Source organism: Lemur catta, chromosome X (assembly GCF_020740605.2).
Source record: "Lemur catta isolate mLemCat1 chromosome X, mLemCat1.pri, whole genome shotgun sequence".
NCBI classification, from domain to species: Eukaryota; Metazoa; Chordata; class Mammalia; order Primates; family Lemuridae; genus Lemur; species Lemur catta.
This window is the reverse complement of record NC_059155.1, coordinates 73,248,448-73,316,805: the sequence shown is the minus strand read 5'-3', so window position 1 is coordinate 73,316,805 and position 68,358 is coordinate 73,248,448. Positions and strand designations below refer to the sequence as shown.

Genomic DNA, 68,358 nt, shown 5'->3' with positions numbered 1-68,358 from the left:
GCACTGACCAATCAGAACTAAGCTTCACTGATAAATCGGGACACAACTGCACTCTCCAAGCAGACTCAGCTGCACTGACCAATCAGGACTCAGCTGCACTGAGAAATCAGACTCAGCTGTATTGACCAATCAGGCCTCAGTTACACTGACCAATCAGAACTCAGCCACACTGACCAATCAGGACACAACTCCACTGACCAATCAGGACTCAGCTGTATTGACCAATCAGGACTCAGCTGCACTGACCAATCAGACTCAACCGTATTGACCAATCAGGATGCAGCAGCACTGACCAATCAGAACTCAGCCGCACTGACCAATCAGGACACAACTGCACTGACCAATCAGGACTCAGCTGCATTGACCAATCAGACTCAGCCATATTGACCAATCAGGACTCAGCTGCACTGACCAATCAGAACTCAGCCTTACTGACCAATCAGGACTCACCTGCACGGACCAATCAGAACTCAGCCTCACTGACCAATCAGGACACAACTGAACTGACCAATCAGGACTCAGCTACACTGACCAATCAAAATTCAGCCTCACTTACCCTCCAGGACACAACTGCACTGACCAATCAGGACTCAGCGCCACTGACCAATCAGAACTCAGCTGTATTCACCTATCAGGACTCAGCTGCACTGACCAATCAGAACTTAGCTCTACTAACCAATCAGGACTCAGCTGCATGGACCAATCAGAACTCAGCCACACTGACCAATCAGGACACAACTGCATTAACCAATCAGGACTCCGCTGCACTGACCAATCAGGACACAACTGCACTGACCGATCAGGACTCAGCTGCACTGACCAATCAGACTCAGCCATATTGACCAATCAGGACTCAGGTGCACTGACCAATCAGAATTCAGCCTTACTCACCAATCTGGACTCACCTGCACTGACCAATCAGAACTCAGCCTCACTGACCAATCAGGACACAACTGAACTGACCAATCAGGATTCAACTGCACTGACCAATCAGAATTCAGCCTCACTGACCAATGAGGACATAGTTGCACTGACCAATCAGATTCAGTCACATTTGCCAATCAGGACTCAGCTGCATTGACCAATCAGTCTCAGCCTCACTGACCAATCGGGACTCAGCCGCACTGACCAATCAGACTCATCCTCACTGACCAATCAGGACTCAGCTGCACTGTCCAATCAGAGTCAGCTGCACTGACCAATCAGGATCCAGCCGCATTGACCAATCATGACTCTGTCCCACTGACCAATCAGACTCAGCTGCACTGACCAATCAGACACAGTCACATTGACTAATCAGGATGCAACTGCACTGACCAATCAGATTCAGCCTCACTGACCAATCAGATTCAGTCTCACTGACCAATCAGGAGTCAGCTGCATTGACCAATCATGTTCAGCTGCACTGACCTATCAGGACTCAGCCTCATTGACCCATCAGGTTTAGCCACACTTACCAATCAGGACTCAGCCACACGGACCAATCAGGTTCAGCCACAATGACCAATCAGACACAGCTGCACTGACCAATCAGACACAGTCATATTGACCTATCAGGACTCAGCCACACTGACCAACCAGGTGCAGCCACACTGACCTATCAGGACTCAGCTGCACTGACCAATCAGTATGTAGACTCACTGACCAATCAGACACAGCTGAATTGACCAATCAGACTTAGCCGCATTGACCAATCACAACTCAGCCTCACTGACCAATCACACTCAGCCTCACTGACCAATCATAGTCAGCTGCTCTGACCAATCAGGCCTCAGCTGCACTGACCAATCATGACTCAGCCGTACCCACCAATCAGATTCCGCCACATTGACCAATCAGGAGTCAGTCTCACTGACCAATCGGACTCAGCCACACTGACCTATCAGGACTCAGCTGCACTGACCAATCAGGAAGTAGCCTCACTGATCAATCCAACTCAGCTGCACTGGCCAATCAGGACTCAGCCTCACTGTCCAATCAGACTCAGCTGCATTGACCAATCAGGACTCAGCCACACTAACCAATCTGCCTCAGCTGCATTGAGCAATTAGAAGTAAGCCACACTGACCAATCAGACCAAGCCAGTGAATCCCTCATTTGTATAATGAACCTGAAATTCCTATATGATCTATGTAGACAGAGAAAATCATGCTTCTAAGGAAAACTAAAGCACACCTGCTAGTAGACTGAAGCCCTGTGCACTGTGTTCAAGTCCTTGTTATCTACCTGTGGCCTGGAATGGATCCTAAATCCCCTGAATTCCTCCAATGTTTGGCTACAGCTAAATCCTGCTAAAGTCCCTGGGACCTCTCCCACCAGCAAAGCGGCGATACTCCAGGGACATTCATGGAACACGACCCCTACCCAGATTAACCAACTAAGAGAATTAAATATTAAGATTGGAGAGGAGTTAGATATGATGATTGGAGATGTGGGTGACCCTGGGGCTATGATTACAGGCATGAGCCGCCGTGCCCTGGCCCCTCTTGGTTGTTTGAAAGGAATTTATTTACTCCTCCCAGAAAAACCCTCTATAAAACCCAAGGTTTTCCCGTGTTCTCTGGCGGATGCCTTTTTGCGCCTCCACCCATCTGCACCCAGATGTTCAAAACAGACACATTTTGCTACATACGAGGCTTCGTGTGTCTCCCTCTCGGCTCCTACCCTAGCAGACCCCCCTCCCCAGACGCATCGTGCTGTGCTCTGGGCAGGTGTCAACAGGGTCCTGGTATCCCAGCCTCCACTAGGAGCCCTTGTTTTGTTTTACAGGAAAGGGTTTAGGTTGAAATGTTCCTGTTTAAGTGTCCAGAAAGCCATGGCCTTTCTGATATTTCAAGAGTTGCCATTAAACCCGATCGTAGTATCACATCATTCCAGGTGCCAGTTCCCACCTGCAGGTGACCCTGCCCTTCAGTAATGCAGTGCAAGGAGAGAACTGTGAAGGGCCTAGCTAAAAATAATGGCACAGGTCTAGCTAGAAATAATGACGATAGTTAGTATCTGTAATGGCCACTCCGGAGTCGCGCACCTGGTGTCCATAAAGGTGCTTAACTTTGTTTGTGGATAACATCACCTTTTCAGAACCTCAGGGTGGTTTTCAAGCCATCTTCCAGGCCCCGCATTGCAGTGGTCTGGAGGCTACGCAGGCAACTGCCGAGCCTGGGTAGGAGGAGCGAAGAAGGTTCCTTTCTCGGGCCAGAGCCCCTAGGAAGAGCAGGTGACTTAGGTCTAGTCCTTTGTGTCAATTAATCACTTTTAGTTCCGTGAAAGGTACAGTTGATGAGTTTAAAATCACCTGGATTTTTCATTTGTTCCAAATTGGCTTCTTAATCTTTATTATACAGCTTCCTTCAAAGTCCAGTCTACCCTTTTAAGGAAATGGCTGGGGATTGGCTTTTTATGCTGTTTTATAAAATTATTAATGGAAAAGGAGCCAAACTCTGTAAAATAATATAATGAGGTATATTCTGAGCCAAGTTTGAGGACCACACCCTGGAGCCACGCCAAGCGGCTGAGCAAGTGGACTGGCCATGGCTGGGTCACAGTTTGGTTTTCACACATTTCAGGGAGACAGGGGATACAGGTAAAGTCATAAATCAATACCTGGAAGGTGGACATTGGTTTGACCCCAAAAGGTGGGACATCCCGAAGTAGGGGGTTACAGGCGATAGTTGGTTTTAAAGATTCTTGTAATTGGTTAAAGACATGAAGCTTTGTCTACAGGCTTGGAAAGTTTTAAGAGAAGGAAGTCTGTTAATCAGAGACAAGCCACCGGACATGTATTTGTTGAGGACCTGCAGGTGTGACTAGCACAGCCTGAGGCCTGTCAGTGAGTCACAAAGGATGGCCCCAAGAAGGGGGGAGGGATGTGATGGGGCCAGTCTGACCCCCGTCCTCCTGGCCAGCAACTCAGCTTTAGGGCATCCCCTTGGGCAGGAGGGTCCACTCAGTCAGCCGGTGGAGGGGGAGCTTAGGATTTTATTTTAGTCCGCCAAATGAGGGAGATACCAGAGGGCTGTAGAGGCACGTACCTCAAAAGGCACAGCAGACACAAGTGCCCTCCAGGCATGGGCGCAGCACCGCAGTAGGAGCCTTGGAGGGCAGGGTCGTCAGGTGCGCAATCTGGGCAAATGGGATCGGGCTGTGCAGAGGCAGAGATTTACGTGGACATGTGGAATGTTATCCTTAAAATCACGGGGCTCTAAGGATCCGGACTCTGCGGCACCAGTGCCAGGAGGGGTCCATCTGGGCGCCGTCTTCCCTGTTCACGGAGTGAGAGGCGGAATTAGAACCAACAGGCACCATTGGAGGAATGCAGCTTCCCCAGGTCAGGAGCTCACAGCTGTGTGAGTCTAGCGGGCGACATCTTTGCTAGCTGGTCCCTGAGCCGTCCCGTCTGTGCCACCTGAGGGCTGTAGGACTCCAAGCACCGGGACAGTGAGTGACCCACAGGGACGTGCAGCCCCCGTCCCCGCCAGGGAGCCTTTGAAGGGCTCTGCTTGCCTGCAAGGGTGTGTGGTACTTGTGGGGTGCTGAGGGGTCGTGCAGGGCTGTGGGGACCCCAGGCCACCTCTGTGTGCAGGGTGAGGACAAACTCTGGGCTCCCGAACACACTGGAGCCAGCTCTGGCCCCGGCGCCACCTTCCTCTCTGGTGAAGCCGCCCTCTGGCCTCATTTTTGGGCTAAAGCTTAAGGTTCCAGAGATGGGGGCAGGTGGGCAGTGAGGATTCACACTTGCTGATGAGTGTGACTGCTCTGTTATTGATAATGTGTCCCGCTGCTGCAGATAGAGGGCGAGTGGTTTGCTCCCCAGCCTGTTTAGAGCCCTGAAACCTTCCCCACGGGGAGTCCAAGCCCCCCTGGACTTAACTCAGCAGTCACTGTGAATCTTCCATGTGGTACAAACAACAGCACAGGTGCTGTTACTGAACTAAATAGGTTTGCAGGACGCTAGGGAGAGAAAGGGGGAAAGGATGGAAACCATCACTGATTGTATGACGTTGTCAGTGCTGGGTCAGGAGTCCACAGCCCTGAGGGTGAGGTTGCACTGGCGCGATTACAGTGCACTGCAGCCGTGAACACCCGGGCTCAGGTGACCTCCCGCCTCAGCCTCCCAAGCAGCCAGGACCACAGGTGCAAGTCACACCAGGCTGCCTTTTTTTTTTTTTTTTTTTTTTTTTTTTTTAGACAGAGTCTCTCTGTTGCCCGGGCTAGAGTATCATGGCATCAGCTGAGCTCACAGCAACCTCAAACTCCTGGGCTTAAGCGATCCTCCTGCCTCAGCCTCCCGAGTAGCTGGGACTACAGGCATGCGCCACCATGCCCGGCTAATTTTTTCTGTATATAATTTTAGCTGTCCATATAATTTCTTTCTATTTTTAGTAGAGACGGGGCCTCACTCTTGCTCATGCTGGTCTCAAACTCTTGAGCTCAAAAAATCCGCCTGCCTCGGCCTCCCAGAGTGCTGGGATTACAGGCATGAGCCACCGCGCGTGGCCTTTTAAACGTTTTGTCTTGCTGTGTTACTCCGCCTAGTCTCAATTCCTGGCCTCAAGGGATCGTCCCAAAGTGCTGGGCTTGCAGGCCCCGTCCTCTCCCCATGGCTCGGACAGCAGACGCCTCCCTGGTTGCTTTCTGGATCCTCCCACCTCTCCCTACCCTGGCCTCCCCTTCTCTAGACACCTGTGGTCACATCATCTCTCCTCTGGGCTGACTCCTGGGGTTAAGGTAGGGGTCACAAAATCCCTAAGGGTCAGGTGGCCACCGTCCCAGCGGTCAGTACTAAGGGTCAGGTGCCCAGATTCCTGGGGGTCAGTCCTAGGCTCAGTTGCCCACATCCTAAGAATCTGGCCCTCGGGTTCTCTTGGGATTCATCACCTGCAGCTGTAGATGTGCCCAGAGGGACTCCCGTGCACCGTGGTTATTTCTGCAGTGACACTGAGAGGATCCCCGGCTCTCACACTGCAGGTAGGGGCAAGTGGCCAGGATGGACCCTGGTCTGAGGCTGCTACAAGCCACGCGTGTCTATATCAGGCCTGTAGGGGACGAGGAAGGTCCCCCAGGTTCTGCAGAGAAGTCATGCAGCAGCAGAACCACTTGGGCCCACCAAGGCCCCGCCATCCCTACCCAGAGTCTCAGGTGACAACACCAGGACTAGGGGTCCCATAGAGGTCCTACCATCTCCACTGGGGGGTCTCAGGTGACACCACAAGGACCAGGGGGACCATGGAGGCTGCACCATCACCACCCGGGTTCTCAGGTGACACCACCAGGACCACAGGTCCCATGGAGGCTCGACCATCCCCACCTGCGGTCTCAGGTGACACCACCAGGACGAGGGCACCTATGCAGGCCCCACAATCCCCACCTGGGGCCTCAGGTGACAACACTGTTTCTAGCTGATCTTCCTGGTGGTGTTTTCCCAAATCCAGCTATAAACAGCCCTTGGTTAGATTTACCCCAAAGTGCAGCCTCCTGGCTCCGCGCTGTCCCAGGCGAAGCGGGAGGACGGACCCTCAGAGTGCAGCTTTGGGACTGTGGTGACGTCTGGCGCCTACTCCCCCTCTGTCCCGTGGCCCCGGCGTCTGTCTGTACTCTGCTGGGGTGGCCTGTGTCTCGCCCCCTCCATGTCCACAGCCCCTCCCTGAGCTGGCCCTGGCACGGCCCCTCTTTGGGGTCAGAGACTCCCTGTTCCCTCGCCTGTGGTCTTGGGGGGTCACGGAGCACTTGTGGCTGGTGTGGGAGCTGAGGACGGGGCCATCACGCATTTGAGGACAGAGGTCCGTGACTGGGTGCTGGAGGCTCCCAGGCAGAGCTGCGGCCACCTCATTTGTTCAGGAATGAATCCCCAGGTGTCCCGGCCTAGCCATTGTCTTCAATACTCCGAAAACCCCACAACTGCACTCCTGGTTTTCCACTCCTGTTTTGGAGGATAAGATGGCCCCGGGGGTGGGTCCCCTGTGTCTGGAGGGGCCAGGACCCTCCTTACTTGTCAGGAGAGGCTCCTGGGGGCATGGGCTGCACAGTCTGCTCCTGGGCTGTGGCAGAGGGACACCCCTGGTTGTGCAGCACCCGGGATGCCCATGAGGGCAGCCCTTGGGGAAACAGGACGTCACCACGGTCGGTGCAGAGGGGACCCAGTTTGAGAAGGTCGCCCTGGGAGAGCTCCCTCCAGGCACCACCTCTTCCATAGGGCCTGGGGTCAGGTCATCCTTGTTGGCTGTCACCACCTGAGGCCTCAGGAAGAGGGGGTCCACACAGCAACATGTCCCCATGCTCCCTGCCACAGCCTGCCAGGTGCATCTGAGCCGTCATGGGAGCGTGGTCACACACATGTCCCTGCCGTTCCTAGTGCACCTGGTGACACGTGTGTCCCTGCTACCTTCTCATGTGCACCTGGTCAGATACATGCATGTGTAACTGCCAACTTGTGCACTTGGTCACACACGTGTGTCCCTGCCACTTTCTCATGTGAAAGTGACCACGTGTGTATTCCTGCCACCTTCTGGTGTGCACCTGATCACACGCACCCCGTTCTGTCCTGTCACGTGCATCTTATGACACAGGTGCTCATGGCAGCCTTGCTCCGTGTATCACTGCACACGTGTGGTGAAGCCACCACCTGTCCCCTTCACATGGCCGTGGAGGGCTGGGGCGTGTCCCACATGGAGGCCGGGGGTCGGCGTCTCCCCTCGAGCTGTGGATGCAGGGTGAGCGGCTGCTCCAGGTGTCCTTGGGCCCCCAGATGCCTTAAGCAACTGCATCCAGGCCGGCTGGTCTCTCCTGCCTGTCTCAGGGTTCAAGGCCCTGCACCTGGGCCAGGAGCTCTCAGCCCCGCCTGGGGTCTGGGTTTTTTGGGGAAACCTGCTTCTCAGTAGAGAAGTCACCCTGGTCACTGGACCAGGATGGACAGACCCTGGCTGTCTGGGTCTGGGAAGCAGGCTGCAGGCTCTTCACACACGTGACTCTTTGGGTCACCTGTGCTGGATGAATGCAGGAGGACATCCCCAGGCGGCACCTGGGGGAATGTGGGAGTCCGGTCCCTGGGCGGGACCCGACTGAGCCCCGTCCACACTGCGCTGAGCCATTGGGGTTCATTGGTAGACTGAGCAGGCACAGTTGCTGGTGTCTGTCAGGACAACATGTGACCTGTGACCTGTGACCGGGCTGTGGAGTCAGAGCAGGCGCAGTTGCTTGGGTCTGTCAGGACGACCTGTGACCTGGGTGTAGAGTCTAAGCAGGCACAGTTGCGCGTCTGGCAAGACGACCTGTGACCCTGTTGTGCACTCTGAGCAGGCGCAGTTGCAGGTGTGTGGAAGGACGACCTGTGACCCGGATGTGGACTCTGAACAGGCGCAGTTGCAGGTGTCTGTCACAACCTGTGACCCGGATGTGGACTCTGAGCAGGCGCAATGGCGGGTGTCTGGCAGGACGACCTGTGACCCGGATGTGGACTCTGAGCAGGCGCAGTTGCAGGTGTGTGGAAGGACGACCTGTGACCCGGATGTGGACTCTGAGCAGGCTCAATGGTGGGTGTCTGGCAGGACGACCTGTGACCTGGATGTGGACTCTGAGCAGGCACAGTTGCAGGTGTCTGTCATGAAAACCTGTGACCCGGATGTGGACTCTGAGCAGGCGCAATGGCGGGTGTCTGGCAGGACGACCTGTGACCCGGACGTGGACTCTGAGCAAGCGCAGTTGCAGTTGTCTGTCATGACAACCTGTGACCCGGATGTGGACTCTGAGCAGGCGCAATGGCGGGTGTCTGGCAGGACGACCTGTGACCCGGATGTGGACTCTGAGCAGGGCAGTTGCGTGGAAGGACGACCTGTGACCCGGATGTGGACTCTGAGCAGGCGCAATGGCGGGTGTCTGGCAGGACGACCTGTGACCTGGATGTGGACTCTGAGCAGGCGCAGTTGCGCATGTCTGTCACGAAGGCCTGTGACCTGGGTAGGGAGTCTGAGCAGGCGCAGTTGTGGGTGTGTGTTTCAGGATGACCTTTGACCTGGATGTGGATTCTGAGCAGGTGCAGTTGCTGGTGTGTGTCAGGACGACCTGTGACCTGTGTGTGGAGTCTGAGCAGGCACAGTTGCGAATGTCTGTCATGACGACCTGTGACCTGTATATGGATTCTGAGCAGGCGCAGTTGCTGGTGTGTGACAGGACAGAATGTGACTTGTGACCTGGGTGTGGAGTCTGAGCAGGCGCAATTGCGGGTGTCTCTCAGGATGACCTGTGACCTGGATGTGGAGTCTGAGCAGGCGCAGTTGCACATGTCTGTCAGGACGATCTGTGACCTGTGACCTGGGTGGGGAGTCTGAGCAGGTGCAGTTGCGGGTGGGTGTGGCAGGATGACCTGTGACCTGGATGTGGAGTCTGATCAGGCGCAGTTGCAGGTATGTGTCAGGATGACCTGTGACCTGGATGTGGACTGTGAGCAGGTGCAGGTGCTGGTGTCTGTCAGGACAACCTGTGACCTGTGACCTGGGTGTGGACTCTGAGCAGGCGCAGTTCCAGGTGTGTGTCAGGACGACCTGTGACCTGGATGTGGACTCAGAGCAGGTGCAGTTGCGCATGTCTGTCAGGAAGACCTGTGACCTGGGTAGGGAGTCTTAGCAGGCGCAGTTGTGGGTGTGTGTGTGTGTGTGTGTGTGTGTGTGTGTGTTTCAGGATGACCTTTGACCTGGATGTGGATTCTGAGCAGGCGCAGTTGCTGGTGTGTGTGTCAGGATGACCTGTGACCTGATGTGGAGTCTGAGCAGGCGCAGTTGTGGGTGTGTGTCAGAATGACCTATGACCTGGATGTGGACTCTGATCACTCACAGTTGCTGCTGTCAGGACGACCGGTGACCTGGATGTGGACTGTGAGCAGCTGCAATTGCTGGTGTCTTTCAGGACGATCTGTGACCTGTGACCTGGGTGTGGAGTCTGAGCAGGCGAAGTTGCGGGTGTGTGTCAGGACGACCTGTGACCTGGATATGGACTCTGAGCAGGCGCAGTTGCTGGTGTGTGACAGGACAGAATGTGACTTGTGACCTGGCTGTGGAGTCTGAGCAGGCGCAATTGCGGGTGTCTCTCAGGACGACCTGTGACCTGTGACCTGGGTGTGGAGTCTGAGCAGGCGCAGTTGTGGGTGTGTGTCAGAATGACCTATGACCTGGATGTGGACTCTGATCACTCACAGTTGCTGCTGTCTGTCAGGACGACCGGTGACCTGGATGTGGACTCAGAGCAGGCGCAGTTGCGCATGTCTGTCACGAAGGCCTGTGACCTGGGTAGGGAGTCTGAGCAGGCGCAGTTGTGGGTGTGTGTTTCAGGATGACCTTTGACCTGGATGTGGATTCTGAGCAGGCGCAGTTGCTGGTGTGTGTCAGGATGACCTGTGACCTGATGTGGAGTATGAGCAGGCGCAGTTGCGGGTGTGTGTCAGGACGACCTGTGACCTGTATATGGGTTCTGAGCAGGCGCAGTTGCTGGTGTGTGACACGACAGAATGTGACTTGTGACCTGGCTGTGGAGTCTGAGCAGGCGCAATTGCGGGTGTCTCTCAGGACGACCTGTGACCTGTGACCTGGGTGTGGAGTCTGAGCAGGCGCAGTTGCGGGTGTGTGTCAGAATGACCTATGACCTGGATGTGGACTCTGATCACTCACAGTTGCTGCTGTCTGTCAGGACGACCGGTGACCTGGATGTGGACTGTGAGCAGCTGCAATTGCTGGTGTCTTTCAGGACGATCTGTGACCTGTGACATGGGTGGGGAGTCTGAGCAGGCGAAGTTGCGGGTGTCTGTCAGGACGACCTGTGACCTGGATATGGACTCTGAGCAGGCGCAGTTGCTGGTGTCTGTGAGGACGACCTGTGACCTGTGACCTGTGACCTTGGGACTTGGAGCCCTCCAGGCTTGAGCTTCCACCATGCGGCTCCCGCCGCTGTACCAGATGCCCGTGGATGCCTCGGCCCGGCCTGGGACCCCGTGCAGCTCCGCGGCGGCCCTTCCCACCCCGGCCGCCTCCTGGCCTGTCACTCCACACCCACGCCAGGCTCAGACTGCCCAGGGCCCGGGATGTGGTCCGCCGCGTCCACAGGTCGGGTGTTGCTGGGGTGCGGAGGATGCCCATCGCAGTCACAGCCCCGTGCCGACCCCACGCCCCGTGGGATGCCCCGTCCTGCCTGTAGACGGGAGCGGAACCATAACTGCCTTCTCTGCAGCTCCGGGGCAGCTGGATGGAGGCCCAGGGCGGCTCCTCCAGCCTCAGGGTCCTGCTCCCGTCTCTGAGGTCCCCCCGCGATCCCAGCATTGGTGGGGCCACACGAGTGCCTGGGGGCGGTGGCCCTGCGGGGAGCCCAGGACTTGGGGGGCTGAGGGACTGTGACGCGGGGCGGGGCTGTGGCATCATCCCGTTGTGTGCCCTGTGAACTGTCAAACTGCACGTGCCGTCCATGCCGTCTCCATCGCGGGTCAGGGCCTGGGTGCTGTGCTGGGGGGCCGTCCCCAGAGCCCCTGTCATGGGGGAGCCCTGGGTGGGGCCTGCATGCATGTTGGGAGTGTTCCTTCCCTGCCGGGAGTGTGGTCCCTCATCCGCTCACGTCACTCTTTCTGTGGCTGTGTGGGACAGTCTGTGTCACCCTAGGGAGACCTGGGGGGGGGGCCCCTGACCCACAGAGGGGCAGTTCCCAGGGAGCAGAGTCCCCCTGTGGCCAGGGCTGTCGTGGGCCCAGCTGCGGGGCTGAGGACAGCTGCACCCGTGGGCAGGACACAGGCATGCGAGGGTCCCCATGGGCCATGGTGTGTAGAAGGGGACTCGGGTGACACTCCAGCGGCGTTCAAGCCTCCATGCAGGGGACCTGGGCTGGTGCCCACCGTGGTCCACTCTGACCATGTCCCGGGTTACAGGGGGGCTCCTGTCACTGGGTCTGAGGAGCTGTCCCGCAGGGCCCGGGTGGGGCGTGTCATGTAACCAAGCCTGGGGGTGGGAGCACCTCACAGGCACTTGCCAGCTGGCTGTGAGCTTGGACAGGGGGTTGGCAGTGCCACATGTGTCCACGACCTGTGAGGGGTCTGCCCGTGGGCCCAGAGGGCTGTTCCCATGAGCTTACAGCCAGGGTAGCAGAGTCCTGACCCGTGGGCAGCGTCTGCCGGTTCAGACTTGGTGGAGAGGTTCGTGCCAGGCAGGGCTCGTGCCCACCCGGGAGGCTGCGTCCCCTCAGACACGGGGTGCTGACAGCTCAGGTCTACCGCAGACGGGGCTTGTGTGTGTGGGGATCCTTCCCCCAAGCCTGGACAGCACAGGGGCGGCCACTGACAAGTGTCCTGGGGCTGCACCCCCTCCTCCCCTCCTCTCCAGCCTCTCTGTCCCCCTCCCCTCCCACTCCAGCCTCCCAGGGCACCTGCTCCTGTGGCCTGAGGCCTGGCGGGTGGGCTTGTCCTTGGGGGGAGACGTGCAGGGAGGGAGGGTGGACTCTGGCGCCCTCTGACCTTCAAGTCCAGCCTGTTGCAGGTGGGTCGGTCGGTTCGGAGCCCACAGGATGGGTGAGGCTGGGGACCGAGGGGACCTGCAGGGATGGGAGGGCCAGGAGGAGGGTTGGCATCCCCGGAGATGGTGGTCAGGGCTGAGCTTGGAAACACAGAAGGTTCCCAGGTGGGGAGATCGGGCGCCAGGAACCCCAACCGCGGCTGTCCGTGTCTAGGACATGTGGCCGCTGCCTCAGGGTTGGGCCGTGGCCGGGCTGTGGGCCTCCGAGCCTGGGACCCACTGGGCCTGCACCTCCTGCTCCGAGGGCTCCTTGTCCTCACCCAGCCAGTCCCTCCCCCTGCGCCCCGTCCCATCGGAGCCCCCACCCTCGGCCCCACCGGGAACCAAGCCCAAACCGCAGGCCCCAGCTGACCCCCTGCCTGGCCTGCCCTCCTGGGGGACCGAGGGACGCTTGGGCACACCTGTGCCCCCAGTCACCTCTGCTCCGTACATGCCCTGCCTCACTCCCGTGCTTTCCAGGGACAGGTGTGTCCTCGTCACGTGCATCTGAGCAGGGGGACAGGGCAGCGCCCGGTGGGCTCCTTGGCGTCCCCACCTGGCCCCTCCCTCCTTCTAGGCTGTGGGCCGTGGGCGTGCTGGCCTTGGGGACAGGGACGTGAGCCCTCAGGGCATCTACGCAAGTCCCAGGTGAAAACAGCACCTTCCACGAGGGCTGGGGGGGAGGGGCAGCGCCTGGGCCACGTCCCCCGGAACCCACTTGTCCTCACCATGGTGTCACCGGGGCCGACTGCTCTGGGACTGCAAAGCTGCCCTGGGGATGGGCTCCAGCTGGACACCAGACGCCCTTGTGGGCTCTGCCTCGCCCAGGGCCCACCTAGGAACCCCTCCAGGGCTGCGAGCGCAGGTGAGGTTGCTTCCTCCGCGCCGGGTGGAGTCTGTGCTCTCAGGCAGCCGTCGGGCACCTGCGTTCCTCGTCAGCCTCAAGGGACGGTCCCGCCACCACGCCTGCACCTGGCAGATCAGAGCTTCAGGCGACTCCAGCCCCCGTGGTGCTGCCCCTCCACAAGGCCCCTCGTCACACAGGGGTGTCCCCGGCCTGGGCTGGGACCCGGTGAGGGTGGTGCTGAGACGCCCGCCCCGGCCTGTGGCGTGGACGAGGGGCTGTCCTGGGGCCATGAGCGCCAGTGTTGGGGCGTCGCTGCAGACAGGGCTGGTCCCCCGTTGTGACAGGCAGCGAGTGCAGGGGTCGGGGGTCCAGCATTGTCCCAGGTGCTGCTCTGGTCCGGGGCTGCGTGTCTGAGACGGCCCTGGCAGGGTCCCCCAGGTCCTCGTTCCCTCCCCAGGGGGCTGTCCTGGTCCCGCCCTCCATCTCCTCCTGTGAGGTCATTTCTCCATCAGCCTCCACCCGCCGCTTCTGTGTCCTCTCGGCTGTCCAGGCCCCGTCCCCTCTGGCTCCGGCTCCCACCTCACGCTCCTGGGAACGTCCCCACCTGCCCGCTCACCTCATGCCGTGGACCCTGGGACCATCCGGAACCCTTTGTGCACCGTTCCTGGCTGGGAGCCCCTGTGCCCCGCTGTCCTCCCCATGCTCTGTGCACCCTGCCATGCCCATCTGTGCTGGGGAGAAGCCCGCGGTGCCCCCATTCACCCACCTGCCTCGGGACCTGCTTGCTCCCAGGGGGAGGTGGCTGGCGTTGGCCTCGGGGCAGCGGGAAGTGGCCGAGAGCTTCATGGGGTAGTGGCCAGTGGTCACCTCGTGGTCACCTTCTGGGACGGGCCTCGTGGTGCTCCTCAGGTGGGCTGGGGCTGCCCCTGGAGAACCCGTGATGAAGGGGTGGGGGCAGCAGGGTCCCCTCGAGGAGGCTCCGGGGACCAGGCTGCTCTGCACAGTCACTTGCAGAGGGTGCCAGGGGCTGGTGGCCCAGGCCTGGCAGTCCCAGCAGCGCCAGGAAGGCAGGCGCTGTGGGGACCTGAGGGTTGGAGGACCTGGGCTGGGGCTGTGCTGTGTCCCCCACGGTAATGTCTTAAATGTGGACGTCCTGTCCCAGGGACTCCGAGTCCCCCAGCGCGGATGCCAACGTGGTGCACAGCCTGCCGGGGGGGCCAGGGGCGTCTGGGGGTGACGGTGGGGGAGCCGGGGCCCAGGCTGGTCATTTTTCCAGAGTGGCCACGGCTGGACCCCCCTGCCCACGTGTGTGCCCGAGTGTGCCCCCAGCTGGGGCCTGTGTGTGCCCTGTGCACCTTGGGGGCCCGAGGGGCTGGCGGGGTAGGCGGGGGCCCTGGCCCCACGGAGCTCACTCGTGGCCGCAGCAGACCCAGGCCGGCCCACCCTCCGGGCATTCAGCGGGCACCACCCATGGTGCCCAGCCATGTGAGAGGGTGGGTGGAGGGCACCCGGCCTGTACCCCCCATTCCGCTCTCCCAGCTCTGGCTGAAGAGCCCACGGCCCAGGGACACAGGCCGACAGGGCCCCCCCTCATGGCCACACCCTACATGCGCGGCGCGCAGTTCCGCGGTCGGGGAGCTGCTGGGCTCCGTGTGGACAGACGGGCTGCTGCCGCCGAGCATGGCTGGGCAGGGAGGAGGCCTCGCAGGCTGTGAACACAGACCCGTGTGGTCATGCGTGTTCCTGCCGTGCTGACAGCCGGCCCTCCCCTTCCTCCTGTCGTGTTCAGCAAGGACAGGCCGCGAAGCCGTCGTCACCGCCCGTGACCCTGCCTGCCGTGGGCCACGCGGGGCCTGTGCAGGGAGCAGGTGGGTCGTGGCCGGGAGCTCAGCAGGGTTGACGCTCCGTGGTGCGCGTGGCCTCCCCGGACGGGGGCTGTTCTGGAGCCTTCGGTTGCTCACCCTGGCGCTGAAGCCCACGGGCCCTCCCGGGACTGTGGCCTTGTCTCCGCGTGGGTGACTGTGAGACCCCTGTCAACGGCCCGAACCCGCACCGAGGTACCTCCCCGGCTGCGGCGAAGGAACCCAGCCCACGACCGGAAGTCCTTCTCTGCTCATTCAGCAACGCTCTCAGACCTGCGCACAGCAAGCGAGTCTCCTTCCCGTGAACACGCTCCACGCTGCGGGCGGCGCCTCGAGCCAGTGTGCAACAGGCACAACAGCACCGGCCCTGCCCCAGGGGCGCCGGTCCCCGGGGCTGCTCGGCCAGCACGACGGACGGGAGCGCACACTGCAGACGCCGGCCGGGCTGGGGGCCTCCACGCCGGAGCCTGCCCTGGCCCACGGGTGGCCCCCGAGTGTGTCCCGGCGCCGGCCCCAGAGACAGGCGGGAACAAACGTGGGACACGCTTCCGTGAATAAATAAAAATTTATCATTCCATACAAACGCACGTCATCTGCCACAAAAGACAGTTCAACAACTCAACAGTTTGTTTTTACACGGAAGCCACCGTGTCCGGCGGGCCATGTGGATGGACACTGGCCGGCGGGCGTCACAGTGGCGGCAGGTCCTCGTCGGTGCAGGCGAACTCGTACAGCTCCACGGCGCCCAGGGCCGAGGGCGCCTCGAAGAAGGGCCTCTGGGCCAGGGGGGTGCGCAGCGCGCTCAGCTTCTGCTCCACGGGGCTCAGCTCCGCCTCGTACCTGCAATGGCGGCCGTGAGGGCTCGGAGCACGCGCCCTGCCCCGGGGCCGCACGCCTGCCCCCCAGCACCGCCTGGGAGGGGACGGCGGCCCCGTGACAGGGAGGGCCATTTGCATAAAAAGTGGGCCTGCCCTCGGTCCGTTCAGGCACATTCCTCCAAGACCCTTCAAGACACACTCGCTGCACCCGAGGCCACCACCGAGACTGTCACCACAACACACAGCAGGGGAAGGACCGTGACACATGCTCCCCTTCGACATCTCAGCAGTGACAGCCAGTGCTGCCTGGTTTCTGCACAGCACATGGCACGGTCTCTTCTGGAACCCAGCACAGCCCAGACACGCAGAGCCCTGTCCTCCCCTGCGGAAACACTGCTGCTCCCGACCGGCGGTCACTGTCCCCAACGGGCCTGCACAGCCAGGGACCAGAGCGCGGCACCTGGGCGCACCTCGACTTAACACCAACAGCACGGGGGACGGATGTCGGGGGGGACACAGGATGTGGCCGGTGGCCACAGCTGCTCTGCAGGTTATGGCAGGAGAAGAGAGCATGGAAGGTTCTAGAGAGTGGGGACCCAGGGTCAGCTGCCTGGGCAGAGAACTGAGCAGGAGGGACAGTGACACACATGCACGTCGGGGACAGCCAGCCGAGGCCGTGGGGCAGGACGCGGATGGGCCTCCCGGCTCAGCAGGAAGGTGGTGTGGGGTGGGACAGGGCTGAGACGCCCCTCCACGGAGCCGGGGCCACCGTCTCCACGCGTACGGGGCCCGGGGAGTCCGAGCGCAGGGCCACAGAGAGGACACGCCATCCCACCTGTCACGGACACGCAGGGAGAACAGAGGCCCCGTCAATGCCCTGAGCGAACTTGAGGAGGATGAGAAGGAAGGTCGCAGCAGGGAGCAACAGAAAGGGACACACAGGACCAGGCACGGTGGGTCTGTGAGAGGGTCACTGCGCCTGACAACCCCACGCCACACGGTCACAGAAACAGAAATCGTTGATATTGGGGACATGGGAGGCGGTGTCACTGGACTCTGCCGACAGTAAAATCACAACCGGAGAATTCTGTGAACAGTACCAAAGTGCACGACCCGGGAGACTGGACCAGTCCTGAAAGGCGCAAGCCACCGACCGCCCACTGGAGCAGAGACAGAGAACTGCACCTTGTGTCTGTCACGGGATTGAGTGAAAAACTTCACAACACTACGGCTTCACGGGCAAATCCCACCAAACGGTTAAGTAAAATCCAAGAAAATGCCAACTGGCCTGCAGCTCTGGGGAGGGGCAGGGGGCTCTGGGGGACACAGGTCCGTGCCGTGTCGACTGGGGCAATGGCTTCGTGCACGCGCACGTGTGTCAAAGCTCCCCAGTGGTACACGTGACACGCGGTGCCCTGTACCTCACACGGCAATAACGTAGGCAAAACACGAAAGCACAGACCGCTGCTCTCAAAGCAGAGCCCGGGTCCCGCGGGTGTCGCTGCCGCATCCTCCCCCACTCGGGGAAGCAGCAGCACCAAGCCCTGCAGGGGACGCAGGCGGGACGCGGCCCCCTCTGCCAGCGGGACCCGCCACACACGGGGAGGGCAGGTGTCCTCACTGGGCAGCATCACTGGGGGACGCGAGGCCACTGCGACCGCGGCAGGTCCCTGGCTGGGACTTGCTGCACAGGGACTGCGGGAAGAGACCGTCCCAGCTGAGGCCGCTGACAAGCTTCAGCCTCACTACACAGTCCCGGCAAACGAGGATGGAAGGGACCTCCCCCAGCTGACAGGTGGGCGCCACGGGGAAGGTCGAGACGCGTCCCACCCAAGCCTGGGACCAAGCAAATGCCCCAGCCCCACCCCACTGCCACCCCCACCAGGCTGCAGGTTCTGGGCAGCCACAGGCAGGAGAAGTAAAGAAAACGCATACAGAGCGCTGAAAAGGGTCAAGCTGACCCATTCACGGACACCTGACTGTCTACGTGGAAAACCCCAAAGAGCCCGTGAAAAGCCGTTAGAACTAGTGCGTTTAAGCTGCTGGTGAACAGCGGGAGATGGGAATTTAGAAAGTACGTTTCACAACACCAAAGAATTATGAAATACAAACAACTCTCACAGAATCCACATAGAACCTGCCCCCAGAGCTGTGAGACGCTGATGGCAGGAGGCAGAGGAGACCTGAGTGGAAGGGGACAGGTCAGCGGACCAGCCGTGTGCTGTGACAAGACACCAACTGTCCCCACGTCAATCTCGTCTTCCATCAAAACCTCGGTCAAAGTGTCAGCAGAAGGTTTTGTAGAAATAAACAACCTTATTCTTAATTTACACATAAAGGCAAAGAGACCAGAATAGCCAACGCCATGTGGGGATGGAAAAAGTGTTGGCCGGGCCCAGTGGCTCACGCCTGTGATCCCAGCACTTTCGGAGGCCAGAAGTTCAAGATCAGCCTGGGCAACCTAGCAAGACCCTGCCTCTATTAAAATAGAAAAATTAGCTGGGCATGGTGGCACATGCCTGTAGTCCCCGCTGCTGGGGAGGCTGAGGCAGGAGGATGGCTGGAGCCCAGGAGGTGGAGGCTGCGGCAGGAGGATGGCTGGAGCCCAGGAGGTGGAGGCTGCAGTGAGCTGTGATGACGCCACGGCACTCCAGCCTGGCTGACAGAGAAAAACCCTGACTATAAAAATAATAAAAATTTTTGAAGGCCGGGCGCGGTGGCTCACGCCTGTAATCCTAGCCCTCTGGGAGGCCGAGGCGGGTGGATCGCTCGAGGTCAGGAGTTCGAGACCAGCCTGAGCGAGACCCCGTCTCTACTAAAAATAGAAATAAACTATCTGGACAACTAAAAATATATATAGAAAAAATTAGCCGGGCATGGTGGCGCATGCCTGTAGTCCCAGCTACTCGGGAGGCTGAGGCAGTAGGATCGCTTAAGCCCAGGAGTTTGAGGTTGCTGTGAGCTAGGCTGACGCCACGGCACTCACTCTAGCCCGGGCAACACAGTGACACTCTGTCTCAAAAAAAAAAAAAAAAAAAAAAAAATTTTTGAGAAGAGCATGGGCGAGCCCTCACCTCAGGACTGCAAATTAGGTCGCTGCCCCAGGGCTGACCTCGGAGTTGGTCGGGGAGAGACACGGACCAGGGGGACAGACGGGGCCCGTGTGGTCCCGACACCGATGCTCACCCCCACGGCGAGCGCTGTGCTGACGCCAACATGCACACAGCAGGCAGCGCAGGCGGAAGGGCCCAGACGCTTGCGAACAGCAGCGCGGCCGGAGGGTCCCGCTCCGCGACTTCAGTGCCCACGACACAGCCGCGGCCACGGCACCGCGTGTGGGCACGGACAGACCCGCACCGGCACGGCACCGTGTGTGGGCACGGACAGACCCGCACCGGCACGGCACCGTGTGTGGGCACGGACAGACCCACACCAACAGATCTGAGTGAAGTTCAGAAACGGCTGGTAACTCCAGGGCTTTGCCAAAATGGCCACGGGGACAACTGATATCCATGTGCACGAGAGCGAACGTGCTCCACACCCTCAGGAAAGTCTACTGCAAATGGATCACAGACCTCAGGTAAAATGTGAAAAGACAACACCTGCACGGGAAAACCTTTGTGGCTTTGGAATCAGCAATGGCTTCGTGGCCTTACCAGCAAAAGCACAGCCGTAAAAGCAATCAATGGGAGGTGGCACCTCACCAGGACCGAGAGCTCCTCCCTGACAGACGACGGTAAGAGAACAGGTCACAAATTGCGGAAAATGTCCCCGCCACCCTCCACGTCCCCACTGCCCCCCACGTCCCCGCAGGCTCGCTCACCCGTCGTCCCAGGGCTCCCCCGCGGCCTCCTCGGCCACCAGGATGTCGTACTCCTCCGCCGCGTACTTCTCCCAGTCCGAGAGCTCCGGGCCGTCGCTGTCACTCTCCTGGGGGACGCACGCGTGTCACGGGGCACAGGTGGCGTGGTGGCCGCGAGCCTGCCCGCCCCACCGCACTCACCCTGAGCAGGGAGACCTGCTCTTTCTGCTCGTGGTCCAGGTACTTCTCGATGTTGAAGAACGTGTCGAAGAAGACGTTGGCGAGTTTGCAGCGCTTCAGGTCGTGCAGCGTGATCTTCCCTGCGGGGCGGAGCGCGGCAGAGACACACGGCTGTCAGGGGCCCGCACTCAGCGTGGCGTGCGGTGATGACACCCGCGGCAGGATGCGGTACGGGGCTACGTGCTTCCACCGCGCCCGGCTTGTGTAAAGGGGACTCAAGGGGTTCCGAGCGTGCACTGAAGCGTGCAAGGCCTCAGGCACGCGGGGGCCCGTGCGCGGGACAGAGGAGGGCGCCGGCCACCAGGGGGCGCCCGTGGACCTGAAATGACAGACGCTGCCTGGTCCCCGCGAGGGAAGCTGTTGGAACAGTACAGACAGGGAGAAGCCACAGCTAGGGACAAGAGGTGGCCGGTGTGTCCCCATCTCTGAACGTTCCCAAAGTTGCCAACCCCCGGATTCAGACCTCGATTCCGAAACACAGAGCACAAAGCTAACTGAGGTGGCGGAGTTTAAGGAGGGTCCCCCCTGTCCCCGTAGGGACTCAGTGTAGGGAGAGTCTCCCCTGTCCCTGCAGGGACCGACTTTGGGGAGAATGTTGCCCCCGCCCCCGTCCCTCTGGCATCAGAGGGATTTGGGGAACACACGGGGCTGGGATCCCTGTGCTGTGTCAACACAAAATCCATGACGGTCCCTGAACGTCAGTGCCGACACCGCAAGTGCCCCCCCACCGTGAGGACACGCGTTCCCTGCCCTGGGCTCCCATCCCCAAGCGGCCCGGAGGTCACCCCGGGCGACACTGACGTCCTCGCGGGGGGTGGCCCTGAGCAAGAACACGATGCACGCTGGCGCTGCGTCCTCACCAGCCCCGTGGGGACGGCCCTTCCCGCAGGTCCCTCACACGGGTACGTCCCCTCCCCGCGCTGCCCCTGCCCCGGGTGCCACCTTCGCTGCGCGGCTTGACCAGGTCGAGCATCTGGCACAGGCAGTCCTGGAAGGGCAGGGCCTCGATGGCCATGCTGTCCAGCCGGCGGCACTGCTCCTCGTAGAAGTATTCCAGCTCGAACATGGACAGCGCCCCGTCCCCGTCCAGGTCCATGCAGCGGAACCAGTACTCGATGCTGCGGGCGCACGGCTGCTCAGCCCCAAGCCGGGACAGCCCTGCACCGCGGGGACCCGCCGGGGACAGCCCTGCCCACCCCCCTCCGCAGGAGAGCCGCGCAGAGTGCCACGCCCGCTGTCACGCACGCACAGCCGGATTGTAAGTGCCACGCCCCCTGTCACGCACGCGCAGCCGCACTGGGAGTGCCACGCCCCCTGTCACGCACGCGCAGCCGGACTGTAAGTGCCACGCCCCCTGTCACGCACGCACAGCCGGACTGTAAGTGCCACGCCCCCTGTCACGCACGCACAGCCACACTGGGAGTGCCACGCCCACTGTCACGCACGCACAGCCACACTGGGAGTGCCACGCCCCCTGTCACGCACGCACAGCCACACTGGGAGTGCCACGCCCACTGTCACGCACGCACAGCCGGACTGTAAGTGCCACGCCCACTGTCGCGCACGCACAGCCACACTGGGAGTGCCACGCCCACTGTCACGCACGCACAGCCACACTGGGAGTGCCACGCCCACTGTCGCGCACGCACAGCCGGACTGGTAGTGCCACGCTGTCACGCACGCACAGCCACGCAGAGTGCCACGCCCACTGGCACGCACGCACAGAGACACTGCCAGTGCCACGCCCACTGTCATACGCGCAGCTGCACTCGCATCGCCACGCCCACTGCCACGCACGCGCAGCCGCACTCGCATCGCCACGCCCACCATCGCAAACCCGCCGAGCGCCACGCCCACCGTCCCGTCCGCGGCTTCTGACCCTGCCGCCCAACACCCACCTGGTCGGGGTTTTTTTGTCTTCTTCCGAGATCAAGAACCAGACAAAGTCGGCGTAGCTTATTTTCCCTTCTTTCTGTACTTTTCTGCCTCTGGGTTTGCGGCCGGCATTGAGAGACAGAGACGCCCGTGAGCAGGGGGAAGGGTGCGGTCCCTGCCCAGGGCGCGGCCGGAGGAGCCTCGGGGGTCCCCGCCCTCCGCGGGAGGGGCCGTGGGGCTTCCAGATCCCGGTGGGGTCACAAGCGGTCACGGCCACCTGAAGGCCTCACACGCTCCCCAGAGTCGCTGTGACGCCCAGCGCCTGACACCTCCGCTGGGGCCTGTGCTGTCCCCGCACTGAGGACTCGCCTCGAGAGAGGGGTCCCCTGGGGACCTCCCACGACAGGCGTGTGTCCCATTATTTAGCACCTCAAGTGACAGCTCACGCATCCCTCCCTGGGGGCCTCGCGTGACAAAGCCATCCCCGTCCGAGCCCAGCGAGTTCACGGTGGCGGGAATGGGGAGGTCTGTCTGGGGCTCTCGCCCGGGTGCGCAGAGGACGGGACCCGAGTCGCCGGTCGTACGTACCGTGTCACCGCCCCCGAGAAGATCCTGTCGATCATCTTGGCAGAAATGGCTGCAAGGACACGTGCGCTTGTGAGCAGGGACACGCGGGCTCGTGAGCAGGGACGCGGGGGCCCCAGCCCACACGCGGCCTGAGAGCAGAGCCCGGGCGTCCGCGGCCGACGCGCTGAGAGGCCCAGGGCAGGCGGGTCCCGGACCCGCTGTCCCCGCAGGCGCCCCCCGCGTGCTCACGGCCTTTCCCGCTGCGGGGGCCGATCCCCAGGTCGGACCCGCAGTGGAAGCTGCCGGGGGCTGCCAGTCAGGTTTGCGAAGGGCAGAACGAACGCGTTCCCACGCCTCAGACACCCGCGTCTCAGCTGCCCACGTCCCGCACCCCAGCTGCGCTCTCGGGAACAAACGCGTTGCAACCGGAACGCGACTGAGACACGGTGCAAGGCACGGACGGTCTCGGGCAGCGCAGGCCCCGGCATTGCAGGAACACACAGACCGAGGAGCCTAAACCACAGGGCTGCCCCCCCCACATCCTGCAGGCTGGAACCCGAGCTCAAGGCGTCTCCTGAGGCCTCTCTCCTGGGCGTGTAGACGCCGTCTTCTCCCTGTGTCCTCACGGGTAGACCCTCTGTGCATGTCTGTGTCCTCGTCTCCTCTGCTTATAGGGACACCAGTCCTGTCGGATCAGGGCCCACCCTAGTGCCTCAGTTTACCTCAATCACCTCTTTAAAGACCCGTCTCCAACCACAGCCCCAGTCTGAGGTCCTGGGCTCCAACATGTGCATTTGGGGGACGCAGTTCCCCCGTGATAAACACTACACCCGTGAGATGGGGAGATGGAGACAGTCTCTGCCCCACCCCCAACGCCTCCTGCCTGGGTCAAGTCTCCCCTGATGAGAAATGACGGGGCGCTGCTATGGCCTGAACTGTGCCCCCAAACATACGTCCTGAGCTCTGGTACCCGGGAACGGGACCTTTTGTAGAAACGGGCTCTTGGCAGATGTAATTAGTGAAGGATCTCAAGATGAGACCCTCCTGTATCAGGGAGGGCCCTAAATCCGATGACAGGTGTCCCCCTAAGAGACAGCAGAGGAAACACAGACGCAGAGGAGAAGCCACGTGGAGATGGAGGCAGAGGCTGGAGTGACGCGGCCACAAGCCCAGGGACCCCTGGAGCCCCCAGGAGCTGGGAGAGGCAGGAAGGAGCCTCCCCTGGAGCCTGCGGAGGGAGCGCGGCCCCGAGACCCCTGCGTCTCACACTCCTGGGCTCCGGGCCTGGGGGAGGGTGAATTCCTGTTGTTTAAGCCCCCAGGTTTGTACTAGTTTGTTCCAGAAGGCCCTGTGGAACTAACAGCGGTGACTGAGACCGCCCTAGTCTAATGACATTTGGAAAGAAGACCATGTCCAAGGGAACAACCTCACACCGCAGAGCCTGCTCTGAGCCTTGCGCCCTCTGTCCTAATGTCACAGGGACGACCCCTCTGGGTTTCCCAGGATAGAAGAGGAAAGTATTCCGTCAAAGCAGCCTCCTCAGCAATCCAAGTGGATTGTTCCAGAAGCCTCTGGCTGTGCCCTGCCCTGTCCTGGCCACCAAGACTCTGGTCCCTGTGATGAGCAGGGCCACTGAGTAGGGCCACGTCAGCCCTACAGGCCACGTCAGCCCTACAGGCCACGCTATGACAAACAACCCCACACATCACTCCGACCGATGCGGCGAGTGGACACCACAGGAGCTCACAGGGACGTGAAGCTGGAGCTGGGGCAGAGGGGTTCGCAGGGACCGCGGCCCCGATTCTGCGGGGGCCCAGCTGTGTCCGTGGTGCACTCAGCCCCCATGGCTGAGCACCTCTCGCTGACCATAAGCTCTGGGGGGAGCAGACAGACAGCTCGCCCACACACACGCGGTGCCCACACGGACACGGGGCAGGGAGGGCAGGAGAAGGCTCGGGTCAAAGAACCCCGCAGAAGGCCAAAGGAGGATGCCCGCCCGTCCTGTGCGCCCCAGGCCACGTGCTCACCATGGTCGTTGTGTCGCGCCAGGTCCTGCGCGTCGATGAGCAGGTCGTGGTCCGTGTCCAGCTCCCAGAACTTGCAGTAGATGACGTAGAAGTGCTCGTAGGAGAAGTACTCAGTCAGCTGGTTGATGTCCGCCTCCTCCTCCAGGAGGGCCACGTTCTGCCGGGGCAACCCCAGCACGCGGGTGACGCACGGGCCTCCGCGCGGTGAGGCTCCGGCGCGGGCGTGGCTGTGCGGGGCGCAGGGCTCCGGGCTGCTCGCGGCGGCTCAGGGGGGGTCGGGAAGCCCCGGCTCCCACGTCGGGCAGCGTCCGGCACCCCAGGGGCCCCGCGTGGGCAGGTGCTGTCCCCGTGCCACCGCGCGCTCAGCCTGCGGGGCGTGGGGGGACGCGCCCGGGGTCTCGCCAGGAGGGAGGCTGCCCGTCCACCTGCCCGGCCCGCCCCGCCCACCTGCAGGAAGCTGCTCCTCCTGAGCTCCGCGCAGGTGATCCTCCCCGACCAGGACCTGTTGACCGTGTAGAAGATCCTCTGGATGACCTGCGGGAGGCATCTATCAGCCTGGGGCGGGGCGGGCCGGGTGCAGGGGGCCACACTGCGGGACCCCACCTGACTGAGGTCGCCTCCATCACGGGAAAGGGAGCTGGGGGAGCCAGGGCGCAGGGCGGGGTCGGAGGGCAGCGAGGAGGGGCGGGGTCGGAGGGCAGCGAGGAGGGGCGGAGTCAGGAGGGCGCAGGGCAGGGTCGGAGGGCGGCGAGGCGTCCCCAGGGGCAGGAGGGCGGGACACTCACGGTGGTGATGTAGCGCGAGTGGAACTCGGACGCCTCCTTGAGGAAGGACAGGCCGGGGTGCGTGTTGACCACGTCCTGCGGGCGGAGGGAGGCACAGAGCTCTAGCGCACACCCTGCCCCCAGGCCGCCCCACGGCCACCCCGGGAGGACGGGCTGCTTCTGCCGGACACCCTGTCACAGCGACCCGTGTAAGCCACGCGGCGAGGTCCTCACACCACAGCCGGGCTGCCGTCCCTGCCGCCACCTCACCCCTCGCTCAGCACAGCTTAACCTGAAAGCTAACCAGCCCCGGAGCCACACTGAAGTCCGAGGGAAGTCACAGAGCCACGGTCACCCAACCGCGGTGTCACCTCTGCTTGAACTGTTGTCATTTAAGTTGCTCAGTATGTCCCTAAGGAACAAGTGGCATCATACACCTCCTAGTCCCCTCTGTCATCGTCCCCAGAAAGAAAATGCCACACTGAACTGATTCCCAGGGAATCAGAGTGGCACACGGGAAACACCACCTGCAACAGGTGGCCCATTTCATGTAGAAAGCCCAAGGCCAAAGAACACTATCGCCTCTGCCTCCGAGGCGCCACATCTAAAGGCACTGACAACGTCTGCAACGCCGGCCCCTGGCAATCACAGGGGATGGTCTCGGAGCAGGCTCCGTGGGAAACAGCACCCAAGGGAAGGAGCCAGGATGTGGGCCTGCGTGTCCTGTAGACCCAACCCTCACCTGGGAGGAGAAGGAGGGTGTGTGGTGTAGACACAGCCCTGACCTGGGAGGAGGAGGAGGAAGCTGTGTGGTGTAGACAGCTCTCACCTGGGAGGAGGAAGGTGTGTGGTGTAGACCCAGTTTCTCAAGTGTGAGGAGTACGAAGGTGTGTGGTGTAGACACAGCCCTGACCTGGGAGGGGAAGGAAGGTGTGTGTTGTAGACCCAGCCCTCACCTGGAGGAGGAGGAAGGTGTGCGGTGTGGACGCAGGAAGGTGTGTGGTGTGGACCCAGCCTCACCTGGGAGGAGTAGGCAGGTGTGTGTGCTGTAGACACAGGAAGCTGTTTGCGGTGTGGACGCAGCCTCACCTGCAGGAAGGGGACGAAGTCCTCCTGCACCAGGTAGTTGCAGCCGGGGTTCATGAGCAGATGCACGAACTTGGCGGCGTCGTCGTGGCAGCTGTGCAGGACTCTGCAACGACACTGAGGACGTGGTGCCGGTCCCGCACACGGCTGCGCACGGCCCCTGCGCGGGTTCAGGGCGCGAGGGTGGGGCCTCGACGGGCGGGGGGCGGTGAGGGAGGACGGTTCCGCCGGGGCCGGGCTTGCACCATCAGCTTCGTGTCTCGCTGTCGCGGCCGCACATGCAATGCCCAGGGCAGGCGGCCCTTGTTGCTAGGAGGACCCGGGGACCCCTCCGCGCCCACCCCTGCTCCGCCCGGACTTACTTTCTCCACATGGCGACGAACTTGTGGACGGACACGGAGCCCGTGCGCTCCCCGCCGGCGCCGCAGAACAGGGGTGCCTTCCAGTAGAGGGGGCAGCCGCAGGCCTGCGCAGGGGCGGGGGACGGCGTGAGCGGGGCCCGACACCCCGCCGCTCCCCCTGCAAACCGCGGGCTCCGACGCGACCCCGCGACCTCAACCTTTGCCGGGGAAGACGCGCCGCGGCTCTGGCCTTCCCGCACCGCGGGGGCCGCGCGAGCGCGTGTGAACCCGCAGCCTCTGCCCTGTTCCCGCACGCGGCGCGCCGCTCAGTCCGGCCCCGGCGGGAGCTCGGCAGGCGCAGCGCGGGTCCGTCCCCGAGCGCAGAGACCAGTAGCAGCCGCGGTCCCCGCGTGTGTAGAAAGGGCGCAGCTGCCGGTCACCGGTTCTCCAAGGAGTACGCGACCACGGGAGCAGAAACTATGCTGAACGTGACAGTGACGAAAACGTCACACGTCAGAATGCCTGGGACGGGGCTGGGGTGGGGACCACGGCAGGTCCGCAGCCTTGCAGGCCTGCGCTACACGAGGAGGTAACAGCAAAGGGCAGAGATGAAGGAAAAAGAAAGTGAATGTTCAACAGAGAAAATCCACAAAACCAAAACTTGATGATTTGAAATCTAAAAAAATTTGACATTTAGCAAAACTTCAAGAACAAACAAAAGGAAACACAAATTGCCACCATCAGTTGCTACCCCACAGCCTGCAAACCACACCCAGTGGACACTCGTGTGTAACTTTGCCAACAAACTGCACAAGTTTGGTGAAGGAGACTAATTGCCTGACGAACACTCCCAACCAAAACCGCTCACACAGAAAACCTGAGCAGACCGGGCGCGGTGGCTCAGGCCTGTCATCCCAGCACTCTGGGAGGCCGAGGCAGAAGGACCTCCTCAAGGTCAGGAGTTCGAGACCAGCCTGAGCAAGAGCGAGACCCCCGTCTCTACTAAAAATAGAAAGAAATTATATGGACACCTAAAATATATATATAGAAAAATTAGCCAGGCATGGTGGCGCGTGCCTGTAGTCCCAGCTACTCGGGAGGCTGAGGCAGGAAAATCACTTAAGCCCTGGAGTGTGAGGTTGCTGTGAGCCAGGCTGACGCCAGGGCACTCACTCTAGCCCGGGCCACAGAGTGAGACTCTGTCCCAAAGAAAAAAAGAAAATGCGAGCAGTCCTGTGTGTCTTCAAGGAAGCCACACTTAAAAACTTTCCCACCAGGAAATCCCAGACCCAGGAGCCCTCGCCAGTGAATCCCAGCGAGTGTGCGAGGGAGAGGCCACACGCGCTGCCAGAGAGAACAGGAATATAGGCCACTTCCCAGTCTCGGTAGGAGGCCTGCGTGTCCCCGACACCCAACCGCCAAGACACAGGAAATGGCAGGACAGTCACTGCACAGCCCGACACGGAGTGCACATGGCATGTTCACGGCAGCAGGGTTTAGAAACTCAACATGATAATAATACTGCCAATAACAAACAGACCAGGAACCAGGACAGAAGGTAACACCCTTATTCTAATAAAGGCTGTCACAGTCTGAATGTTTGTGTTCCTGCCAAGTCCCTATGCTGAAACCTAACTCCCAAGGGGATGGTGTTACCAGGTGGGGCCTCTGGGAGGGGATGAGGCCCTGAGGGTGGAGCCTCATGGATGGGACCAGTGTCCTTATAAAAGGGACCCCAGAGAGCTCCCTTGCCCCTTCCACCATGTGAGGACACAGTGAGAAGGCGCCATCTCTGAACCAGGAAGTGAGTCCCCACCAGACACAGCCTCTGCCACGCCGGGATCTTGGACTTCCAGCTTCAGGGAAGAGAACAGACACGGGACGGGAAGGAAAGGGCCCACTGTCCCCTGGGAGGTGACAGGACCGTGCGCTAGACTCTCAGGGAAGAGAACAGACACGGGACGGGAAGGAAAGGGCCCACTGTCCCCTGGGAGGTGACAGGACCGTGCGCTAGACTCTCAGGGAAGAGAACAGACACGGGACGGGAAGGAAAGGGCCCACTGTCCCCTGGGAGGTGACAGGACCGTGCGCTAGACTCTCAGGGAGGAGAACAGACACGGGACGGGAAGGAAAGGGCCCACTGTCCCCTGGGAGGTGACAGGACCATGTGCTAGACTCTCAGGGAAGAGAACAGACATGGGACGAGAAGGAAAGGGCCCACTGTCCCCTGGGAGGTGACAGGACCGTGCACTAGACTCTCAGGGAGGAGAACAGACACGGGACGGGAAGGAAAGGGCCCACTGTCCCCTGGGAGGTGACAGGACCATGCACTAGACCCTCAGCCCTCACGCTCTGCTGGGGGGATGTGGCCATGTGTGGCCACTGTGGGAACAGGCTGCAGGTGCCCCAGCAGGTACACACAGAGTCACCATGTGGCCTGGCAACTGCACTCCCAGGGCTGTGTGTAGACCGCATGTATACACGTGTGCACACACGCATGTGCCCTGAAAAGAACTGAAAACCGAGACTGCAACAAATACTTGTACAAATTTTCACAGCCGTACGAATCACACAGCCAAGAGGTGGGAACGATCTGTGTCCATCAATGAGTGACACACGGACAGGATGTGGTACACACACACACATATACACATGCGTTGTCACCATGCAGCTGTGACAAGGAACGACGTCCTGACACGTCACGACCCGGGTGGGCCTTGACAAGAAGATGCTGTGTGGAAGAAAGTACACACAGGAGGTCACGCGTTGTGCACGGAAACTCCAGAGCAGCCAGTCCCGGGAGGCAGAAAGCAGGTCTGTGGGTGCCAGGTGGGGAGGGGACAGGAGTGGCTGCTGTATGGGACAAGGCCTCCTTTTGGGTGGCGAGAATGTTCTGGATTAAACAGTGACGATGCTCATGCAACACCATAAATGCCTCTGAATTGTGCGTTTCAAACGGTTAAAATGGTGCATTTTGTCACGTGAATTGTACCACGGTAAAAACACGCCTGCCACAGGATTCTGTTCATGTGAAACTCTAAGAACGTCAAGCCAGTCTGCAGAGACCGAAAGGGGAGCCCTGGCCGCCTGTGGTGGGGGCGGGGAGGTATCAGGAAGGGACAGAGTAAAGTTTCAAGGATGTTGAAGTTTAAGGGATGCCGGAAACATCTACTGTCCAGACTGTGCTGATGGTTTCGTGGGTGTTCACGGACGTCAAAGCTCATTAAATTACACGCTTTCCACGAGCCATTTATCCCAGCTCAATTGTACCCCAGGAAAGCTGTCAAAAAAAAGATATACTGCTAAAAAATGCACACGTACTCGGGTGTTCCACACGGTCATCGGGGGAAGGAGGCGCAGGGAAGGGACGCGCTCCACGTCACTGGTACCCGAGGACGACACAGCACTCACTGCTTCTGGGAAGTGTTCACAAAGAAAGCAAGCACTCCATGCTTCATGTGCCCAGTGTCGTAAATGACAGCTACCGCATACATATCTCATTCCCTACACAGCTGTAACCAACTGCGAGAGAGTTTCTAATATTTTCAACAAAAATGTTTAAAGATTTCAGAACAACTGTGATTTTTCCCGCTGATGAGACTGCTGTGCACGGTCTTGGCCTGTCCGGTCATTTCCACGTCCCCTCCCTGCCATGCTGGTTGGGGACGAGCCCTGCTGACATGGCACTTCCAGGATGTAACGCTTAGCGTGTGCGCACCCAAGTGCAACAGTACACGCATCTTTATCTCAGAAATGAAAGACACTAAACATGTACAAAGGGAAAAAAGACACTCTATAAACAAGACACCTGCACTGGAATGTTTATAACAGCACGATTCACGATTGCAAAGATGTGGAAACAACCCAAGTGCCCATCCATCCATGAGTGGATTAATAAAACGTGGTCTATGTACACCATGGAGTTCTACTCAGCCACAGAAAACAATGGTGATCTAGCACCTCTCGTATTATCCTGGATGGAGCTGGAGCCCATTCTACTAAATGAAGGGTCACAAGAATGGAAAAACAAGCACCACATGGACTCACCATCAAATTGGAACTAATCGATCAACATTCATGTGCACATATGGAAGTAACAATCACTGGGTAACAGGCAGGTGGGAGGGGGAGGAGGGGATGGGACATTCACACCTAATGGGTGTGTTGTGCACCGTCTGGGGGATGGACACGCTTGAAGCTCTGACTTGGGTGGGCCAAAGGCAATATATGTAACCTAAACTTTTGTACCCCCGTAATATGCTGAAATAAATAAAATAAAAAATGCTTTAATAATGAAAAATAAATATGTATATACACATGCATATGTATATGCATTTGCTCATGTTAAAAAACAGAACAAGAAGAAAATGGTAATGCAAGGTTATGAAAATATTACTTACAGGGAGGAGGAGAGCAGAGGGACAGAATTTGGATGTATCTGAATATATCTGGTTCTTCAGTTTTGACCTTGTAGCCATGTATGTTTTTACATTATTTATAAAACAAAATTCTAAAAGTAATGGGAAAAGGAAATTCCTAATAGAAGAGGAGGGGACACTTCCCAACTTGTCCTTTGAGACCGGCATTAATTACCCTAATACCAAAACTAGACAAAGGAATCACAAGAGAACTACCCAACACTGTCTCTTACGAATACAGCTCCAAAAATCATCGGAATATAACAAATATTGGACATGGTCACCAAGTGGGATTTATCCCAAGAATGCGGGGTTGGTTGAACATCCAAAAATTAACTCATTTAATCACCAGATTAATAGACTAAAAAACAAAAAACACGAAACACACGATCATCTCATTGATGTGGAAAAACCATTTAACGAAATCCACCATCTATTCTCATTAAGAAAACAACAAACAAGGACAAGAAAGCCATGTCCCCAACCGGATAAAGGACAGTGACCAAACCCTCAGCTGACAGCACAGGCGATGGGGAAAGACTGGCGCTCTCCCACGACTGGACATGCACATAGACCCCACGGTGATCAGGGCAGGACAACCTCTCGCCACTCCTAGTACAAAGCTGCACTGCGGCTCCGAACCACAGCTGTCAGGCAAGAAAAAGAAATAAAAGACATTTGCACTGGAAGGGAAGTAAAACTATTTCTATTTGAAGGTGACATGATCCTGTATCCACTAAAAAATTATGAGAATAAATGAGCTCAGAAGGATTACAGGATACAAGATCAACACACAAAAATTAACTGTACCTCTATACACTCTCAGTGACAATCCGAAAATAAAAGTCAGAAAACAATTCCACTTACAATAACATCAAAAATAAATACTTTGGAGTGAATTTAATAAAAGTGCACTTTGGAAAGCACAGAATTTTTGAAAGAAATTAAAGAAGATGTAAACAAATGGAAAGAGATCCCACGTACACGGATCGGAAGACTTAACACTGTTCAGATGGCCATGCTTCCCCAAACTGGTCTACAGTTTCAACACAATCCCCATCAAAGTATCAGCTGAAATCTTGGTAGAAATTGACAAGCTGATCCTAAAATCCATACGGAATTGCAAGGGATCCCAAGAAGCCAACACGAGCTTGAAAAAGAACAACAAAATTGGAAGACTCACAGTTTCCTGTTTGAAAACTTCCTACAAAGCAACAGTAACCAACACGATGTGGTGTATAGACCTGGAAAAACACAACAACGGAAGAGAATCCGAGTCTGGTAACAAACTTGCCACTTGCAGTCAAGTGGTTTTTGACCTGGGGGCCAAGACCCCTCAATGGGGAAAGGAGAGTCTCTTCAGCACCCAGTGCTGGGACAACCGGACGTCCACGCGCAAACCACGGAAGCCAGACCCCAACGTCACCACATACAAACACTAACTCAAGATGGATCAGAGTTGTAACAGCTAAAACTATAAAACTCGTAGAAAAAACAGGAAAAGAAATCTTCATGACCTTGGATTTAGCAATGATTTCTCAGATATACAACCAAAAGCACAGGCAACAAAAGTGAAAAATAGACGGAATGAACTTCGTCAAGATTCACTAACTTGTTCCTCCAAGGACACTGCCGAAAAAGTAAAAAGTCAACCGAGCAAGTGGGACGAAACATTTGCGCGTCACGTGAGTGCTGAGGGATCTGTGTTCAGAATTTACGAAGAACTCTCCCAACTCAACAAGGAAGTGACAAACAGCCCGACTCACACACGGGCAAAGGATCAGAACGGACGATTCTCTAAGGAAGACGTACAAATGGCCGAGGAGCACAGAGGAGACGCTGGACATCCTCAGACACGACGTAAACGCACGTCACAGCACGACCAGATGCCCCTTGTCACCAGGACCGGGCGTCCGCAGTCCAAAGGAGCAAGGCTCACAGGGAGCCAAGACCCTGCCACCCTCGCCCTGCTGGTGGGGACGTAAAACGGGGCAGCCGCTTGGGACCCCGGTCAGTCCTCAAAAGCTAACCAGTTACCACCTGACCCGGCAAGTCTGCTCCTAGGTGTATACACTAAAGAGAAATGCAAACGTGTCCAGGTGAGGACTTATCCACAAATGTCCCGGCAGCATCAGTCACAGCGGCCCACGGTGGAGACAGCCCGACTGTGCACCAGGGAGTGGGCACACACACACTGGAATAGCACTCGGCCACAGAAGGGATGGGACTGTCACACGTGCTACAGCGTGGATGAACCCTGAAAAGACACGGAGTGAAAGAAGCCAGACACAAAGGCTACATATTCACGTGTGTGGAGTGTCCAGAACACGCCAATCTATGGAGAAAGAACCGGGTTAGCAGTTTCCTGGGGAGAGGGACAGAGGGTGACAGCTAAAGGGCACAGGCCTTCTTGCCGGGGGTGATGAAAACGTCCTCCAGTTGACTGTGGTGACAGCCGCACACCTCTGTGAATACACTACAAGCCACCGAATCGCACACTTTCAACGGCTGAATTGTGCGGTGTGTGAGCTACATCCCAGCAGGGCTGTTACACAAAGGAAAAAGGCAATCCCTAAGGCTGAGAGCAAAGGCAGCACCGGAAGTCACGTCCAGAACGTCAGAGGTTCTATGTGAAGGGAAGGGGAGGCGTGGGGGGGGGAACAGGGAGTCACCCCGCTGACCCGGAGCAACACGGAAAAGAGAGTGACAAGCGAGCGGCAGAAGCCCGAAGGCTGCACCCAGAGCACATTCTGAGGAAGCTCAGCTTCCCCTCCAAGCACACGCCGACGAGGTGCCTGTGTGGGTCCCGAGATCGAGCCGTCCACACCAGCAGGAGCCGCACGGGGCTCGGGGAGCAGAAGCCGCGCCCCGCGGGGCTCCCACGTGGCTGTCACAGAAGCACCCGGCGCCATGGGGCGAGGGGTGAGGACATTCTCTGTCCCAGCAATTCCTGATCGAGGGCCAGGCGCTGGGGAAACTGGCACGGAACACGGTGGCAGGTCCCGTGAGACACGCCCCCCACAAACACGCTGGTGGGGAGGGCAGCGAGAGTCGCGGCCGTTCCCACAACAGGACGGTGCAGGACCCGCAATGAACGTGCTGATCTGCACAGCTGGCCAGGGACGACCCTGACACTCTGCTGAGGGGAAACCCACGGCGCCCCCAGATGATGGCGTTTAGGCCGAGTTCAAAAGCTCATCTGCCGCGTCACCTGGAGGGACGGCAGGTGCAGGTTCGGCCCGCTCGGGAGACGCCGCCTGGCACAGGCCCGGCAGGGTCAGGCAGGTTGGCCCGAGCCTTCCTAACGGCTCCTGGAGCCACGAGCGTCCCCACTGGCTGAGCGTCCCCGCTGGCTGAGCGTCCCCACTGGCTGAGCGTCCCCACTGGCTGAGCATCCCCGCTGGCTGAGCATCCCCGCTGGCTCACGCCGGGAGGCGCCCGTCTGTGCTCGTGGACAGCTCACGGTGAGACCAGCACGAGTCCCCCTCGGGGCTCAGAGGCTCAAGGATTTACGCAGGAATTGATTACAAACCTCTAAACGTGACTACGACCACAGATGTCCCCATGTGCCACCCTCACACGTGTGACACCCCTGCCCTCTGCCAAGGGGACCCGGGCTGCCCCGTGCGCGTGGCACCCACCTTGGCCACGAGGCCCATGGTCTCCATGGTGGCCCTCTCGTGCGGGAACTGGGCGAAGGCCCTCTCGATCCTGGCGATGACGGCGTCCACGTTGGGCGTGTCCTTGGGGCGCCCGCGGGGGAAGTAGAAGGTCGGAATGCTTTGGCTCGCAGCAGGGGGCAGGGGCTCCTCCTTCTTCGTCTGCACCTGGGGGATCCAACAGGCGGAACCCGTGAGAACCGGAGGCCACACACGTCTTCCCCGCACGGACACGTGACGAACACGCAGGGAACCTGTCCAGAGTCAAGTGTGCATCCGGAGGGTGCCAGACTCTTCCCAGAGGCTGACCCGACTCGCGGGACCCCCACCAGAGGCCACCCCCACACGGGAGGCTGCGGGACCCTGAGTGACTCCGGCAGCGGATCGCTGAGCTGCTCCCCAGGGCCTCCTCCCACCTGCCTCAGTGTCAGCTTGGGGACCGGGGTGGCCGAGCGCCCGACAGTCTAGGCTGACCTGCCCCGATTCCTGTGGAGAAGCCACCCTGAGACCCCCCGGGGGGCACAGGACCCACGTAGGGCCGTGGACGGGGAGGTCACTTGGTGCAGGGCTACGGACTGCGGGGGGCAGAGGTCACTCGGCACGGGCTGTGGACAGAGGGTCCCTCGGCACAGGGACGTGCTGCCAGCTCCCCTGTCCCCCCGTACCTGCAGCTGGCCCCCGCACTCTCTTTCCCGCACGAGCACCTCCCAGGGAGGAGGACATGCACGCACCCCCCGACCTGGGTGGCCTCGCAGGACGGGTCTGGGCCCTGCTGTGTGACTTCTGGGAGGACGAGGAGGGCAGACTGGCCACCCAGGCCGACGCCGGCCCCGTAGGCGTCTGACTCTGAGCCGTGCGACTCTCTGCTGCAGCTTCCAGGGACACGCAGGTTTCAGGACGCCCACCTGGGTGACTGGGTGAGGACCCGCCGACGGCTGTCGGGTACGGGTGGGCGCAGTGCACTCTGCACACAGACACAGCGGGGTTGGAAACGTCCCCTCAGCGGAAGCGACTGTTCAGTCAAACCACGTAAAAGGCCTGTTGACAGTTGGCCACTCGCCGGGCGTCATGGGGGCCTGGCGTCACGGCCTGGCGGGAGACCCGAGACTCCTTCGCGGCTGTGCTCAGTGACTCGCTGTCCCCAGCTCTGCCGGGTGCTGTCCCCGTGTGGTGACCCAGGGCTCAACAGTGCCGCCTCTCTGCCAGCCCACGAGTGCCTTCCCAGCAGCAGACACAGCTGCCCTGGGCCGTGCCTGGCGCAGTGACGGCCACGGAGCCCCACGTGGGCCACTGGGAGCCACAGAGCACAGCCAGCCTGTGGCCTCGGCTCCAGGCCACGCGGGCCTGCGGTCTGCACTGCCAGGCAGGGGACACAGGCCACCCGCAGGGACAGGGCAGCGTCCCACAGGGTGAGGTGCTCCGCCGAGGGGTCAAGAGCCAGGGGAAACTGAGGCCACGGTGGCTCTGTGGCTGGGGTCCCCAGGTGTCCTCAGAGGAGGGAGCGTGGGGACCCTGGCTCAAGCAGGCTGGAGACTGTGCGTGTCGGCACCACGGCCCCATGCACAGGCCGCACACGCGGGTGCGAGGTCAGGGGCCACGGGGAGTGACACCGGTAACACAGAAGCCCCCGGAGTGCACGGGCAGGCGCCGCCACACGCAGCCACCAGACGCGACTCACAGGGCGGGCCCTGCAGCCTCGCCAGCCGTGGTCCCACCCGGGGAGACGGACGGACACACGGCCAGGGCTGGCACAGCCGAGACACAGGGTCAGCGTCACGGCCCTGCGGGCAGTCACACAGCTGAGCCCCTGACAGGGGCAGTGCCCAGCGTCCCAGCAACAGCCACCCCTGCTGTGACACGCAGGCCCGCCAGGCACCAAACCACTGCCACCAGGTTTGTAACAAGGGTCTGACACCTGCTCAGCGGCTACGGTGTTTACATGTCTCTGACACCAGCGAGGGGGACCTTATTGTCTCAGCCTGCAACAGGGGACATCTGGCTCAGTGCACAGCCCGAGCAACAGTGCCATGTCCCCTCAGTCACAACTAAAACAGCACCACGTGCCCCTCAGTCATACCTCAGACACGGGGCTGTGTCCCCTCAGTCACACCTCACACATAGGGACATACTGCACTCAGTCACACCTCAGACGTGGGGCCTCATCCCTTCAGATACCCCTAAAACAGTGCCATATGCCCCTCAGTCCACAGCGTCCCCTCAGTCGCGCCTCAGATGCGGGGCTGTGTCCCCTCAGTCACGTCTCAGACGCGGGGCTGCACCACGACTGGGGGCACGTGGCCGATGCTGGGGACCCTGCGTCAGTGCAAGGCCCCGCTGGCTCCCGCGTAGCTCGGAGAGCACATGTCACCGTGAGCCGGGTGACCCTGGCAGGCAGAGGAGACCCTGGTGACGCTGGCCATGGGCCATGAGATCAGAGCAGGCGAAACCCAGCCACGGGCTCCGGATGCGGTGGCCACCTGTGCCGTGAGGTGAGGGGCAGGTGAGGGCCAGACGGGGCAGGGGCGCGGCCAGAGGAGCTGCCAGTCCCCTGGGGGCCAGGGACGGGCCCGTGGCGGCTGCCTTGGCGCGTGGGCCTGGGGAGGCCAGGGCAGCTCCGCTGTGGGCTGGAGCCACAGACCAGGGGAGAGGACGGTCCGGTGACCTCGGGCCAAGGCGTCACTCAGCCTGTGTCGCTGCCCGAGGACACGGCTGGGCCCTGTCTGTGCCCCAGGAAGCCCCACCCAGGGGACTCGCTGCCAGGGTCGGAGCCCCTGAGCGTGACGTGCCAGCTCAGGGGGCACAGGGACAGCACTGGGGGGCAGCCAGGGCCACCGGCGACCCTGGGACACAGGCAGCCCTGCCCCGCTCACAGCGGGAGGTGGAGGCATGGGAGTCGGGCACCAGCGGCCCACAGGGAGGCAAGTGGCCCGGGCCTGGCCTTGTTCTAGAGCCTTCTCACCCGCACGTCCCCTCTCTGTGCGCAGCCGCGACAAGCGCACGCGCAGCACAGCGGACCCTGTTCTCTGCCTGCACTCAGGGCTGGGGAAGCCGCCGTCCAGACCAGCCACAGCCGGCAGAGCCGGGACGAGACGTGGGGACCCTGCAGCGGCCGGCTCCTCTGGGCACAGTGAGGGGCCGGCTCCTCCTGAGAGGAGTTGGTGTCACCGTGTCACCGGCTCAAACCTGCACGTGCGAGGTTCATGCTCAGGCCCATCCCGGGGAGCCTCGGGCAGGTACAAAAGGGACGTAAACGCCACCAGACTGTAAAACAAGCAAAGGACCCCTTGCCAGAGCGCACTGGCCTGACCCACCCAGGGGGTGAACCACAGGGCAAAGGTCACCCTCACTCACCCCGGACAAAGCCAGGCCAGGGCGTCCCCGACACAGGGTGAGTCTGCTCTGTGCCCAAGACCACAGACAGACTCAGGACAGTCCCATCGAGACAGGAGCACAGATGTCGACCCCAGCGAGCCCAACGCTCGCAGCTGCCCGGGAGGGGCCGGGCTCTCCACGTGGGCATCCAGCAAGTTCCATGTCACGGCCCGTGTCCCCGACTCGCTCTGTCACGGCCCAGGCCCCACGTGTAGGATGCACGCTGCAGCGTGGCCTATGCCCATGTCAAACACGTCCATGTCACAGCCCCGGTTCCGTGTGTGCCACGCACGACATCCTGCCCACGGCCGGCGGGACACCTCTGTCCCCGTGTGCACGGCAGGAAGGACCTGTCCTGTCCCCCGCTGCAGGGATGCTCCACACGCCCACACGGCCCTCACAGGTGAGCTCCACATCCACTGCACACACAGCCCCTCCACACCCGCACACCACCGCCAGGGCACCAGGGCCGTCACTGCAAGGGACACCCCCACACGCTGCAAGGCCCCAGCCGTCAGGGAGGACCCAGGTGAGGGCACGAAGCCTGCGGTTCAGCCTGGCTCTGCTCTGGGCAGGAACCAACCCTCCACGGCCTCTGCGTCTCCCAGGGCCTGAGCAGCTAGTGGGGCCACCCAGTGTGGGGAGGGCTGGGGGAGGAGCTCCCTGGTGACCGCGCCTCTGACCCCGTGTGAGCCCTCCTAAGGGGGTGTCTGGGGTCCCTGGGCACCGTGACCCCGTGTGAGCCCCTCCTAAGGGGGAGTCTGGGGTCCCTGGGTACCGTGACCCCGTGTGAGCCCCTCCTAAGGGGTGTCTGGGGTCCCTGGGCACCGTGACCCCGTGTGAGCCCCTCCTAAGGGGTGTCTGGAGTCCCTGGGCACCGTGACCCTGTGTGAGCCCCTCCTAAGGGGGTGTCTGGGGTCCCTGGGCACCGTGACCCCGTGTGAGCCCCTCCTAAGGGGGAGTCTGGGGTCCCTGGGCACCGTGACCCCGTGTGAGCCCCTCCTAAGGGGTGTCTGGGGTCCCTGGGCACTGTGACCCTGTGTGAGCCCCTCCTAAGGGGGAGTCTGGGGTCCCTGGGCACCGTGACCCCGTGTGAGCCCCTCCTAAGGGGGTGTCTGGGGTCCCTGGGCACCGTGACCCCGTGTGACCCCTCCTAAGGGGGTGTCTGGGGTCCCTGGGTGCCGTGACCCCATGTGACCCCTCCTTAGGGGGTGTCTGGGGTCCCTGGGCGCCGTGACCCCGTGTGAGCCCCTCCTAAGGGGGTATCTGGGGTCCCTGGGCACTGTGACCCCGTGTGACCCCTCCTAAGGGGGTGTCTGGGGTCCCTGGGCGCCGTGACCCCGTGTGACCCCTCCTAAGGGGGTGTCTGGGGTCCCTGGGTGCCGTGACCCCGTGTGAGCCCCTCCTTAGGGGGTGTCTGGGGTCCCTGGGCACCGTGACCCTGTGTGTTCCTGTGTGGTGCAGGGACAGCAGCGGTGCCCCCTCTTGAAGGCATCACAGGGAGGAACCTCAGGACCTGGGCCAGCACGACTCAGGGCATGGGGGGGTACAGCCTCCTCCAGGGCCCTCCAGCCCTCGTGCCAGGCGCCCCGCTCAGCACCTCCCCGGCCCCGCCCGGCACCTCCCCAGCCCCGCCCGGCACCTCCCCGACCCCGCTCAGCACCGCGGCCGCCCCCAGCCAGCGCAGTGTCCCCGCCCCTTCCTCCTCCAGTCTCAGAGGCTCCCGCACGCCGGCACAGCTTCCCCTGGACGCCTCCCTGGGGTCTCTGCGGCCCCTCCAGGCCCAGGGCTGTCCCCGTGGCCCAGCTGTGAGTGGTGGCCGGGCCGGAGTGGTGCCAGGGGCTCACTCCCCCAGGGGCCGCCCCACATCCGCAGCGGAAATCACGTCCACGCACCTGCCCAGGTCTGCCTGCAGGCCAGGGCCCTCCTCCAGGCTGCACACGGGTGTCCAGCCACCACCGTCCTCTTCCCTGGGACGTGCACGTGTCACCCCGAACACAGCACACGCAACACGCCATCACCCTGAACCCGGTACACGCAACACGCCATCACCCTGAACATGGTACACGCATCACACCATCTCCCTGAACCTGGTACACGCATCACGCCATCACCCTGAACCCGGTACACGCAACACGCCATCTCCCTGAACCCGGTACACGCATCACGCCATCACCCTGAACCCGGTACACGCATCACGCCATCACCCTGAACCCGGTACACGCATCACGCCATCTCCCTGAACCCGGTACACGCAACACGCCATCACCCTGAACCCGGTACACGCAACACGCCATCACCCTGAACCCGGTACACGCATCACGCCATCACCCTGAACCCGGTACACGCAACACGCCATCACCCTGAACCCGGTACACGCAACACGCCATCACCCTGAACCCGGTACACGCATCACGCCATCTCCCTGAACCCGGTACACACATCACGCCATCACCCTGAACCCGGTACACGCAACACGCCATCACCCTGAACCCGGTACACGCATCACGCCATCACCCTGAACCCGGTACACGCATCACGCCATCACCCTGAACCCGGTACACGCATCACGCCATCTCCCTGAACCCGGTACACGCATCACGCCATCACCCTGAAGCCGGTACATGCAACACGCCATCACCCTGAACCCAGTACACGCAACACGCCATCACCCACCCGGAACCCAGCACGTCCAACACAGCATCCCGCCTCCCAGGCAGGCCACACCCCTAACTCAGCACCACGATCCTCACGGCTGTTCACCCCTCAAACCAGGGGGTGCATTGCAATCCCCCCTTCACACTCCCTGCACAGTCCTGCTAGATCATTCTAGAACAGGAAGATGAACGTAAGTGAAAAAACTGCACATTTGAGCAAACTGAATCCAACAACATAAACACATCATGACCCCGTGGGGTTCAAGAATGAGACTTAACATTTGGGAAAAAAAAAAATCCCTGTGATTTTCATACAACAAACTTTAAAAAATATGAGTGTTAATAGATGAAGAAAAAGCAGTTGATAAAATCCAACACCATTCATGTTAAAAACTCCCAACCAGGCCGGGCGCGGTGGCTCACGCCTGTAATCCCAGCACTCTGGGAGGCCGAGGCGGGGGGATCGCTTGAGCTCAGGAGTTCGAGACCAGCCTGAGCGAGACCCTGTCTCTACTAAAAATAGAAAAATTATCTGGCCAACTAAAAAATACATATACATAAAAAAATTAGCCAGGTATGGTGGTGCATGCCTGTAAGTCCCAGCTACTCGGGAGGCTGAGGCGGGAGGATGGCTTGAGCCCAGGAGGTGGAGGCTGCAGTGAGCTGTGATGACGCCACGGCACTCTAGCCCGGGTGACAGAGGGAGACCCTGTCTCAAAAACAAAAACAAAAGCCCCAAACAGCAGAAGCAGCTATACGCCCAGCTTTGCTCCTCCCCCACACACATCTCCTGTGCCCTCTCCCGGTCGGCACGGAGACAGCCTCCTGGGTATTTCGACCCCACGGCAGGCCTCTGTGTCACTGGGCCACCACCTTTCGGCCAGGCCTCTGTGGACGGGCACTGGGCCTGCTCTTCCAGACAGCACGGCCACGAAGACACCTCCGTGCCTCTCATGGCACACACGGTCCCAAGCGGGGCTGCCAGATCAAAGGGGACACACGTCTGCAACTGACACGGCCAAAGCACGGCCAGCTTACCTGCCCTGGCTACCAGAAAAGCGCCTTTTCCTCTCCTGTCCCCGACAACAGAGTGTCAGACAACTCTGGGGTTTACCCATCTGACGGGACGGTAAGATCCAACAGCAACTTTAATTTGTACCTTTCTTACTGTGACGCAGGTAGAGCACCTTCTCTGAGAGACAAGAATACTTCTTTTCTGGTGAGTTCTCTGTGCAGATGCTTTGCCCACCATTCTTGGTCTTTTTCTTACCAATGTCCAGGGCCCCACGTATCTTAGACCTCAAGAGTTTGGTCTTGTGTCCCCACTCCCCAGCTCTTTGTCTGGTGCATGAAGTCTGTTAACACATCTGTGCGTGTGCACACGTGTGTCACCTTTACTCTCTCATCTAGCACATCACCCACCCCGATGCCACGTGTAAGGGTAAACCGGATCACGCACTCCGTGTTTGCAAGCTGGCGTGGACAGACGCTGCCGTGGCGGGAGACTGAGCTCTGTTCGGAGGCTCATCAACCCTTCCCTTGCCCTCCGGGCTGCAGAGTCTTTGCAGACGAGAGGTCCCAGCCTGGTGACGGGGACGCACGTGCCCAGAGACACACAGGCCGACCGGGCAGGACAAGCTTCCACCAAGGGTGACGCCACGCTCTAGTTTCACAGGCTCAGCCGCGGGTCGGGGAGGAAGGAACTGCATGGCCATTCCAGGAACCGGCCCATAATCGTGGTGAGAAAGCTGCAGTCCCGCCTGGGCACAGCGAGAAGGTTACCTGCAGCCACACAAGGGCTTGCTCATGTCATGTGACCCCAAGGGCACGTGGCTGCAGGACCTCAGGACAGGCACGGTGGGAAATAAGGGTCCGTGAGCCTGTGCAGGGAGAATTTAAATATGTCACCGACGTGTAAGTAAAAACGAGGTAAAACAGTGTGCGGTGCAAGGAGCGTCCACCGTGCAAACGCGCCCGACTGCACGACCCACAGCAAACAGCGCTTGCACCGCGCGTTCTGCACGCGTGTCAATGCAACGGCACCCACAGCCACACGTGAGGAGCCGCCATCGCCGCCCCGTGAGCTCTCCCCTGAAGGCCAGTGAGGGCAGGTCTGTGTGGGGCTTCCCAAGTGCACAGAACTGGAGTCCAGTCACAGAGAGCAGCATGTTAACCGCAGCGAACACAGCCCACCTGGGTAGTCCGCACGGTGCCCAGCTAGGTCCCAGCTGCACGCAGCGACGCCGGCTCTCCGGTCCAGCCAGAGCTGACACAGGGCTCCTCTCAGAGGTTCCCGGGCTGTCCATCGCTCCGACTCTCCAGGGGCCCCAGTGGCGGTGGCAGGAAGGAAACGGGAAGGAAACCCGGTGGCGAGACTGGCCGGGTTGGGGTGAGGGATACGTGGTGCAGGCAGAGGAGACCCCCGAGGAGCCCTCAGTAGACCCAGCCTCGTGGGACGACGTACAGATCACCGCACGCCCTCCTGCCCCTTTCTCGACGCCCGCGGTAGGCTGCTCAGAGGACGGCCACCGATCAGCCACTTTCCAGGGCAAGCAAGCCCCGCACAGCATGCACCAGAGGTGGAGCTCAGACCACCTGGGGCCACGCAGCCGAGAGGCTCCCAGGCACAGGCAGCCACAGCAAGGCCGCCATGCTCAGGCCGCTCCACGCACCCGCCCGAAGGGAACCGCCGCATGAGCTGCTGCGGTGTGGGTCCCCGAACCCACCCGTCACCTCTCCTTGGGGACAGACACCACCAGTCAGCCTGTCTCCACAGAACCCTCACAGCTCCTTTGCCTGGTCTCTGTTCCCCGAAACAGCCCACCGCTCATCTCTTCCCTTCCCACAGCTCCGAGGTCTCACCTGTAAGACGCTCACAGGATGCCACTGAGTCCCCTGGACAGTCCTCACTGTGACGCACAACTGGACAGCGCGTGCTCCCTGCCTGCCTGGGCCCCGGAGTGTGGCACAGGGAGGGGAGGAGGGGGCAGGGAGGAGGAGAGGAGGGGAGCAGGGAGGAGGGGGCAAGGAGGAGCGGAGGAAGGGAGGAGGAAGAAGGGAGGAGGAAGAAGGGAGGAGGGGGCAGGGAGGAGGGGACAGGGAGGAGGGGAGGAGGGGAGGAAGGGAGGAGGGGAGGAGTGGGCAGGGAGGAGGGGGGCAGGGAGGAGGGGAGGAGGGGAGGAGGGAAGGGAGGAGGGGAGGAGTAGGGCGGGGAGTAGGGGGCAGGGAGGAGGGGGCAGGGAGGAGGGGAGGAAGGGAGGAGGGGAGGAGGGGAGAAGAGGGCAAGGAGGAGGGCAGGAAGGGAGGAGGAGGAAGGGAGGAGGAGGGCAGGGAGGAGGGGAGGAAGGGAGGAGGGGGCAGGGAGGAGGGGAGAAGGGGAGAAGGGGCAAGGAGGAGGGGAGGAAGGGAGGAGGGGAGGAGGGGGGCAGGGAGGAGTGGGGCAGGGAGGAAGGGGGCAGGGAGGAGGTGCCCGGGGCAGGGGAGGGAAGTGGCTGTAGCTGAGCCAGGACAGGTCCCCCGAGCGCAGCAATCTCAGCAGTGCCAGTGCCTGCCCACCAGCAGGGACTTCCCCACGGGGCCACTGGTGCCCTCCGACGCCCACGCTGCTGTGGGAGCAGGGGCTCCGGGTGGGAAGTCTGCGACCCACAAGACCCCAGTGCCTGGGAGGGGCTGCCGAGTGGCGGCTGCCCTCCCACCCACCACGGACCTGGCTCAGGCCTTTGCCCCCGGTCACCAGACACCTGCACAGCCCGCCTGGCCGCACCCAGCAGCTGCTCTGGTCCCACCAGGCACAGGTAGAACTGGCAGACCCCAGCAACTGCGCCTGCTCAGGGTCCACACCCAGGTCACAGGTGACAGCTCATCCTGACAGACTCCAGCAACTGCGCCTGCTCAGACTCCACATCCAGGTCACAGGTCACAGGTCGTCCTGACAGACACCCGCAACTGCGTCTGCTCAGATTCCACACCCAGGTCACAGGTCACAGGTCGTCCTGACAGACCCCAGCAACTGCGTCTGCTCAGATTCCACACCCAGGTCACAGGTCACAGGTCATCCTAACAGACACCCACAACTGCGTCTCCTCAGACTCCACACCCAGGTCACAGGTCACAGGTCATCCTAACAGACACCCACAACTGCGTCTCCTCAGACTCCACACCCAGGTCACAGGTCACAGGTCATCCTAACAGACACCCACAACTGCGTCTCCTCAGACTCCACACCCAGGTCACAGGTCATCTTGACAGACACCCGCAACTGCGCCTGCTCAGACTCCACACCCAGGTCACAGATCACAGGTCATCTTGACAGACACCCGCAACTGCGCCTGCTCAGATTCCACACCCAGGTCACAGGTCACAGGTCGTCCTGACAGACCCCAGCAACTGCGCCTGCTCAGGGTCCACACCCAGGTCACAGGTTATCCTCACTCACACACACACACACACACACACACACACACCAGCAACTGCACCTGCTCAGAGTCCACATCCAGGTCAGAGGTCACAGGTCGTCCAGACAGACACCCACAACTGTGCCTGCTCAGACTCCACACCCAGGTCACAGGTCACAGGTCATCCTGACAGACCACAGCAACTGCGCCTGCTCAGACTCCTCACCCAGGTCACAGGTCGTCCTTACAGATGCCACAAACTGTGCCTGTTTAGGCTCTGCACCCAAGTAACAGGGTGCAAGTAGTCCTAACAGACACCAGCAACTGCACCTGCTCATACTCCACACCCAATCACAGGTCGTCCTGACAGACACCAGCAACTGCGTCTGCTCAGATTCCACACCCAGGTCACAGGTCACAGGTCATCCTGACAGACACCCACAAGTGCGCCTGCTCAGAGTCCACATCCAGGTCACAGGTCATAGGCCGTCCTGACAGACATCACCCATTGCTCCTGCACAGACTCCACTCCCGGGTCACAGGTCACAGGTCACAGGTTGTCCTGACACACAACACCCACAGCTCCTCCTCAGGCTGTACTCCTATGTCACAAGTCACAGGTCATAGGCCATCCTCACAGGCAGCACGGACACCCCACCTGCACCCCTCACTGCTCGCACATGAACCCCTCACCCAGGTCCCACTGGGAAGGTCTCTCTGTGGTCCCCACCGACGGCACAGAGCAGGCCCTGGACGGCAGCTGACTGGATGCACCAGAGTTTTACCTCAAGGGCAGCCAGCTGTCCCGTTGTTTCAGAACGTGAATTGGTGGACTGTGGCAACACAGCGCTGCATCTCCTTGTGTCCCAATCATGTCCTTCCTAAAAAGCCTGCCTCGTCTCCCACGCTGTGGGGCATCTAGGAGTTGAGCCTTTCACAAACTCAACCCCCTTGGGAAACGCCGGCTCACGCAGCTCTGGTGTCGGGTCTGCGGAATTCACTCAGGGACAGCCGAGTCCTACGTGAGCTCTGGGCACCATCTGTCACAATGACACAGGGACCCAGCCTAACCCGCCCCTCTGCTGAAGACGCTAAAAATACTATTTAGAATGGTTGCAGATGTCTTCCCGAGGGCATCCGTAGACAGGCAAGAAAGTAAGGAATTCTCGGGCCACAGGTGCCTGGAAGGAGGATCCCGACACAGGAGCCTGGGAAGGTTTTGCCCTCCGGAGTGTGGGCCGAACGGGGCAAAGTGACATCACTGTCACACCCTTGCAGAGCTCTGGGGACAGGACATAGAATCCAGGGTCTTCAAAGGAAGCTGCCCCCTAAGTGTGGATCCCAGGAGCCTTCACCTTCAGCGAGAAGAATGAACTAGAGATAAATACGCACCCTACCCGTACCCCTCCGGGAATGAGAGGAAAACTGCAGGCCTCGAACTCGGTGCTGCACCAGGAGCTGGGGAAGTGGGGTGGGGACCTCCCTGAGAACTTGCCGCCACAGACAGCTCACTCAGGTTTGCAAACCGAACCTACGTCACCTGGATGGTCCAAAACCCTGAAGCCACAAATGTAATGTTGTCCCCAGACTAGCAGCACCTGGAAGCAGTAGGATCGTCTTGGGGAAATCTGGAACTCAAAATACTCCTGAGACAAAGTTCCAAGAAAAATGAGTAGTTCACAGGCAAAAATCACCAAAATGCACAGACATAAAGTACAATGAATGAGAGCCAGACCTCAAAGCCTTCAGACTCTCGTATTATCAGGATATACAACAAATACACTTCATATATTTTAAGAAATAAAAGAGAAGCTTGAAAATGGGAGCGAAGAGCAAGTAAAAACAAGCCCAAATAAAACTTCTAGAAATGAAAAAACAGATTAACAGAAAACAGTTGGGGCTGGGTGCAGTGGCTCACGCCTGTAATTCTAGCACTCTGGGAGGCTGAGGCAGGAGGATCGCTTGAGGTCAGGAGTTTGAGACCAGCCTGGGCAAGAGCGAGACCCCTGTCTCCACTAAAAATAGAAAAATTAGCCGGGCATGGTTGCACACGCCTGTAGCCCCAGCTACTTGGGAGGCTGAGGTAGGAGGTTTGCTTGAGCCCAGGAGTTTGAGGTTGCTGTGAGCGAGGCTGACGGCACTGCACTCTAGCCCAGGCGACAGAGCGAGACCCTGTGTCAAAAAAACAAGATGTGCACACAGACTTGTTGGATGAGTTACAGAGCAGATCAGACACAGTGTAAGGGACCTTAGTGAACTGAAAGGAAGAACCGAAGCCAGTGTTTACAGTGCCGCCCCGAGACCTGGAGACAGGTGCAAAGAACTGAGGGTCCCAGTGAACCCCAGCAAGATAGGAAAAGAAACCCAGACACACAGTGACAACACAGGAGAACAGCAAAGACGACCCGCAGATCTGCAAAAACAGACAAAATAAAACAAAACAAGGGGATAATCTTCAACGCAGCAAACAGTCAGAGCTCCAGCCGACGTTTCAACAGAAGCTTCAGACACCAGAAGCAGGAGGAAAACAGCTGCCAGGCTGGAACTCTGTGTCCTGTGAAGTATCTTGCAAGATTAACACCGAGACATTTTTAGACCAAAAAAAAAAAAAAAAAAAAAAAAGAAGGCTGTGTTTGCCGTTAGGGGACAGTCACTCGAAGGAGAGCTGGGGCGTGCACTTCAGGAGAAGCACAACAGTCCCGCACGGCAGGTCTCAATGGAAACAAGGACTACAGAGCAGGGTCACCGGGGTCGTGTGGGAAAATCTAAACAGGCTGACCCCACGATCCGTAATAAGACTGTAAGTTGAAGTCTTTACAAAAGAAACCAAAACTCAAAACAACAACGATGACAGTCCTTCAGGGAAGTGGTGACCGGTGGGGAGTCGGAGGGGGTGTGAGTTAGAGGGAGAAGACAGTGATTCATTCTGGACTTAGAAAAGCGTGCAGGGTCCACGGGGAGTAGAAGGGCAGGCTGCAAACGAGAAGGGGACAGTGAGAAGCAGGCGAGAAGGGAGGAGAAAGGGACACGAAGAGACAGTGAAAATAAATCAAGCGGACTCATAGTCACCAATGAACCCAATGTCCCAGTTCAGAGACAAAGATCAGCCTGGAAAAAGAAGATAATACACATCTATAAGAGAGACGTAAGGACACAGAGGTTAAAATTTTTTCTACAGATGGAAAGGCTACAGCAGGCAAACAGTAAACACAAGACAGCTGTGTGGCCGTGTGGGTGTGTGTAGCGCACACAGGAAGGGGACGGGCACTGCGGGGGCAGGGGGGCCACTGGGCAGCGCTGACGAGGCCGGTCCCAGGGAGGAAGGGACAGCTCAGTTCATCTGGGCCTGACCGGGCAGCCTGGGAACAGCTGGCAGGGAGACACGGGACCCGGCACACGGGAGGCCGAGCCCGGCCACCGCAGGCGCCGAGGGACATGCAGACCTGACAACAGCGCACGCGGCAGCCCAGCGAGGGCACGGGAGCTTTCCAAGTGTAATCGCAGGGCCATAAATAGACCGCGGCCAGCACAGCTGCAGAACCCACATTCCTCACAGACACCAGCCCACCGGGGACCCGGCCGCTGCTAGGCCACGGGGCAGTCTCGGGGGGTCCCCAGGGCATCAGGGGCCCCTTCCCTCACCCCAGCGCGATTAGGCATCAGTCACAGAAACGAGGCCAGCAGAAAATACGTGTGTCTAAGCACACGCGTGTATGTGAAAGAAACAGTCTCACGCAGGGCTCAGTTCTCGGAAAAACTGAGACGAAGGGGGGAGCGGTGGGTTCCCGGACGATCCCACCCGTAATCCCACGCAGTGTGCGCGACGCGCTTCCCGGAGCACACGGTAAAGACAGCACCCGCCGCACACGCAGCTGTGTCCGTGCACGGCAGGGAAGATTCCTCACTGACTCACGCGCATTCCAGAAATCACAGACACGTCGGCTGGTCGCCCAGAGCACACGCAGCTCTGCAAAATGTGCCCATAAATGACTAAAAACAACCCCTGGGCATAAAACAAGTGTGTCTCTCTGCACAGAAGCGAGGCCCTTTCAGGGAGCAGCTGCGTCCCGCAAGGAAACAGCCAGGTCACGGGGAACTGACACGCCTGACATGCCTTCTCTAAACACCGGTCACGTGGTCAGACAGCCGAGTGTCCCCAGGTGTGCATGGCAGGAGTGTGCTGTGACCGGCACAGGTGACTCTCACTGCAGCCCCGGCAACGCCAGACACTGCGGCGAAGCCACAGCACAGGGGAGGGGACAGCAGGGGCAAGAGGTGCCCAGCAGTGTCCCCAGGGCAGCCCCCAGGCAGAGACGGCCCCCCGCACGCAGCAGGGCAGCCCCGCGGACTGCGGTGTGGGGAGTCCAGCCAGGACCCACATCGTGGGTTCCAGGGGATGTGTCCCCACCCAGACAGTGGCTGCCACCGGGAGGGAGGGTCTGCGGCAGGTCGCGAGCTTCCTGCTGGGCCCCCACGGACCCCCCACCAGGGCTGGCAGGAGGTTTGTGAACTGAACTTCCAAGTGACACAGAGGATGGGCAAGCAGCAGCCAGGTCAGGTTTGAAACACGGGAGCCAGAACCGCAGACGAGAAAGCGTGGGCAGGTGCACAGGCCCCTCGGCCAGCCAGGCAGGACAGGTGTGAAGGGTCCACACACACAGCACGGTGGTCTCGCAGGTGCCAGTCCACCAGCTCCCATGGCGGGTGGCCCCCACGCGGACAGGAACACTGGCACGGCTGGGCAGGCGGGGCCAGGGCTCCCACCAGTGCCGGGCGCGTCCCACACCTGCAGGACGGCGCTGCCACCCACCCGCACCCACGCTGCAGCAGGGCATGGCTGACAAAGCTCTGCGGGGCAGTGCTGGAGGGCGGGGACAAGGTCACGCTGGCCACCACAGCGGGGAGCACAGGAAGAGGAGGGTGAAGGCCGCCTGCATCCACCACGGCGTGGGCGAAGGGGGTGATGGTGGACCCCAGGAGCACAGAGCGAGGGAGTGCCCGGCACCTTCCTGCACAGCACTGTGGCACTGCCCGGCGCCACAGCTTAGCCCGGAGCTGGGAGCCCGGCTGTCCCACGCGGAGGACGGCCACACATACGGGCACGGCCACCTCGCAGAGTGCCACGCTGGGGCAGCACTGCCAGTCTCGGAGGGTGCCCTGCAGGGTCTGAAGGACCCCAGGACACGCTGGGCAGTGTCCCAGCAGCCAGGACAGTCACCATGCCCTGTGCCCGGGCGTGGGGGCAGGGGAGACTCGCCCCCCAGGAGGGCCAAGGCAGGACCACGCACAGGCGGCAGCTGTGCATCACAGCTGTCCTGGGCCGTCCCCAGGGCAGGATGGGGACAGAGGACAGAAGGCCCAAGCACCCCGGGGCAGGTCACTCCTGGTGGACACAGAGCAGCGGGAGCAAGAGCCTGCATGGCCCCTCCACATACACACACGCAGGAGGCACACGCCAAGGTGGCCACCTGTCCATCACAGCGGAAGTGAGGACACAGGGGACCACCAGGCCAGGGTCCCACTAGGAACGAGGGCAGAGTTCAAAGGGCGGGGTCAGAGACCATGAGGCTGCTGCACACTCCCACGTGACACCACACTGTCCCGCAGGGGACCCGGCCTCCCAGACCCTGTGGCCAATGCACCAGGGAAGGGAGAAGGCAGCGGGGCAGGGGGCTGGCTCGGGCCCTCACCGGGCGGCAGCCGCAGTGGCAAGAGGCCGACTGGAAATAGAAACAGGCGGAAGGCTCCGGCACAGGCACAAGGCCCGGCGCGGGGGCATCTGTCAGGGGCCCGTGGGTGTGACTGACGAGAGCCACAGAAGGCGGCGCCCGTCACACGACCCCTGGAAACCACCACGGCCACCGCAGGCAGCGTGGGAGGGCGGGCACTGCGCCCCAGCACCTCCAGTGGCTCCAGCAGGGACGTCACCCATGGGCCCCGGCAGACAGACCCCCACGCAAACGGAGCCAGGGAAGGTCCCTTCTCCTCCCCAGTCCTCGCAGACACCCCCAGTAAGCCCCCAGTGCACCCGCTGCACTTCAGAGCACACGCCTCAGACGGGGAACGTCCTCACGCCTAGAAACTCCCAGACGTTTTCTGTGAAATGAACCCACCTCCTGGGAATGGAATTTCTGGCTTCCCAAAAAGTCATTTCTGTGAAACAAACAGTCGTCCCAAAACCACCCAGACTCTCATAATGGGTCCCGCCTCCCGGGGCCTGGAACCCCGTAAAGGCAAACAGCTCTGTGAGGTCTCAACGGCCCAGGCAAACCACGCCGGGAGGAGGATTCCTCAGTCTGCACACATCCTAGCTCATCAGGGAAGAGAAATTTTAACTCCCATCACGTACAACAAGCTCATCCTGAGGCTGATTTCATGTTGAAGGGCTCCAAATTAAGATGACTTTCAAGAGACTTTCCTTCAAAACACAGAAGAGACTTAAAACCACTACCTACACCCACTCCCAGACAAAATTCAGAAGACAGAGGTCAAACAGAAAAAACTCAAAGTCGTGTAAAAGTTGAGATGTGATGTTAGAAACATTCCAGTTAAGATATCCACACAAAGCAGGTCTCTCTGTTCCCCCAAAGAGGATGGTTTGGCTCATTTGGTGTTCTGGGGCACAGGACTCCTAAACCAAGAGAAAGTACAATTGTTTAATGGGCCAACCTGTCCCTGAACCAAGACGCGAGGCCTCGGAGTGAGTGTGAGAGCAAGTGTGAGCATGTGAGGACCCTGAGACTCCGTTGGGGACAGACCTGCCTCCAGTCCCCGTGGCTCCACGGGCCAGGTGAGGACAAGAAAGGGCCACAGCCAAAACCTACAGTTACCAAATCACACCGGGGCTGTCAAGTGAAGAGTCTCACACACGGTATTCCTAAAACCGATATAAAATATATGTGAGCTACAGACACAGACAAATTTTACTTCCCCGAGCACTTGTGAGACTTCAGATTAAATTTCAAAGGCACTTAGGTACCGAGACCCAGGCTGGTGAGTTGTTTGGCATGTCACCGCTCAACAAAGCCTTTCAGAAACCAAATTAGCCCAGAGGGAGGAATGCCGCCTGCTCCGTAAGGAGGGGCGGTTTCACTGGCGCATATTTTACAAAGAGTGAGGACGTTCCCGCTGTTTACGACCAACAACTCAAGCTACTGTTTAAATTTAAACTCTCTGTGCAGATAATCCTCACACAACACAGGCCCTAAAAATGTTCTCACCACCAGATATTTGTTCGCAGCTAAAACTACAGGGAAGGGAGGCGCCGATGCCCTTTCTAAAGAGCTGTTTTCCGAACGAGCTGCAGGCAGGGTGCAGAGACAAACACCGCTTCCCGCGGCCCCCGTGCCTCCCCGCACGCACCGCTAACGCTGCAAAACTTGTGTTCACGCCAGGCCACGCGGGACGCCCCGGTCCACACCCGCGACGGAGCTGCCGCAGGCGACACGCGCACACGGAGGGGAAGCGAGCGTGCCCCGCGGGCACCAGAAGCCCCCGGCCCGTCTCCCGCGACCCCGCCGTGGGGCAGCCCCCGGCCCGCACCTGCTGGAAGGCCTTCAGCCTCTTCTTGAACCGCGAGGGCAGCACGAAGTCGCAGCCCCGGGCCAGCGAGGCCAGCTCCTGCCTGAGGTCGGGGTCCTGGCGCAGGGACAGCTCCCGGAGCCGCATGCTGTCGGCGCGCACGGGCCTCCGCGGGCCGCGCTCGCGGGGCAGGACCGGGCCGGCGCCGGCGGGACGCTCCGGGCGGCGTCTGGGCTCAGCGCGCTCCATGCGTCGCCGGCCAGGCGCTGTGGGGACCGGCCCCGGGCCACGCGCATCGCACAGGCCGGGGAGGGCGCACGGCGGAGGAGGGTGGGGAGCGGCCGGCGGCGCCCCGCCCCGGGCCACAAGTGCGCGCGGGGAGCGGAGGGAGCGGAGCGGGCACGTCCGTCCGGGGCCACCTGCTGTCTGCGCGCTGCAGGGACGGCTGCCTGCGCCGCGCCGCGCTGCCCTCCTCCCCTCTCCTCCTCCTCCTCTCCCCTCCCTCCCCTCCCCTCCCCTCCTCCTCCCCCCCCCACTGCCCTCCCCGGCGGGGCCAGCGCAGGAGCGAGCTCTCGGCACAGCGACCCCGTCACGCGGCTGGCCCCGGACAGCACACACACAAGTCCGCAAGGAGAGATCCTTCCTCCCGCAGGGACGCGGCCAGGCCGCCCTCTCCCCCCCTCTCCCCCCGCCGAGAAGTGAAGTGTGCAAACACAAACCGAACCTGGCTGCAAGGCACAGTGGCCCCCCGCGAGCCCCCAGGCAGGGGCTCCCGCGCAGGGCACCCCGGCCCCTGCACCCGAGCGCAGGCTGCACACGAGGCTCTGCCCAGACCGCCCATACCTCACCAGCCCCCCTCCAGTCCCCAGGCAGGGGTCCCAGGACACCCCGGCCCCTGCACCCGAGCGCAAGGAGGCTGCACACGAGGCTCTGCCCAGACCGCCCATACCTCACCAGCCCCCCTCCAGTCCCCAGGCAGGGGTCCCAGGACACCCCGGCCCCTGCACCCGAGCGCAAGGAGGCTGCACACGAGGCTCTGCCCAGACCGCCCATACCTCACCAGCCCCCCGCGAGCCCCCAGGCAGGGGTCCCAGGACACCCCGGCCCCTGCACACGAGGCTCTGCCCAGACCGCCCATACCTCACCAGCCCCCCTCCAGTCCCCAGGCAGGGCTCCCGCGCAGGGCACCCCGGCCCCTGCACCCGAGCGCAAGGAGGCTGCACACGAGGCTCTGCCCAGACGGCCCGCAGCCTCCCGGGCCTCAGCGTCTGCAAGGCCGAGCTGGACCGCAGCGGGCGCTCTGATGTCTCCTTTGCGAGAACCCGGAGTGCGGGTGCTCAGGCTTTGACGTCTCCTGTGCCACGTTGCACGCTGACAACCGCACCTGTCTGCAATCACAGTGAGAACGAGCCAAGAAGCGGCAGGGGGAAAAGGTGCCCTCGGAAGTTTGCCCGAGGATGAACTAAGGCTCCAGGTGCCTCCACCTCCACTCCACCTGGCGGGAGAGCTGACTCCACCTGAGCCCACGGGGGACGCCGCCAGCATACAGCCCGGACGAGCCTGTCTACTGACGGATTCCGGGAGAATCGCGGGTCCCACTGGGAACTGAGACGGCCGTTAACACACCCGCAACGGCAACGCGGAGCGGAGCTCAGGGACCGGCCCACACTGGCCGGCAGGCGTCAGAAAGGCTTGCAGGGGACACACCTGGGAATACAGCAAACTTAAGAGATGTTGCCACAAAACAGTAAATAAATAAAAGGGAAAGTCTGAGGTGGGACAATGTAACATGTGTGTCTGTGCCTGTGCTCTGGGCGGCAGTGACAGCAGCAGCCCCAACCGCCAGCACGGCCCGGGCCATGCCAGACGCACCCCTGCGTGGACAGTACCGGCAGGGCTGACAGCCGGCCTGGACAGCGCTCCCCTGCCTGTCCTGCCCCTGCAGGGCCACAGCCCCTTGAAGGACGCGACCTCTCAATGGGACAAGTGACCTCTGGGCACCAGGCTCAGGGCTGCACGCTGTGCCCCCACCCGGCCCCAGCTTCCGAGCCAGGCTCTGGGGTCTGCTCACCCCCGTCCCCTGTCCCCTGGCCCCAGCTCGGGTGCTCTGCCACTGGCCTCCCGGGGCACGACGCCCCACTCCTGCCCTGTCCCAGTCGAGGGAGCTTGTCTCTCACCTCCTATTCTGTTCCTTTAGTTATAAAAGCCCCCGAAGTTTATTAATAATTACATAGTTATAGTTACACAGCTATTGTTCAGTCATCAGCGTCCCTGAAGTCAGCTCCAGTCCTTGACTTTAGGGCCCCTGAAGAGAAGGTGGCCTTGTGTGTGTCTCTGCCCCTCCCTGTCCCCCCCACCCGGCACTTCCCCGTTCCTTCATTCCTTCACTCTCTCGTTTACCTGCGGCCTGCGGACCGTCTACGTGCCAGGCAAACGGGTCCCGCTCCCTGCCCTCGTGGGAAAGGTGGCCCAGTGCACGGCACAGATTCAGAGTTTGTTTACAAAAGCAAACTGAAGTCACAGAAGTCCTGCAAACAAGCAGGGAGACCCCCAAGTGGCCCACACTGAGTTGGGCAGCATCTGCCTCTGACCCTCTAAGTTCTCCAAATAGAGGCCCGAAGACAGCACCAGGGGACACGCACGCAAACACGTGGTGACAGGTAAAAAGTGTGCTGTACGTGGCAGGCACACAGGTGCACAAGCTCCGCCTCTCCTGTTGAGGGCAGACGCCCAACACAGCCCTGGGACCACACCTGGGACAGCCGGACTCAGGATGGAATCTCTCCCAATCTCATCCTGAGGGTCAATGCTCAGATTGGCAAACGTCGGGGAGCAGGGGCCAGAGGCACCCTGTCCTGCCACGCAGTTTCTGCCAGCTTTGTGCCAGCAGCTCCCCAGCCAATGTCACGCCTCACGGTTTAACGCCTTTGCTCAAAGGTTCTGCAAGATGCCTTTAAAAGGCCCACGGTGAACCTGCACACAGACACGCCAAACCCACCAGCTTCCCCTCTGTGCTCTTCAAACCCCACCTCCTCATGGAGCCCCTGCAACTTCACCTCCTGAGGGAACCCCCTGCCTGGTCTCTGGGCTCCCCCAGCCCAGGCTGCCCTTCACGGTTCTGCTGCCACCCGGCTCTGCTGGGGCAGCTGCCTACCAGGATGCCGGCTGCTCCCCCTGCCCGAGACGTCCTCCAGGGGGACCCACCTGCTCCCCGCGGCCCAGCCCTCCTGCGCCCGCCCTGCACCCACAGACTCCAGCCACCTGCACTGTCTCTGCTCAAGCCCCACCTCACACGGGGCTCACGTCCTCCTTCGAGGACCATTTGGGCAGCAGCGATGTGCAGGGGAGCAGAGGCCCAGCCCCCTCCGCTCAGAGCTGTGCACACATCACAGGGCACACAGAGCTGTCTACACAGGGCATGGCAGGGACAGGGCTGTCTACACACCACGGGGCACACACAGCTGTCTACACAGGGCACAGCAGGGACAGGGCTGTCTACACACGATGGGGCACACACAGCTGTCTACACAGGGCACAGCAGGGACAGGGCTGTCTACACACCACGGGGCACACAGAGCTGTGTACACAGGGCACAGCAGGGACAGGGCTGTCTACACACCACGGGGCACACACAGCTGTCTACACAGGGCATGGCAGGGACAGGGCTGTCTACACACCATGGGCACACACAGCTGTCTACACAAGGCACGGCAGTCTACACATGATGGGGCACACACAGAAGTGTCTACACAGGGCACGGCAGGACACAGCTGTCTACACAGGGCAGGGCAGGGATGGAGCTGTCTACACCCCACAAGGCAGCACAGAATCTGTGAGACCTGTTCTTAGCCCAGGGTTTCCCCCCAATCCTTCCCCTGTGGAGACAAAACTCTAACCTTGGCAGACAAAGGCAAGAGCAGCACCCGCGACCCCACTCGCCTTCTGCTCACGGGGACACAGAACAGTCGCACCCTTGACCTCTAAACCTCCTCATCTGCCCAGAACACCTTTATGAAAAATTTTCATAAAAATCTCCTCACTTTTCATCCTCTTCTGATTAAATACTCATTTGTTCAAGCGGCTTGTTTCAGGATACAAATTTGTATTGAGCGAGCAGACCCATGTTCTTTTGGAACATTCTAGATGGGAAAGGCGTACGTGGGGACAGAGTTTTGTGAGAAAATGTTTTCCTGAACATGCAAAGCTGGTATTTAGCAGCATAACGAGTCACAGAGAAACCCACGGGACACAAAGATGCCCCAGAGCCTGAGTGTGAGCAACACGTCTGAGGACGCCGGCACCTTCTGAAGGCTACACCGACCAAAATCAATCACTACGGTGCACAGGATCGTGCCCTCTGCAGGCCGGGGTCCCCCAGCCACAGCACCGGTGACATTTGGGGCTGGGTGACTCCGCGGTGGGCCGTCCTGTGCACCGTGTCCCTGGGCTCCACCCCCAGCAGCACAACCAAAACCGTCCCCCGACATGGCCCAGCGTCCCCGTCCTCCCAGGGACTCCGGCGTTCCCCCGGCCGACAGTCCTGGCCCAGACACCCGGGAGGACCCCAGCCCGTGTGCCCGGGTGTCTCAGGGACGTCACAGCACACATCAGGGTCCCCGCAGCTCTCTGCCGCAGCCCCTCTGTGCAACGCTCCAGCAAAAGGTCCCGAAAGCCAGGGCTGCCTGGCCCCAAACCCCGGGCTCTTCCCACAACACGGCCTCGAGCTCCCCGAGAGAGAACTCTGCATGTGTAGACGCCTATGGCAACAAATTACACTTGGGCAGCAATGTTAGAAAGCCGGGGACGGGGAGCGTCTACCATTCTTTTCTAAAATAAACAGTCAATAAAATCCCTTCAAAGCACACAATTTCCTGGAAGTCGAGAGGCTGAGTGGGACCTCGATCTCCACTGGGTGGACGCCAGCCCCGAGTCTGCTTGGGATTTTCTCTGCCAGAGGAGACCAGATTCCACCTCCTTCTCTAGGCCCCTGGGTGATGCTGCCCCCAGACAGCTCCCAGGGGACTTGTGGTCCCCAGGCGGCCCAAGGACAGAAACCATCAGCTACGTCTTCACTGGGGAGCTCACCCTGGATTCTGCCGGCCTCACTGCCAACTCCCCTTTTCATCCAGGGCTCCCCAGCCACCCTGTGCTGCCCCCTGGTGACCCTGGGCCCCGGGGCAGCTGGGCAGGGACAGAGGCTCTGCACCAACCCCCTGTTAGCCCCAGCAGGCCCCACCCAGGCCTGAGGAACACAGCCCCAACGGGACTCCCGGCCACGGCTCCCTCCCCTGCAAGGGGGGCTCAGTGCAGACGCTTGGCTCCTGCTGGGGTGGGGTCTGTGTCCCAGCCCCTTGGGCACCTCTACGGCTCAGAGTGTGCCCGGCTGGGGCACAGGGGACATGGCAGCTCCAGGCAGCAGCCCTGAAGCTGGGGCACCACCCACAGGGCGTAAGGGACTGACACGCCATTTGTACAAAGCGCGTAAGGCACCGACACATCCCCTCTGCAAGCACAGCCCGTCAGCCTCAAGCAGCAGGCGCAGTCCCCAGAATGGGGGCTTCCTCCCCGCTTGGAGGCCCTGGGAGGACAGGCTCTAGGGGACTCAAAGTCCAGCTGCCGTATCTCAAGAAACGTCATCATTCTATTCGTCAGTTAAAAAGAGGGGAGCAACGAGATCCCTTAAATAATGTCAACGGTTGCAAATTCTCGGAGGTTGCAAAAAAAGCTTTGAGCATTTTCCCTCCTACGTGCACAGAGATTCTCCCTGGTGCCAGCTATGAATGACTGTTGAAAGGTCAGTCATCCCCTGACACAGCCGCGAAGCAACTCAAGGTTCCCTCCCGTTCAGACACCATTTGGAACCCTGAGCTCCTGCTCTGCGGGGTTTTAGGCACGTTTTTGTCTTCCAACGTACTCTGCATGAACCTGTAATGAAACATTAAAATAAATATGCGTGTGCGTGTATTTATCTCCAAACAGCCCAATTCTAGCATTCCAATGCAGGCCTGTCTGTGTTCAGAGAAAAGTCAAGGCTTGACTGGAGACCAAGACCATGAAACAGCTGCAAGAAATTAAAGAACGGAATAAAGGGACAATAAATTTAACCAAGGAGGTGCAAGATTTGTACACTGAAAACTACACTACGTTGCTGAAAGAAATTAAGACAGACCTAAATAAATGTAAACATCTGCCGTCTTCACAGATTGAAAATACTGGCTGGGTGCAGTCGCTCACGCCTGTAATCCCAGCACTCTGGGAGGCCAAGGCGGGAGGATCGCTTGAGGTCAGGAGTTTGAGACCAGCCTGAGCAAGAGTCAGACCCCGTCTCTACTAAAAAATAGAAAGAAATTAACCGGACAACTAAAAATATATAGAAAAAATTAGCCGGGCATGGTGGCACATGTCTGTAGTCCCAGCTACTCGGGAGGCTGAGGCAGGAGGATCGCTTGAGCCCAGGAGTTTGAGGTTGCTGTGAACTAGGCTGATGCCACGACACCCTAGCCCGGGCAACAGAGAGAGAGAGACTCTGTCTCAAAAAAATAAATAAATAAATAAAAATAAAAATTGACCAAAAAATGCTCATCCCTAGGCAAAAGGGACGTGCAATTAAAACCACGAGACAGAACACGTTCATCAGAACGGCTGAAATTAATGAGACCAACCACCCCCAGTGTTGGAGAGGATGTGAAAACTGGGTACCCTCACACGGGCTGGTGGAAACCGCAAAACCACTTTGCAATCGTATGTGGCTCTGCAAAATTTCTTAGTTTTTGTTTTTTCAGTTAAACATACACTCACCGTACAACTCAGCAATTCCACTCCTAAGGTATGAAAACATCTGCCCACACAAAGCTACACACCAATGTCCACAACAGCTTGATCCACAATAAGCAAAGAGAAGAAAGAAGCCAAACGGCCGTCAATATTGAATTGATCAACCGTGCAACATACACACAATGGAATCCTCCTCAGCTATCGAGTCTCCAACACATGGAACTGGATTCCGGAAAATGACAAAAGGCAGAGCAGACTAGTGGCTGGTGGGGCCAAGGGGCACAGGGAACTTGGGGTGGGGGCAGGGGTCTGTACCCTGACAGCGGGGCTACTTATGCAGCTTTACACATTCGTCAGAATACACTGGTCTGAATGCTTAACACGCTGAGCGCCATGCGAGTTGCATTTAACTCAGGCTAGTTTTGAGCCCCAGGGCCTCGTGAAGCAAAACCTTGCAGTCGGTTCTTCAAAATCTTACTTGTTGATGTTCTTATTGTTACAATGAATACTGACAATTTAATTCTAAAAACGCGGATTGCGTTGTAAATAACTCACGCACGGAAAACAATAAAAAATAACAAATTAGGCCGGGCAAGGTGGCTCACGCCTGTAATCCTAGCACTCCGGGAGGCCAAGGCCGGAGGATCACTCGAGGTCAGGAGTTCTTACTCCAAGGGGAGAAATGACTTCTCTCTGCCCTGAACATCTTAGGAATTTAATTTCCACGCTAGAAGCTTATTGTTGCCTGCCCTGCAGAACATGCAGTCTTTTCACAGGCACCCAAACTGCCTTCCACGCACAGAGCTGACCTTCCGTGAACATTCCGGTCCTAAGGGAATTCACACAAAGTCACGGGGTCAGAAAACGCTAATCTACCTTAGAGTAGGACCTGGCTTTCTGTCATGGAAACACATTTAATGACAAAGTGGTGGCTCACCAGGAACCCCAATGAGCAAGAAAGCCACGGCAGGGGTGGGGGTGGGAACTGTAGTTTTTAGAGTGCACTTCCTGAGCTCCAGCACTGGCTCACATCCTATTTCCTCAGTCAACGAGCACTAAGGTTCTGCCATTTGCTGCGAAGGTGTTGAAGGGATGGGTCCAGGCGAGTCCCCTCTGGATGTACCTGGAGGACCTAAGCCAGACGGTCTGCAGGGTGACTCCAGCCCTACTTCACATTCTCATCCCGCACCTCCTTTCTGGAAATGTTCTAGAGCCATTCGAACCCGTAAGAGAACCACCAACGATTTGGAAACCAACAAGCTGTCCTGGGACGGCCGCCGGCCTCTCACTCAGCATTAGAGGGCGGCCACTGTGGTTAGGAAACTACTGGAACTACCCAATTATCACTTCATGATATATGCTTGGTGCTGTCAACCAGATGCCGAGGTCCAGTCTTAAATCCTAGAATGTTATGAACAAGTTCCACTGGGATATTCTTAATAGGTCGGGGTTCACGAGTGCCCCAGGTCTACAATATGCACCAACTACACATTTTTCCGTAACGTCTGGAGGCGACGTTGCATTACTTTTCACTGACACACTATTAAGGGGCAGAAAGCACCTTCTTTTTTTTTTTTTTTTTTTTTTTTTAAAGACACTGCTGTCCAGCTCCAATTATGGTAGATCTGCCACCAGACAAATTAGGGACAAAACCTCTAGGCTCCTTGGGTAAGTCGAGCAGAGGACATTGCTGGTAGGTGGATAAACAAAAACCGACCCACGAGCCTGGACACAAACTCCGAAGGTGCGAGCGCCTTGGGCACCCGTCCCCGAGGAAACGCGCAGGGCGGGGACTTTCTCGTGCGGGGGGTCAGGGGGCACCGGGTCACCCCCGCGGGCGCCGGCGGAAGGGGGGCGACTTACCACGCGCGTCCCCGCCGATCTGCGCGCGGCCCGCGCCTGGGGCCCGCTCCGGGGGCTGGCGGGGGCGCCGCCCGGGGGCGCGGCGGGGGCCGGGCCGGGAGCGCCGGGGCGGTCGGGCCTGGCGGCGGGGGCCGGCGGGGCGGGCGCCCGGATGCTGCGCAGGCACTCCTGCAGCATGAGCTGCGTGCCCGACTCGCTGAGCCAGCGCAGGAACAGCTCGTCCACCTTCATCTTCAGCACCGGCTGCAGCACCTTGCCGGGCGGCATGGCGGGGCTCGGCCCCCGGGGCGCCCCGGCCGGAGGGACCCCGGCGCCCGAGGGGCCCGCGGGGCCGCGGGGTGACGGCGGGGGGCGGCGGGGGGCGGCCCGCGCCTACGGGGGCTGCGCGGAACTCGCGGGGCCGGGCCCGGGAAGGGGGCGCGGCCGGGACCGAGGCGTGGCCCGCGCGGCTCAAAGCAGCTTCAAAACGGGCGCGCCGGCCGCGCTCCCACACACGGGCGCCCGCGTGCGCGTCATCGCGCGCGACGCCACCGCGGCGGCGGCGGCGGCGGCGACGTCATCACCGCGGCGACGGAGAGGGTCGCCGCACGCCGGCCTTGGCGCCCCGGAGCCTTTGAAGGAGGCTTTGGCGGGGACTGAGGGGCTACGCTGAGAACGCGAGCAGGGGAGACCTTCCTACGCTGAAACTTTTGAGAGGTGCGGCCCACGCCAGCGAGGAGCCCCTAAGACCGCGGAGGTGTGGACATGCGCGGTGCGTGCCCGCCGTAGCGGGGAAGGGGCAATTGGCTAGATGGCGCATGCGCTGTTCGGGCCACCGAAGCTGGGTTCGGAAGGGCGGTCGGGCGAGCATGCGCAGTACGTGCCCGCCGGGAGCGAGCCCGAGGCCTGGCCGTGTGTGCGCGGACAGGGGGCGCGAGAGGGGTGCGCATGCGCAGTGGGCGGCACCGGGAGCGCGCTCGAAGGCCGGAGTTGCAGTTTTCCATTAAGATGCGCGACCTCTGACCCAGAGGGCCGGGTTTGCAGCAGTTTCGATTACGGAGCAGTGAAGACGGGTTGCAGGAGGTCGACTTCCTCAAACACCAGCATTCTGGGATGGGAATGGGCCGCTTTGATAATTGCAAAAATAACAATTTCTGCTGCGGGGGCAGGAGGACATCATTTAAATGACGTTTCTACTTTTTAGGGGTCCTTAAAGACAATGCATTATCGTCTGTCCTGCCCAAACACGCCTCTGCCCTTTACACCTTGCCGTTTTCTGGGAGATGTTTCCTTTTTCTTAAATTTATGTCAAAGAAGCCTTTTGCCCCTTTTGGAGGGTCAAGGTCTCTCGTGAGCTACGTCCTCCTGCCTCTGAGCTGTGTAAATAGAGCGAGGCTCGCTCAATAACTCGCTCAGGCCAGGGTCTTGTGTGCATCGTGGTTTCCAGCTTAGTTTGTGTGTCCTGATTGGAGATAGAAACCCGTCTACACTTGGTTGTCGGAGCGCCATCACCCAGGAATTCTGCGGAGTTATTTTTATTAATTGGCACGCAAATGTTTGTGTGTTCGAGGCTGTGATTTCTGGAGGGAAGTAACTGTGAACGCATCTAGATGGCTGTGTGAGTTGATTGTGTACAGACGTCTTTTCACTCCGGGTATTTCAATGAGCCGTAAGTCACCGTGCCATTCATCGGTGTGGTTTTGGGGGGGAAAGGGCTGCTTTGAGGGCCTGCACAAGAGGGCTTTATCTGCCCAGGCACAGCGGTGAGGCCCAGCGCCAACGGGACAGAAATAAATGACGGGCAGACACAGAATGTGCCTTCAAGCCTGTGCAGGGCCTGGGGGGCCCGGCCCCGGGAGAACAAGGAGGTGCTGTGGGCCTGGGAGGAGCCTAGAGCTCACCCCAGACAGGGGCTGGATTCTGCTGACTGCTGTGATCCTCGCTGGCTCCAGGCAGAGTGGAAGGTCTGCAGGCTGGGTCCCGTCCACCTTGCACGGAGGGTGGGTGGCTGGCACCAGAGCTGTCCTCGGGAAGGAAAGGTGGGAGGAGCATGTATGTGGACCACCGGCTTCCCCGGGTGGGCGCTGTCCCTGGGAGGTGGGAGAGGAGGTAGCCAGGTGTTTGGGGAGGGAGAGAGGCGCCTTCCTCCGCCCACCTGAGCCCAGGTCCCAGGTGGGGGCCACAGCCCCTGCAGCCTGCAGCCCTCCCAGCCCCTGCCGGCGTGGTCCACACAGCTGCTGCTGCAGCCCCACCCGGGTCTGCTCAGAAATGCAAAGTTGCATCGTCCCACCCCTGCATCTCAGCCGGCTGCAGGTGGTTGATTACACACTAACGCTGGAGCCATGACGATGACCCCTGGGAAGGGCCCTGCAGGGGGACCTCTGGTCCTGGGTGACCCTAAGCTCCAAGTTGACTTGCACGTGCAGCCAGAGATCCAAGCGTGACCCACTTTATCTCTGTGCCACATACACTCAACCTGAATGGCTTTCCTTTTTTTAAACCTTTATTTCCGTGAACTCCAAAATAGGCACAAATGTGCACACGTTTGATTTCAAGTGATTTCCTCTCAAAGTCGGTAACGAGGAGTTCAGTGGAGTTGTGTACCGGGTCCTTCTCCAAGGGCCTCGTCCTGATGTCATTTGTAAATTCTGCTGCTCATTTTTCCCTTCCTCGTTTTTATTTGCTTTTTTTTCTTTATAGCTGACGGACTTCCTGGTTCGACATTTGGTTTTGTTTGTTGCTCAATAAAACGGTCTTTTGGAAAAATGTTTAAGTGGAGGGATTTGCTCTTCCTGTGTTGTGACTTGGGTATTGCTGCAAGGTGGGCGCTTCGAGCCCTGCTGACGGCAGACGAGCTCCATTATTCAAACATTGAGTATCCCGTACCCTGTCCCTTCCTGGATGCAGGCGGACCCAGGACCAGAGAGGCTTCTTTTGCTTGATGGAAACGGAGACAGAACCACGCATCCAATGGCCTTGAAGGTTTTTTCCAACCGAGATGGTTTATGGTGATTCCTTACATATCCTTGCAGCTCCCAGGACAAAAAGGGGGGAAAAAATCCATTAAAAGTTTCCTATCTAAGCGGCATTTTAGGTAAAATGCCCTATGGACCCGGTGATTTGTAAAATGGTTTTATTTTGTTAGCGATGGTTTTGATAAGCTTTCAAAGAAGAATAAGGGTGCTGAAGAAAAAGAGGAAAAACGAACCTAATTCATAGCCATTCTAACCAAACTAAAGAGAACTGAAAAATCCGAAATGCCGAGTGTGGTGGCTCACGACTGTAATCCCAGCACTCTGGGAGGCCGAGGTGGGTGGATCGCTCGAGGTCAGGAGTTCGAGACCAGCCTGAGCAAGAGTGAGACCCCATCTCTACTAAAAATAGAAAGAAATTATCTGGACACCTAAATATATATACAGAAAAAGTTAGCCAGGCATGGTGGCGCATGTCTGTAGTCCCAGCTACTCGGGAGGCTGAGGCAGCAGGATGGCTTGAGCCCAGGAGTGTGAGGTTGCTGTGAGCTAGGCTGACGCCACGGCACTCACTCTAGCCTGGGCAACAGAGTGAGACTCTGCCTCAAAAAAAAAGGACACCAGTCCTGTTGCATCTGGGCCCACCCTAGTGACCTTGTTTTACCTTAATGATGTCTTTAAAGACCCATCTCCAAAAACAGCCACAGTCTGAGGTCCTGGGTGTCAGGGCTCCAACGTATAAATTTGGGGTGACATGGTTCAGTCCATAACAGGTCCAGAGCTGGACTTGGGGGCGTCATGGCAACATGAAACCCTGTGAATGTTAGTGATGAGTATTACTTGGAAATCTCAACTGTCCAAAGAGTAGCAAAGAATTCAGAGGTGAAGAAAAGACTGTTTTTCTTTGCTTCCTTTTTATAATTTCTATACTGAGATTCTCCATTTGGTGAGACATCATTCTCCTGGTTTCCTTTAGCTCTTGGAGTGTATTTTAGGCAATGTATTAAAAGTCCTTGTCTAGTAAGTCCAATGTCTGGGTGCATGTTGTAGGATTCCCTTTGTACAAAATGCCCAGAGAGGCAAGTCCAGACAGACGGAGAACCGGTCAGTGGTTCTCAGGGGCTGGGGACGAGGGAGGGGAGTGGTTGCTAATGGGGACAGGATTCTCTTTCTTTCTTTCTTTTTTTTTTTTTTTTTTTTGAGATGGAGTCTCGCTCTGTCACTTGGGCTAGAGTGCTGTGGCATCAGCCTAGCTCACAGCAACCTCAAACTCCTGGGCTCAAGCGATCCTCCTGCCTCAGCCTCCCCAGTAGCTGAGACTACAGCTGCCACCACACCCAGCTAATTTTTCTATTTTTAGTAGAGACCGGGTCTCGCTCTTGCTCAGGCTGGTCTCAAACTCCTGAGCTCAAGCGATCCTCCTGCCTCGGACTCCCAGAGTGCTGGGATTACAGGTGTGAACCTCCGCGCCCGGCCAAGGACAGGGTTTTCTTGGGGGATGATAAAATGGTTTGGAGCTAGACGGAGATGCTGGTTACACAACACGGTGAATGCACTGGATGCCCTTGAATTGTTTAAAGTGGTGAATTTGCTCTTAGTGAATTTCACTTCAGTAAAATAAGAAAAAAGGAAAGGGCTTAGGTAGGGAGAAAACGAGAAGTAGCCCAGAAAGAAACCCTGACTGAGGAGCAGGCAGAAGAAGCACTAAGGGAGTCAGAGAAGGATTCGGGAGGAAACGGGGTTGGGGGAGAGCCCCCCCCCCCGTTCCTGCAGACCTGCCCCCTCCCTCCCTGCCTCTGTCTCCATGAGCACTGACAAATGTCAGGGCGGGATTTGCTCAGAGTTTTTGTGAGTGTAGACCCAGCCCAGTGCCACCTCTAGAGAGGGGAAAACAGCTCTGAGAAGTTACATGTCTGGGTGCAGGAGGTTCAGTGGTGTCCCCTCAAGACATAGGTCCACGTCCTAACCCCGGAACCTGGGAGTGGGACCTCGCTTGGAAATAAATAGGATCTCAGCAGATGTAACTCAGTCAAGAATCTCGAGACGAAATCATCCTGGATTGGGGTGAGCCCTGAATCCAGTGACAGGTGTCCCCCTAAGAGACAGCAGAGGGGACACAGACACAGAGGAGAAGCCACGTGGAGATGGAGGCAGAGACTGGAGTGATGCGGCCACAAGCCCAGGGACGCCTGGAGCCCCCAGGAGCTGGGAGAGGCAGGAAGGAGCCTCCCCTGGAGCCTGCGGAGGGAGCGCGGCCCCGAGACCCCTGCGTCTCACACTCCTGGGCTCCGGGACTGGGAGGGGACACAGTCCTGTCTTTCAAAGCCACTTGGTCCTGGTGCTTTGGTAGGACAGCCCCACCACGCTTACACACTGGGTGCTTGTTACAACCGGCAGATTCTAGCAGAACAAGACCCAGCACCCTGTGGCTCTGACCCTTCCCGGCAGAGGTGTCCAGCCCTGCAGGGGTGGTCAGTGTGGTGTATTTTAAACATGGGGCCCAAGTGAGAGGTGATGGCTCCTGCCAGATCTCACAAGAGAGTCTTGAGTTTTTCTTTTTTAGAAGTCGCTGTGGATATATGCTGTGCGGGTTTGCACCTTTCCTGTGCTGGAGGTGTGCTGCGAACCAGTCCTGTGGTTTCTTTGAGTGCGTGTTTGAGTCAGGGGCACCGGGGGCATAACGGCCGGCCACATCCTCTCCGGGACGTTTAAGACGCCTGTCACAGCTTGGCCTGGGCTCCCTCATGCCTCCTCCCAGACCCCCAGAGGACGGGATTGAAAACATACGCTCCCTCTCGGGGTTCCCTGGGTCCCCAAGGGGGACTTCATTAGCTCCCTGGAGCGAGAGCACCCGGTAGAGGCTTTACCTTCTTGTAACTCACGGCGACGGCTTCCCGAGTCACCTGCAAGAGTGTCACAGCCGTTGACAAACAGCCGCTTTGCGCCGATCGCTCCTTGCTGCCACTTGTTTGGGAAAATAAAAGGCAAGTTGAAAAATGCGCCCCCGTTTTCCATTTTCCTCTCTAATTGAATTCTCTCTCCTTGGCCCCTTGGCTCCCCACGGCTCCGTTTCAGGTTCTGATGATGGCGGAAAAGAATTTTGTATTTGGATAATACGATTTTCTCCCTTGCCTTCAGCAACCTCCAACTCAATTTCCTCTCCCCGGAGACGGTGTACTTTATAGACTCGAATCAAATTCCTTATTCATAGGGAAAAAGGTCCCAATTTAATCTGAATATTCAGCGCTCCGTGGGCGCGCCGGGCCGGGGTGACGGATGTCCCTCGGAGACGCCAGTGTGGGTCAGGTAATCAGATGGCGGAGTGCGCTCCGGTGCGGAGGGGAATAATGAAGCGTATTCAATATCCTCCCGAGGTGCAGGAATGCGTCTCGCATCGCGGGGACCCCAGGTTGCTCTTATTACCTAACCAATAACATCTCCATTGTAAAAGGGGAGGGAAAGAAGGGAAGCGCGGTCAGAAATTACGAATTAATACAAGTGGGAGCGTGTAAATGGAATAGCGGGCGCTCAGGAAGGGCAAAGGAGGCTGCGTTTGCATCCATAAACTGAGATGCGGAGAGCAGCCAGTCTGCCCGTGAGAACCTGCCGAGGCAGCAGCACCGCGCGCCCCGGCCGCTCGCACGTTCCCTAAGACGCACTCGGGGCCAGGAAAGCTGAATTCTCTCCAGGGGACGGAGAATGAGAAGCGCAACGTTGCATATAAATCCTGCTGCCCCGTGCAAGTTGTCCACAGGTTAGACGATGACGCTTCCGCCGATGCAAACAGAGATCGGCGGTGCATGCGGGATTCGGGGTGTCGGGGGTGCTGGGAAAGACTGCGGGGTTGAGAACCCGCAGCTGGAAATCGGAAAGAAGATTCTTCCGCTGGAACAAGCAGACGCAGAGGCCGGGTGGTCGCGCGCATCGTTGGGTTTATTCTTCTACCAGCCGTCGAGGAGGAAATATCTGAAAAGCAGGTGCAAAGGGCAATTTTCTGTGTGTGGT

The 68,358-nt window shown here is 59.6% G+C and overlaps 1 protein-coding gene across 2 annotated transcripts; it reads right to left on the bottom strand.

The window, feature by feature from the left end:
• Positions 1-15,770: 15,770 nt before the first annotated feature.
• On the bottom strand, positions 15,771-61,687 carry PPP2R3B (protein phosphatase 2 regulatory subunit B''beta). 2 transcript variants are annotated; one of them, XM_045538087.1, is made up of 13 exons: positions 61,403-61,687; positions 34,804-34,989; positions 26,766-26,869; positions 26,407-26,509; positions 25,339-25,413; positions 25,001-25,087; positions 24,554-24,710; positions 22,548-22,596; positions 21,983-22,072; positions 21,027-21,202; positions 20,046-20,164; positions 19,866-19,972; positions 15,771-16,064 (listed from the first exon to the last, which is right to left on the bottom strand). In XM_045538087.1, exons 1-13 carry the CDS (start codon positions 61,667-61,669, stop codon positions 15,914-15,916), a joined length of 1,671 nt encoding a protein of 556 aa, XP_045394043.1. In that variant the 5' UTR covers positions 61,670-61,687; the 3' UTR covers positions 15,771-15,913. The 2 variants fall into 2 exon arrangements, with proteins under 2 accessions (XP_045394043.1, XP_045394044.1); XM_045538088.1 differs by lacking the exon at positions 61,403-61,687 and adding an exon at positions 52,787-52,940.
• Between the last annotated feature and the right edge of the window lie 6,671 nt (positions 61,688-68,358).

Excerpts from the sequence above, each read along its gene's own strand:
- PPP2R3B (XM_045538087.1), bottom strand. The coding sequence starts at position 61,669 with ATGCCGCCCGGCAAGGTGCTGCAGCCGGTGCTGAAGATGAAGGTGGAC. Across the intron at positions 22,073-22,547 it reads TTCTCGGGGGCGGTGACACG|AGGCAGAAAAGTACAGAAAG; the intron begins GTACGTACGACC and ends CCGCAAACCCAG. Across the intron at positions 19,973-20,045 it reads AGCAGGTCTCCCTGCTCAGG|GAGAGTGACAGCGACGGCCC; the intron begins GTGAGTGCGGTG and ends TGCGTCCCCCAG.